This window comes from Heloderma suspectum, chromosome 2, assembly GCF_057233095.1.
Source record: "Heloderma suspectum isolate Gila_16-S chromosome 2, 16-S_ref, whole genome shotgun sequence".
In the NCBI taxonomy this organism is placed as follows: domain Eukaryota; kingdom Metazoa; phylum Chordata; class Lepidosauria; order Squamata; family Helodermatidae; genus Heloderma; species Heloderma suspectum.
The window spans coordinates 162,521,304-162,572,543 of record NC_139459.1 but is presented as its reverse complement, the minus strand read 5'-3'; the positions used below and the strand labels follow the sequence as shown (position 1 = coordinate 162,572,543).

The window sequence follows — 51,240 nt, the reverse complement described above, 5'->3', positions numbered from 1 at the left end:
TCTCCAATGCAAGTGAGTGGAAATCACCTCCATTGACTTGCATTGGGGATTCAAAGTATACAGTCCACAAAAAGACAAACCTTTTTTTTATGGCAAAGAGGGGGGTGCTGAGGCAGGGACTAGTGAGCCATGTGGGGGGCCCCCCATGGGCTACCCTCCCCCCTCCCCCACATGAATGAGAAACCCGCCAGGTAGTCAGTGATTTTAAAGGTAGTGGGTATAGGGAAAGGGGTTACTGTTCCAAAAATGAAACAAAAAAGAGCCAGTGTGATATAGTGTCTAGAATGTTGGACTAGGAGTCAGGAGATCTGGGTTCTAGTCCCTATTTGGCCAGGGAAGCTCACTGGGTGACCTTGGTCCAGTCACAGACTCTCAGCCCAACCTACCTCAAAAGGTTGTTGTTGTGAAGATAAAATGGAGAGGATTATGTATACTGCCTTGGGTTTCTTAGGTGGGGAAAAGGAGGGATATAAATGTAATAAATACATTTTATTATTGAATACAATCAGGGGTAGGGGGACAGAATCCACCCACCTGCCAAGGACTGTGGAGGCAAGCCAGTCCATGGTGGTGGTAGTGGGGGTTTCACCCCCACCCCACCCCCAATTTTCCTAACAGGGCACCTTTAAATCCCCAATGCAAGTCAATGGAGGTGATCTCCATTGACTTGCATTGGGGATTTAAAGGGCTGTGTTTTTTATACTTTTGTTTCCAATACTGGCTTTCCTCCCCTTGCACCCCAGCATGTTTGGGCAGCCTGCAAGGGGGGGGGGGAGCCGGTATCCACTGGGTTCTCGCTGCTGTGTACCTGTGCAGGACCAGGAACCTGACCAACAACAAAAGCATTTCCCTATGTGTGCAAATGAGAAACCCCATTTGTGTGCATGGGAAAAATTAATGGGGGGAGTGCTGGCAAGGTTCCCGGTCTCATTTTTGCACAAAAACGGGATCGCTAATATTAAAAAAAAATGACCCAATTGTGATCAGAGCCAGGAAGGAAGCACAGGCAGCAGCTTGGGTGCCATCGCAAATGGTGATCATGTCCTGCTGGGTAGAGTGGCAGGGGTTTCTGCCGCTTTTGCCAAGTGGTTCGCTGGCCAATGTCCTTTAGCCACGCTGGAGTGCCAGACAACATAAGCCGTGGTGGCTAAAATAAACCTCACTGCAGCCCGTGGCTTATTTTGGCTAAATAAACCACTGTGGTAGGGGAAAACTATACCCAGATGACACAATAAGCCATTGTGTTTTTTTCTGAAAAATAAACCTTCGTGGCTTATCGTGTTGTGCAAACCCAGTCTGTGCCTTACAGTAAAAGGAGGGGAGGAGAAGAGAGATTTAGGCTGCAATTCTACTGTACCTGAGAGTAAGTTTTATTGAACACGAAAGGACTGAACTTCAAGTAGACATGCATAGGATTGTGGTGTAAGGCTGCAGTCCTGTACAGACCTGGGAGTAAACCCTATTGAACTCAATGTAATTTGCTTCTAAGCAGACAAGTATAGGATACTGTTTTATAAAGCTTTACTGTTAATAAAGTTTTTGAGTTGATGATCATCCAAAAGATGAGTGGGGCAAGTGAGAAGAGTATGTTTTTTAAATTTTGCATTTTAGTATAGGTTGTAAGAGTTGGTATCAGTCTTCAAGATTTAACTCCCTCTCCAGGGTCTTTATAAGATACATTTCATGTGGGGAACGAGATGCATCTTGTCTTAGTGCACATATGTGTACATGTGCATAAATAAGGCACCATAACAATGCACAACTGGCCACTTTACATGCTAGGCAGGCTTGTTTTTAAACTGTTAATAACACTTGTGTTACACTACGTTTTTCTAGTAGACCTATTTTTTAACTTTCTTTTGTTACATTTATATTATATTCTTCCTTTCCTCCAGGAGCTAAAGGTCTTCCTATTTTTATCATCACCACAAACCCGTGAGGTAGGTTAGGCTGAGAGGTAGTGACTGTCCCAAGGTCATCTAGTGAGGAACGGGGGAATGGATTTCCTCCTGCTCATTGGGCAACGTCTTTCGCCAGCCCTAGCTGTGTGTGTGTCCCGTCCTGTTGTGTGTGGACTAGGCTGTGCCTCTTTCTGTAGTGAGTAACTTTCTATGAGTATTTGTGTTTTCTGTATCTGTATGTTATAAAAGGGGAAGTGATAATAAATAGGAGTTCGTGTTTGTATTTGAGTTCTAGATGTGTATTAAGTTTTTTTGCTTCCAGGAAAGCATGGAAGATAATTTCTAAGTCATGGTTGTCCATAAAATAGCTTGCTTTGACCATACATATGTATGCCCAAGGTTCATGTGTGAGTTCAGTGTTGTGGCAGAGTAGCAGCCCAACTACACTCAGCTAGCCTCAGAGCCCACTGTGGCCTCAATATTGCCCTGAGAATGCCACTCCTAAAATGATGCCTGCATCGTCTGAATGTATTTTTTTCCCTTTGGAACTATTTTTGTTGTCGTATAAATCTAGGTAGGTTTAATGGGCTAACTGGGTGATGGCCGTAGTGTTTTTCAGGGGCTAAATGTCACCGTTACAATACTTTGCAATGGTTCTCTTTTAAACTTACACATGGAGATGCAGCTTGACCTGTTGATGTGTTTTTCATTTCTCCATCATATTTTAAATTTATTACCTGTATGATCTTCAGATTCTGGCAGTATCATATATATCTTAGAAAATAAACTTTTCAAATTATAGCCTTCAGCAGCTCAGGTCTTGTACCAGTCATTCGTATCCCATTTTCTACAGGACTTTGAATTCTGTGCCTCAACTGAAAATGCTGAAATCACAAAGGGAAGGGAGCAACAGCTCTGTTGTAAATCACACACTTTACAAGCAGGAAGTCCCAGGTTCAGTCCTCAGCATCTCCAGTTATGCGGGCTGGGAAAGATCTTTGTTTGAGATCCTGAATTGTTGCTGCCAGTAAGAGGAGATCTAAAGCCACTTCATATCTTCATAGTCTGATAAGTCATCACACCTTGGGAAAAGTGGGATATAATGTTTATTATTTAAATCAATGCCCATTCATACGAAGTTATGGCATTTCCAGATTTTACTGGACATGCTTGTGGTATTATTTTGCTACAAATATATTCAGACAAGTATGTTCCTATACTTAATTTTTCCCCATTTATACGAATGGGAAACTCCATGGCAACTCATCAGTAGAGGCAGACATGGCTCCCTCACTGGATCTAGGCAGAAGCCACAAACTACGGAGCTCTGTTATCTGTTGAGTTCCAGTGATGCATCACTATCCTGTCCATAAAGTCAGGCATATAGGAAGTTTATGGCACAACAGCAGCTAGTGGCAAACACTGGAGTAATTCCTTTGGGATCTGGCCACAATACTACATTCTACCAGTTTCAAGATGGTCCACTCTGTCATAGCTGGTAAGAAACAACTGACAGCTGTTTCCTAGAATGGTGGTTTCACCTCGGCCTTGTGTACTGTTGCAATGCTGGTGTATTTGATGCCAAGCCTAGAGTCACTGGAGGTGTAAAAAAAATTACTTCCCATATTGGTTCCGAAGACCTAGATGGCCCATGCCTCAGTCTGCTGATGGTCACATTCTCTCTTTGACCATAGCAGCTTCCATCAGATAGCCTCTCTGATGACAGCAAGGAGGAAACTTTATGCAGTGGGGCCCTCCTAATAAACTGCACACCAGGACTCTTACCAAAGGGAATAAGATGTTACAAGCCCTGTTGTAGCCCAAGTCCAATAACAGATCCAGGAGAGCATAAGCTCCATTTATTGAACCACAAGACACTGACCTACATGTTCTTGGATTAATTCAAAAGGGTCAATGCTGTCATCTCTTGTATTAATGCCAGGCATTCACTGAGGTGAGGAAGCCCAAATAAAGCCTTGAGTATTTCAGCACGCGCGCACACACACACACACACAGTTGTTTCCTGCCATCAGGAAATCAGCCAGCTGAATGGGGATGCCGCTACCAAAAGTCACAGATCTGGCTGAAGAGCAGCCAAAGGAGTACCATGAACAGCCAGCTCAGGCTAATGTCATGCTATGTTCAAATAAATTTTAAGCATGCTATAAACATAAAGGAAAAAAATGAAATGTGACTGCACATCTGAAAGAGGCCATTAGGGGCTAAGAGAAAAAAACAAAGACACAGGGAATCTGCCCCCAAGTATGTATAAAGTGAGGGGGGTGGGGATGCAAAGTAAACAAAAACAGAGCGGATACAACCACACTGTTTCAGACTGTAAGTCAGCCCTCTATAATCAGGAGGTTCCCTTTTCATCCCATCTAACATTTAAAGGTACCTAAAGAGTTGATCTTGGAAAGACAATAGTTCTCCCAAGGGAACAGACTTCAGCATTTGGCTTGTCTTCTGCTGGGAATCAGAATTCCGGATTGGGACATACTAGCTCCAACTGCGAGCAACACCACCCCTTCCCATCCTTTGCAGATTGGTGAGTGCTAGAGCTAAAACTTTTTCCAAGGATCCCTTTGGCAGTTTCACATACTCCACATGTAGTCACACCTGGAGAAAATGGAGCACAGAACCATGGAGGGCAAAGATAATCAAAGCTGCTTGGTGTGGTTACTTAATGCCCTGAAGTACTGTGGTTCCTCTTAGGGCAAGTACATTTACGAACAAAGAGTAAAGGCTAAAAGCCTTTTGACAGCCGAAGGGGCACAGGCTTAGCTACCTTCAGCGAGGTGAGCAATTGTTAAGGCACACATGGATGACGTCTGATGCAGAATCAAAGTTTAAGGCCCTGGGACAAGCGCTGTTGCAAGTCATAATCCTTGGTGAGACACTGCAAATGAAGGACCAATTGAATGTATGTGGCACTGAATGCTGCTGCTGTTCTTGCTTGTCTGCCGCCGCCCAACAGTACTATTTCTTCCACTCCCTCTTGTTCTGCTCTCAGTTTTGACATGTTGCTACCTTGCCCTTTGCCACCACTGCACAAGATATGCCTGTTCAATGCCCCCACCCTAATCCCTCCCTTACCTTGGCTATAATATTTTAACCCCTTCTGTTGAGAGGCCAAGACAGAAATGGCAGCTATTTTAGGCAGTACTGAGCTTTGGCAACATGGTGGCTGGTACTCGTCTGGATCCTTGGCCGCACAGTAGAAAGGCAGCTCAGTTTCACCTCCTGCTACGTCCAGACTCTCCTCTTGTCCTCAAAGAGGCTTTTCAACATATACACCTGGAGAAACGACACCAGCAGCAGCACACTGAGGTTGACAGCTGACCAGAAGTTGACCCGGCTCAGATTGCTTTCCTGCAAATTGCGATCTCGGGCTTCAAAGGCTCGCAGCAGTGCCTGCATCTGGATGCTTCTTTCCAGGCGGCTCTTCATGGTTTCAATAGATTCCTATAATGGTGAGAACAAAGGCTGTTCAGAGACTATCAGCTTTGGTATGGTGAAGCTGGGAATCATGATGCTAGGCAAACACAGAGAATAGTCTTCCAGGAGAGAGATGATATACTCCAGTAGGTTATATATTATATTACCTCAGGAGTGGGCAACATGTGGACCTTGGCTTAATTTCGAAAGCTCTTTGCAAGCAATCAGTTTACACCTCTGGTAAGAGCAGCCTGTTCTTCCCCCAGAAGCCCAATGGGTGGGGAGGGAGAGAAAAGGGGGTGCCAGAAACAGGGTGGGGGTGGCCTAGCCAACTGCTGGCTTGGATCTTGCCTGCTGCCTCTGGTATGCTGTCCCTGTCAGAATACTCCCCGAGGGAATTTGGGAGTTGGAGGCTCTGCACTACAGTGGTTCCACTCCTACTTGGATGGCTGATTCCAGAAGGTGGTGCTGGGGGATTATTGCTCTGTACCATGGCAATTGTGCCATGGGGTTCCACAGGGCTCCATTTTATCCCCTATGCTGTTCAACATCTACATGAAACCACTGGGGGAGGTAATCCGGAGGGGTGGGGTGGGGTGCCATCAATATGTGGATGACATCCAGCTCTACCTCTCTTTCTCATCAAAACCAGGTGAGGCAGTGGCTGCTCTGAATCAGGGCCTGGGCACGGTAATGGACTGGATGAGGGCCAATAAACTGAAACTCAATCCAGACAAGACGGAGGTACTGTTAGTGGGTGGTTCGTCTGCCCGGCTAGGTTATATTCAACCTGTTCTGGAGGGGGCTGTACTCCCTAAAGGATCAGGTTCGTAGTTTGGGGGTGCTCCTGGATCCAAAACTGTCACTTGAGGCACAGGTGAACTCAGTGGCACAGAGCACCTTTTATCAGCTTAGGCGGATATACCAACTACGCCCTTAGCTGAACAGAGATAGCCTAGCTACAGTTATCCATGCTCTGATAACTTCTCGTCTGAATTACTGCAATGCGTTATATGTGGGGCTGCCTTTGAAAACGGTCCGGAAACTTCAGCTAATCCAAAATAGGGCAGCAAGATTGTTAACAGGGACTGGCCAATGAGATCACATTACGCAAGTACTTTTCCAGCTGCATGGGCTTGCCAAGTCCATGTCCGAGCCTGATTCAAAGTGCTGGTATTAACATTCAAAGTCCTAAACGGCTTGGGGCCAGGTTATCTGAAGGATCGCTGCCTCCCATATGTGCCTGCCCAGACCCTAAGACCATCCTCAGGGGTCCTTTTCAAGGAGCCCCTGCCAAAGGAAGTGAGGTGTGTGGCTACCAGGAGGAGGGCCTTTTCTGCTATGGCCCCCCCGGCTGGGGAATGAGCTCCCTAGAGAGATCTGCCTGGTGCCTACATTGTTCTTCTGGCGCCAGGTGAAGACCTTTTTATTCTCCCAGTATTTTAGCTTCTTAATCTATTAGCTCTGGTGTTTTAAATCTGTATTCTAAATCTCTGCATTGCTGCTAGGTTTTATTCTGGTTGTATTGTTACATTGTGGTTTTAAGCTTTTATGTTTTACATTTTATGTTGCACTCCATGGTTTTCATTTTTGTGAACCACCCAGAGAGCTTCGGCTATTGGGTGGTATAGAAAAATAAATAAATAAATAGGCATTGGATAGTGCCCAATGGGGCAAGTTAGTCATGACTAACGTAAGCCCCATTGATTTCAATGAGTCTACTGTACATATGATTAGGTTTGGATCCAACCCACTGTGTGCCTGCACTCAGCATTTCTCATCTCCTGCATCTTTGCCCACCTTAATGTCTTCTATCTTAATGTCGAGCATCTCTTCTGGTTCTGCCATATCTGCCCAGTTGTTCAAGTCCTCCTCTTCCTGGGGGCTGTCGAAGATTAGCTCAAAGAACACCAGCTTCTCTGAAATAGTGCTGAAGGTATTGTCAAAGCAGAGCTTGTAGTCACCTCCCTCTGTAGGCTCAATGCTGCAGGCAAGGGAAAGAAACCAGCACAGAGTGTGAGCTGAGACCTGCATAACAAAGGCATATCTTTCCTCCTCAGCTGGACTAGCCAAAGTTCATATATATTAAACTGCAGATGTGTGAAAGATAGTCCATGACCGTGGGCAAGTTATGAACTTCTATATCCTTCCTTCTTCCCTTAAGATCCCATTTATTTCAGATTAATCTTGTCAGCCTGATTCTGGCCTCAGGAGCATGATTAAGATGAATATCAGTGCACGTCCTTATGCTCATTTGATGGCAATCCTTCATATATTTAACCACCTTTCTATTCACACAATCAATGTGGCTCAGTCTGTAGCAGTGCTTTTCATGTATTATTTAACTGTATCTGTAGGTTTATCAGCACATTCTCACAACCCTGTACGAACATAAGAGCCCTGCTTGTTCAGATCAAAGGCCTCTCTAGTCCAGCTTTCTGTTCCCACAGTGGCCAACCAGCTGCCTGTGGGAAGCCCACAAGCAGGACATGAGCACAACAGCACCCTCCTGCTCATGTTCCCGAGCAACTGGTATTCAGGGGCATGCTGCCTCTGATACTACTGAGCGTAATATGTTACCATCATAACTAGTAACCACTGATAGCCCTATCCTCCATGAATTTGTCTAATCTTCTTTCAAAGCCATGCAAGTTGGTGGCCACCACAACATTTTGTGACAGGGAATTCCATGGTTTGACTACACACTGTACGGAAAAGTCCTTTTGTTTCTCCTGAATCTCCCACCATTTAACTTCAGTGGATGACCCTGGGTTCTAGTATTATGAGAGAGGGAGAACAACTACTCCGTATCCACTTTCTCCACACATCATGCATGATTTTATACACCTCTGTCATGTTCCTCCTTACTCGCCTTTTTTCTAAGCTAAAGAGCTCCAAACCTATGAAACTTTCCTCATAGGGGAGTTGCTTGAACCCCTGATCGTTTTGGTTGCCATTTCTGCCCCTTCTCCAACACAGTATTCAGAGCATAGTAGCACCATAGATGTGTATAAAGGCATTATGATACTGATAGTTTTATTTTCACTTCCTTTCCTAATGATGCCCGACATAGATTTTGCCATTTCACAGCAGCAGCACACTGGACTGACATTTTTATTGAGTTATCCACCAGAAACCCAAGATCTCTTCCCTGGTCAGTCAGCACCAGCATTTATGTGAGGTTAGAATTTTTTGCCCTGATGTGCGTTGCTTTACATTTGCTTACAGTGAGTTGCATTTATTATTTAATGCCCATTGGCCCAGTTAGATCTTTCTGAGCCCTTCACAATTCCTGTTTGATTTTAACCATGTTAAATAATTTGGTGTTGTCAGCAAACTTTGCCACTTCACTGCTCACCCCTAACTGCAATTCATTTATCAACATATTAAAATATACAGGTCCAAACTGTTTATCATAGAATAATAGAGTTGGAAGGGGCCTATAAGACCATCGAGTTTACATCCCTCCATTTCAAGAACTGCCCATTTATTCCTACTCTCTGCTTCCTGTTCAGTTACGCATCTATAAAAGGACCTCTCCTCTTATCCCATGACTGCTAGGAGTCTTTAGCCTTTTGAAAGCCCAAGTAAACAATATCTATCCCAGCCTTCCCCAACCTGGTGCTCAGCCAACATGGCCAATGACCATGATGCCTGGGGATGAAGGGACTTGTATTCACCTCTACTGGATCACCCCTATCCAGATGTTTGCTGACATGTCGAAGAACTCTAAACGTTTTACCAGTGTCTTTTCACTGCAATTAATTCTATCAGGGTTTTAACCACCAACCAAGATTAAAATAATCACCTGAACGAGTGAGGACTGTTTGCCCTTGTCCTATTCTTTGCCTACTCGATAGTATGAGCCCAGTGAGTGATAAAGAAGAACTTGATGAAGTGGGTGTGTACCTGAGCAGACCCTAGGTGGAAGGCCAATGACCCACGTAAGAGCAGGATACAAGTATGAATAATATATATATTTTAAATAAACGCATGTTTGTGCAAATAAAAATATGGCTATGCTATTATTGGTAATCAAGATTTATATCTAGCCTTTTTATTAAAAAATATCTAAGGCAGATTACAATCAAGATTAAAACATGCGCGGTTGGATCCAACATCTGTCTTCTGTGGACAGAAGGGCTCTGCTCATGGAAGGTGCCTCTGCACGATTTTCCTTCCTTTTCCCTTCACTGCAGCCGTCCCCATTCAGCAGGGGGACCCAATCCTCTGTGCAGAATTGGGGGGGTGGGGGGACTGGAGAGGCTGCAGTGGAGAAGGGAAATCTGCTTCAGCCAGTCCAGCTGCACATGTGTGAATCTGGATCCAACCAAATCAACAAGAAAAACAAAAATACCAGTAGTCTGCAAAAACAACAACAACAACAGCCTAATCAAATCCCGTGCTCACCTAATGCTAATTGTTGCAGTCAGCCATAATATACTTCCTTATAAAGACCAGAGAGATAACTGGATTCCTAATCAGTGTTGCAAGGAGCAACTGATCTGCATGAAATGACCTCTGTCCCTGCCTGCAGTTCTGTGGAGTGACCCTTGGGACAACAAGGCAATAAAGCAGTATTACTCACGTGTGTACCCCATCTGATCTCCGGTACTCATCAACAAGCAAGGCTCCTGAAGGGCTCACCAAGGAGAAGTCAACGTCCAGCCCAGCCCCACCAATAACCTGAACGGTACAACAAGGGATGCATGATGGAGACTGCCAGGTCCAGAAAAGCCAGTGAGATGCAAGGATAGAGGCAAATGGGTGCAACCCTTCCCTTAAATATGAAATGCACTGGGGTGAAGTCCGTAATTCACCCTAACCTACTACGCAGGGCAGTTGTCATGATAAGTAGCTACTGTGTAAACATACGGCAAGTTGTAGCTCAGTGGCAGAGAACATACTTTGCATGCAGAAGGTTCCAGGTTCAATCCCCCCATAACTCCAGATAAGGGGAGGAAAAATTCCTGCCTGAAACCCGGGAGAGTTGCTGGCCATCAGCGTCAACAACACTGGATTTGATGGACTGATGGTCTCACATACTGAGGAAGGCAGCTTCCTATGTATGTTCTTAAGCAGGAGACAGAAACAAGGAGTTAAGCCATGGGGAGATAATGTCGACAGGCTATTGGGTTCCATCAAATGTATGGGCTAGCCGAACTTTCCAGAATAGAAGTAGCAAGAACCAAAGAGTTTTGTCAAACTCACTGCACAGCCTTCCCCTGGTGTCCTCCAGATGTGCTGGCCTACAATTCCCACCCACGGGCCATGCTGGTTGGGAATTATGGAAGTTGTAGCCCAACACATCTGGCGTTGACCAGGCTGGGGAAGGCTGAACCAGCATTTCCCTCTGAGTAATACACGCACTGGGAATTTTGTCGGTGATCTGTCTGTGCCATACAGCCACCGAAATCTGTTGCTGCGCTCCGAATCGTTCCCATGGTGCTTAGCCACGCTCCGAGGCAGACTACCTCCCGCCACTGAGCGCTGGGGACAAAGAAAAGGGGTCTGCATCCCCATCCCAAGGGGGTCTGGACGCCCCCCCCCCCCCGCTACCTGGTACTCGATCTCCATGGAGCCGTTGCCCGGCGCGACCTGATAGAAGCACTCCCTCCGTCCAGCCGGCAGCAAGAAGGTGAACTCGGCATCCTGCGGAGGGGGCGGCGGCTGGGCTGCGCGGAGGACGCCCCAGAGCGCCCCCGAGGCCAGCAGCAGCAGCGGCAGCCCGAGCCCGGAGGCCGCCGCCATGACGCGGGTCTTCTCTCCACCCGGAAGAAGAAAGGGGCCGCCGGCCGAGGGAACTCGCCACCCCCGCTGCGCTCGGCAGGCGCCGAACAGGAGCGGAATTCGGCGCGCTCCCCCCGGCAGGAGATTGGCCCAGCCCTGCCGAGAATCGCCCCCGCTCCGCCGGGCAGGCGGCCTGCCTAGGGCAGGGCAGGGCGAGGCCCTGCTCGCGGCCCCTTGCTTGGGCCCGGAAGCGCATGGGCGGGGGGCGGCCTCGAGCCTCCCTCGAGAGCGGCCGCGGGGGGTCCGGCGGCCAAAGGCGGCCGCTGCAGTCAAGGCTGACGTGATGTTCCGAAACAGCCTTCCCCGGCCGGCGCCCCCCTCCCGACGTGCCGCTCCCGGCGTTCTGTGCCCGGCCTGGGCCTCCCCTCCCCCAACGTGGCCCTCGCACACAATCCTGCGAAGTCAGCCCGAGCGAGAGACGGAAGGGCCCAGCGTCGCTCGCTGGGCTGCGCCGCTGAACTCGAAGCCAAGCCTAGTTCAATGCTCTGCCCGCTACCTGACACGAGCTCTCTGATAACTGACGTCTCAAGACAGGTGAGCATTTTGCCAGGTACTTCAAAGCACTGGCAGCTTTGGAGAAGGTTGGTTCTGCCTTTTAACCGAAGCAGGGCCTCGCACAAAGTTTGGATTCTTCGTAGGGGATGCTGAGAGCTGTGATGTGCAGAAATAAGGGTGCCCTTTGCCCGCCTGTAATCTCTCGACATTCCGCTCCACAGGAGGAGGGGCTGTATCTTCCCCATGCCGGCAGCACTGAGCCTACAGAGGGAGGTGACTACAAGCTCTGCTTTGACAATACCTTCAGCACTATCTCAGAGAAGCTGGTGTTCTTTGAGCTAATCTTCGACAGCCCCCAGGAAGAGGAGGACTTGAACAACTGGGCAGATATGGCAGAACCAGAAGAGATGCTCGACATTAAGATAGAAGACGTTAAGGTGGGCAAAGATGCAGGAGATGAGAAATGCTGAGTGCAGGCACACAGCGGGTTGGATCCAAACCTAATCATATGTACAGTAGACTCATTGAAATCAATGAATCTTTGGTGAGAGACTTTGTCAAAAGCCTTTTGGAAGTCCAAGTAAACAATGTCTACCGGATCACCCCTGTCTACATGTTTATTGACACTCTCAAAGAACTCTAAAAAGTTAATGAGACAAGAATTACCTTTGTGGAAGCAGTGTTGATTCTTTTTCGGCAGGGCTTGTCCTTCTATATGCTTACTAATTTTATCTTTAATAATGCCGCCAACCAATTTACCTGGAACAGACGTTAAGCTAACTGGCCTGTAATTTCCCGGATCCCCCCTGGATCCCTTTTTGAAAATTGGTGTTACATTGGCCATCTTCCAGTCCTCTGGTATAGAGGCTGATCTTCCGGACATGTTGCATATTTTGGTTAGAAGATCAGCAATTTCATATTTGAGTTCTTTGAGAACTCTAGGATAGATACCATCTGGGTCCAGTGATTTAGTTGCTTTCAATTTATCAATAAGGTTGAGAACGTCATCTTTTGTCACCACTATTTGCCACAGTTCCTCAGACTCCCTTCCTGAAAACATCAGTTCAGGCACAGGTATCTGTCCTATATCTTATTTATTTATTTATTCATTCATTCATTTCTATACCACCCACTAGCCGAAGCTCTCTGGGCGGTTCACAAAAATTAAAACCAAACAGCACACAATAAAACAATTTAAAATATATAGAACATTAAAACCACAATATAATAATACAACCACAATAAAACCTAGCAGCAGTGCAGGAGTTTAAAGTACAGATTTAAAACAGCAAAGATAAAAATTCAGAAAGCTAAAATGCTAAAATGCCTGGGAAAATAAAAAGGTCTTCACCTGGCGCCGAAAAGAATACAATGTAGGCGCCAGGCAAACCTCACTAGGGAGCTCATTCCAGAGCCGGGGTGCCACAGCAGAAAAAGCCCTCCTCCTAGTAGCCACCCGCCTCACTTCCTTTGGCAGGGGCTCACAGAGAAGGGCCGCTGACGATGACCTTAAGGTCTGGGCAGGCACATATGGGAGGAGGCGATCCTTCAGGTAACCTGGCCCCAAGCCCTTAAGGGCTTTAAATGTTAACACCAGCACTTTGAATCGGGCCCGGAAATGGACCGGCAGCCAGTGCAGCTGGAAAAGTACTGGCGTAATATGAGCTCGCAGGCCAGTCCCTGTTAACAATCTTGCTGCCCTATTTTGGACCAGCTGAAGTTTCCGGACCGTTTTCAAAGGCAGCCCCACGTATAACGCATTGCAGTAATCCAGACGAGAATTTATCAGAGCATGGATAACTGTAGCTAGGCTATCTCTGTCCAGATAAGGGCGTAGTTGGTATACCAGCCTAAGCTGATAAAAAGTGCTCCGTGCCACTGAGTTCACCTGTGCCTCAAGTGACAGTTCTGGATCTAAGAGCACCCCCAAACTACGACCCTGATCCTTTAGGGGGAGTGCAACCCCCTCCAGAACAGGTTGAATATCACCTAGCCGGGCAGACGAACCACCCGCTAACAGTACCTCTGTCTTGCCTGGATTGAGTTTCAGTTTATTGGCCCTCATCCAGTCCATTACCGTGCCCAGGCACTGATTCAGAACAGTCACTGCCTCACCTGGTTTTGATGAGAAAGAGAGGTAGAGCTGGGTGTCATCTGCATATTGATGGCACCTCAGCCCACACCTCCGGATAACCTCCCCCAGAGGTTTCATGTAGATGTTAAAGAGCATGGGGGATAGAATAGAGCCCTGTGGAACCCCATGGCACAATTGCCATGGCACAGAGCAATCATCCCCCAGCACCACCTTCTGGAATCAGCCATCCAAATAGGAGCGGAACCACTGTAGTGCAGTGCCTCCAACTCCTAACCCAGACAACCTATCCAGAAGGATACCATGGTGGATGGTATCGAAAGCTGCTGAGAGGTCCAGGAGAATCAACAGGGTCGCACTCCCCCTGTCGCTCTCCCGGCAGAGGTCATCCCACAGGGCGACCAGGGCAGTTTCCGTTCCAAAACCAGGCCTGAAGCCCGATTGAAATGGATCCAGATAATCCGTTTCATTCAACAGTGCCTGGAGCTGTCCTACAACCACCTGCTCAAGCACCTGGCCCAGGAAGGGGATGTTGGCCACTGGCCTATAATTGTTAACATCCTCTGGGTCCAGGTTAGGCTTTTTCAGGAGTGGTCTAATTACCGCCTCTTTTAAAGCGGCAGGCACCACTCCCTCTCTCAAGGAGGAATTTACAACCTCCTGGACCCAGCCAGACATCCCCTCCTTGTTTGATTTAATAAGCCATGAAGGGCAACGGACAAGCACACAAGTGGTCCATCGGACTTGGCCAAGCACCTTGTCCGCATCCTCAGGCCTCAGTAACTGAAACTCATCCAATAAAACTGGACCAGATGGTGCTCTGAACGCCTCTACCAATGGAACTGCGTTAATGGTGGTGTCCAATTCATGACGAATCTGAGCGACTTTATCCTCAAAGTGCCGTGCAAACTCGTCACAGCGTGCTACCGAGGGTTCCACCATCTTTCTCCCTGGCCCAGAATGTAACAGGCCGCGAACCACTTGGAAAATCTCCGCTGGACGACACTGAGAAGATGCAATGCTGGTGGAAAAGAACTGTCTCTTTTCCACCCTCACCGCCACAGAGTAGGCTTGATAGTGAGCTCTTACCTGTGTTCGGTCAGACTCAGCACGAGTTTTCCTCCACCTGCGTTCTAGCCGTCTCCCCTCTTGCTTCATTGCCCTCAGCTCAGGTGTATACCAAGGAGCTGGCCGGGCTCTGCTCAGAGGGAGAGGGCGCTTGAGCGCAATCGTGTCAACCGCCCGAGTCATCTCTGCATTCCACAGAGCGACCTGGGCTTCGACAGGAGCACCAGCCATACCAGCAGGAAAATCCCCCAGAGCCGTCTGGAATCCATTAGAATCCATTAATCTCCGGGGGCAGACCATTTTAATAGGTCCCCCACCCTTGCAGAACGGGAAGGCTGCCAGGAGTCTAAACCTCAGCAGGAAGTGATCTGTCCATGACAAAGGGACAGATGTTAATTCCCCCACTTTCAGATCACCATCCTCCTGCCCAGTCGAGAAAACCAGATCAAGCGTGTGTCCCTTTATATGCGTTGGGCCGATTACATGTTGGGACAGCCCCATGGTTGTCATGGCGGCCATGAAGTCCTGAGCCACCCCAGATACAGCGGCCTCGGCATGGAAGTTGAGATCCCCCAGGACCATCATCCTAGGGGTCCTCAACACCAAGTCCAAGACCACCTCCGTCAGCTCAGGCAGGGAGTCTGATGGGCCGCGGGGTGGGCGGTACGCCAACAGAATCCCTAATCTGTCCCGGGTACCCAACACAAGGTACAAGCACTCAAGATCTGCACTCGAATGAGCAGGAAGCCTGGAGAGGGAGATTGAATTCCTATAGATCACGGCAACCCCCCCTCCCCGACCTTCAAGTCGGTGTTGGTGCTGCACCGAGTACCCAGGAGGGCACAGCTGGGAGAGAGTGACCTCTCCCAGTTCCCCCACCCAGGTCTCAGTAATACATGCCAGGTCAGCCCCCTCATCCACAATCAAATCATGGATGAGGGAGATTTTATTTTGGGCCAACCTGGCATTCAGCAGGAGCACCACCAGATCTGAGGGCAGACTGGTAAGGCTGCCAGGAACCATCAGGTTGGGGGAAGAACCAGAAGAGGGGACAGCTGTAAGGTGTCTAGCCCCTCTTCTCCTCAGCTGGCCTGTTAATCCCCCAACGCCATACCTCCCCCTGCCTGTGACCACAGTTATAGTGACATCCCCCCGACCCCCTGAGTTGCCCAATAGTCCTCCCAGGCACATATTAAGATGTTAGAGTATAAAATGTTCAACAGTATAAAAGAATATAAAAGATAGAAGAGCAGCTAAGAAGGAGCAGATAAAGTCCACGTTTGCCCCTTTCCCCCTCATCTTTAAAGCTGCTGCCCTCTGCTGCTGCTATTTGCTGCTGGTATCTGTGGCTGCTGGTATCTCTGGAGAGGCAGGTGGGTAGGTCTTCAGATCCTGTTCTACGCAACTCCAAGTGCGACTCCAAGTGCGACGCTAAGTGCGCACTTAGCGTCGCACTTGGCGTGACGCCGAGGCGCTGCCTCTGGCAGCCCCGCCTTAAGTACCTGTTGGTGGGGGCAGAAGCAGGCTCAGGATCCACCTGGTGCAGCTGCTGGCTGGTCCTCCTTCCCCCAGGCTCCTTCCCGAGCAGCCTCTGGCAGCCCTGCCTTAAGTACCTGTTGGCGGGGGCAGAAGCAGGCTCAGGATCCACCTGGTGCAGCTGCTGGCTGGTCCTCCTTCCCCCAGGCTCCTGCAGTGAAGATGGATGAAAATAATTCATTCAGCTTCTCTGCAATCTCCTTGTCCTCCTAGCCACTCCTGGGCATCCAGGTTCAGGGCCAAGTCCAACAGTACACCCAGACTGCGAGCCTGAGTCTTCAGGAGGAGTGTAACCCCATCCAGCATAGGTTGAATCCCTATTTCCTGATTTGCCTTTTGACTGACCAAAAGCACTTCTGTCTTGTCTGAATTGAGCTTCAATATAATGAAAATCCCGGGCAGATCTCCCTGGGAAGTGCATTCCACAAACGGAGACCACACAGAGAAGACTATCTTTCCCTGGTAGCCATCTGCTGCACCAGTATTGGTGGTGGTGCCCAGATAAGATTGGAAAAAATCAACTTATATCCCCATACCAAAAAAGGGAAACACTAAAGAATGTTCAAACTATTGAACAGTGACACTTATTTCACATGCCAGTAAGGTAATGCTCAAGATCTTGCAAGGTAGACTCCAGCAATTCATGGAACGAGAATTGCCAGTTGTACAAGCTGGGTTTAGAAAAGGCAGAGGAACTAGGGACCAAATTGCCAGTATCCGCTGGATAATGGAGAAAGCCAGGGAGTTTCAGAAAAACATCTATTTCTGTTTTATTGACTATTCTAAAGCCTTTGACTGTGTGGATCATAACAAATTGTGGCAAGTTCTTGATGGTATGGGGATACCAAGTCATCTTGTCTGCCTCATGAGGAATCTGTATAACGACCAAGTAGCAATGGTAAGAACAGACCACGGAACAACGGACTGGTTTAAGATTGGGAAAGAAGTATGGCAGTGTTGTATACTCTCACCCTACCTATTCAACCTGTACGCAGAACACATCATGCGACGTGCTGGGCTTGATGAAGCCAAGGCTGGAGTTAAAATCGCTGGAAGAAACATTAGCAATCTTCAGATATGCAGATGATACCACTTTGATGGTTGAAAGCGAGGAGGAGCTGAGGAACCTTATGATGAAGGTGAAAGAAGAAAGTGCAAAAGCTGGGTTGCAGTTAAACCTCAAAAAAACCAAGATTATGGCAACCAGCTTGAATGATAACTGGCAAATAGAGGGAGAAAACATGGAGGCAGCAACAGACTTTGTATTTCTAGGCGCAAAGATTACTGCATACACTGACTGCAGCCAGGAAATCAGAAGACGTTTACTTCTTGGGAGGACAGCAATGACAAATCTTGATAAAATAGTTAAGAACAGAGACATCACACTGACAACAAAGGTCCACATAGTTAAAGCAATGGTATTCCCCGTAGTAACCAATAGCTGCAAGAGCTGGACCATAAGGAAGGCTGAGCGAAGGAAGATAGATGCTTTTGAACTGTGGTGTTGGAGGAAAATTCTGAGAGTGCCTTGGACTGCAAGAAGATCAAACCAGTCCATACTCCAGGAAATAAAGCCAGACTGCTCACTTGAGGGAATGATATGAAAGGCAAAACTGAAGTACTTTGGCCACATCATGAGAAGACAGGATACCCTGGAGAAGATGCTGATGCTAGGGAAAGTGGAAGGCCAAAGGAAGAGGGGCCGACCAAGGGCAAGATGGATGGATGATATTCTGGAGGTGACGGACTCGACCTTGGGGGAGCTGGGGGTGGCGACGGCCAACAGGAAGCTCTGACGTGGGCTGGTCCATGAAGGCACGAAGAGTCGGAAGCAACTGAACGAATAAACAACAACCCAGATAAGAGCTTCCGAAGATGTTCTTAATAGGCAGGAGCATATGGGAGAAGGTGCTTCTCTGGGTAGACTGGTCCTAAGTCATTTACGGCTTTACAGGTCAGCACCAACACTGAATCCAGCCTGGAAACTGACTGGTACCCTCAGTTTATGCAGTGGAAACTGAGTTTCCAAGCAGCATCCTTCTTCGTTACTGGCCATATCACATAATGTCACAAGCCTTCCCCTCCTGGATTATTTTTTCTATCTGTTGACAAAGTCATCAGCCATCCTGTTGACCAGACACACGGCCGTGGCTTTATCTTTGATTCCTTTTCTCCATATATTCAACCCATGGCCAAATAATGTTGTTTGTTTGTATACCTCAATGGCCGCATTCAGTCAATCAGTGGGGCAAACAACCCAGTATGGGTTGTTTCCCCCAGCCCCACATGTGCTGGTGACATGACCGGCATTCCCCTAATTACCCATGCTGCATCGTGGGTTGCCATATCATTTAAACCCAGCATGCAGAGCAGCAGGGGTGGCTTCTCACCCACCCCACAAGCTCTACTGCAAGTCATGGGTTGTAGGGTGGGTAAGAAGCTACCCCCCCATGCCGTGTGCCAGGTTCAGACAACATAGCAACACGTGGCAGGGGTAATTAGGGAAATGCCGGTCATGTGACCAGCATATGTGGGGGTGGGGGAAACAACCCATACTGCATTGTTTCCCCTGCTGATTGTCCAAACCCAGTCATTGTAAAGACTTCCCTTCCTCTCAGTTCCCTTGATTGAAACTCTGCTTCATGCTCTGGTCATCTTCCACCATAACTGCTGCAACCTTCTTCTCTGTGGCCTTTCCGCAACATACTGTTTTCACATATCTTCTGCATCCACTTCCAACTTGTCTTTACCTTCAAGGCACTGCATGGGCTTATTAGCCTAACCTGTCTATCTTCCCTTATTTCTTATGATATCCTGCTCAAGGTTGTTGCCCCTTTAATCCATTAATAATAATAAACTACCACACTCAGCTGTCTCCTGCTCTCTTCCACCCTTCCACCCATTCTCTTTTGCTGCTCCCTACATGGTACCACCGCCATCTTTTCCTTCAAACCTTCCTTGAAACTCATATTATCCATGAACCCTTTGACTTAACCCCATTTGTTTATTTTACTAGGTGCCATACAAGGATTAAAATGACAGGCACACTCACGATTTAGAGCAGGAATGGACCAACTTCAGGCTTGTGGGATCTACTTTGTTTTTTCTAGAACTCCTAGAAACCCCTCCAATATAAAGACTGTCTAGTTTATCTATATGTTCCACTGGTGAAAGGGGCCAGTGTGCTTGGTTAGTATGGAAAATACATTGAGTAACAGCTGGATTTTATGCTTCCAAAATGGAGGAATCCAACATTTTTCTCTTTCTGGTTCCCAGCAACCCAAGGGGCAGCTCCTTGTAACCATCACATGGCCTGCAGAATGTCTGCAGGCTTTCCCTCCCATGTTTCATTTTGGGACTCTGAACATACAGTGTGGGCCAGTTCACACTAGGGATGGCAGAGAAATCCGCCACGGACTCCAATGAGGCCGGATTCTTTGGAATCTGCCCCCCGCCAGAGTCCGTGGCTAGACGGACTCTGGCGTCTAGAGTCCGTCTAGAGTCCTACACTAGACGCCATTTGCCGGAAGTCTGGCAGCAGCTGGAGCCGGCTGGCAGCTCTGCGGACTCCCCGTGGAGCGGAGCCAGCTGGGGTGGATTCCGGGAGGAGGACCGGATCGCTTCCCCGCGCCTGTGGACCCCCCCATGGACCCCAGTTAAGGGGATCCGTACATCCCTAGTTCACACATCACAATAAGCCACTGTGAGGCTCTGAAACATGTCCGAGGCTCTGAAACGTGCCAGCCAGCACTGGGTTGGTCTAGGATTATATGAGAGTTGGTTAACCTCAAATATCCCATGACACCTGGGTTCACATGACACAACAAGCTGCAGCATGCCTCTGCCCCAGCTTGCATATTCAAAATGATAGCTGGGTGCTTCTCAGAGCCACATGGGTGAATTAACCCACAGTGGATTACTGTGACATGCATTCCAGGTATGTGACTTCACCATCAACTCAGCATTTTATTCTTCCCATCCACCCACCCCCAGCCACTGATGCTGCCAAAACTCTCTCTCTCTCTCTCTCTCTCTCTCTCTCTCTCTATATATATATATATATATACACACACACACATATACATACATACATACATATATAAATAAAATCTATATCTTGCCTGATGAAGAGATCTTTTGGTTGGTCTAATAAAGGTATTACACTGTTATTGATTTTGGTAGGGCTGTGGACAGACCCCCCAGTTTGCTTTGGATGCCACTTCATACCTTTTGAAGTGGCCCCACTTCACTTCAGACCGATTTGGCCCCTATCTGCTTTGACTCGGATCCGAATCCAATGTGAGATTCGGACATCCGAATTACTCGTTTGGGGCGTTTTCCCATTTACCTGCATGGGAAAACACAGATGGCCATAACCTTTTCAGTTTTCATGATACATACATGACATTGAGGAACTCTCAGTCCCCCTGGAGGGGTGTTCATGTGCCAAATATCAGGCAATTTGGCCCACTAGTTTTTTTGCTAGGTGCACATGAAATTTTGATTTTTTCAAGGAAATCTCTCAAAGCAAAGAGCTATAATTTTTCACTGGTTGCACAGAAGTGCATGAAATCTGGGGAACACACAGCCCCCCAGAGGGCATCCCACCTGCCAAATTTCAGATAGTTTGGCCCAGGAGTTTTGAGTTCTCAGAAACTCAAACCAAGTTCATAAAGGGATAATCAAGTTAGGTGTTGAAACGGTGAGATCACTATCCTTAAACTCTGCTGTAGGTTTCTTTGAAGTGCAAATAACCCCTTTCTTCTAGTACTACGTTCCTATTCACAGTCAATAACCTCAGGCCCTCTGTGGCTGAATTGCCTGGGAAAACAATGACTAGTAGGCAGGAAGCAAAGACAGCAGCCTTGCCAGGTGGGCACATTGACTTGAACGAAGAACGACAGTTGTCTGCTGGACTGACAGAGGCAGGAAGCAACACAGCAGCCCTGCCAGGAGGGCACAGCAGCACCTCGCCCACCTCTGGCCCTGCCAAGACCCAGAAGATGCCTCATATTGGGCTTGCTTGCTTTGCAAGACACAGTGTAGTATTCTATTATTTAAATAATAGCTGTTAATGTGGGTAGTCTTTTGCCCACTGTTTTTGGAAATGTGGACTGTGTGTAGTCCTTTGACACACAGTTTGCTTGTCCACACAGCACAAGCACACACACACGCACGAGCAAAAGAAAAGAAACACTAAACTACAAGCAAAAGGGTGGGGGGGAAATAACTATAATCCTAACAGAAGAGAAAGGTGTTTTTAATTTAAAACAATTTTTTTTTAGGGAAAAGAGATCAAAAATGGGAAGGGAAGGAATATAGGAATTGAGAAGGGGAGGTGGAGGGGAGTCAAGAACAAGGAAAAGAAAGTAATACATTCATTTATTTATAAAAAATCTAGACCGAATCAAAGTAAGGGCAAACTAATGGTTGAGAGGATTGAAAAGGTTTGTTGGGGGGGGAGATGAGCAACTACAGTCACATTTTCTGGATTTTTAAAAACAAGATGAATGAAGGGTAAACCTATTACAGAAGGGTGGGGTGGGGAGAGACTAACATAGCTGTCATAGCACGCACTTTCTTCTTGGCTTCATTCTGCCAAAGGAGAGTGGGAAGGATCAATCTCCTTTCCGCTCTCCTTCGGCAGGATGCCAGCTGCTCTGGTGCCACGGCTTCCTCTGCCGTGCCTGGCAGAGACTGGTGCAGTTGCTGTCCGTGGCCGCAGCAGAGGCAGTATAGGACTGGAGCCGAGAGAGAAATGCCATGGAGCTTCCCTCCCGGCTCCCATCCCATCCTGCTGCCACCGCCGCCACCACCATCACTGCACACAGTGGCAGCTCATCAAGGCGGTGGGAGGCTGCTCAATTATCAGGCGGCTCATGCACCCCAATGGATCGTCTTGCGTGCCCCCTGGGGTGCATGCACCCCCACTTTGGAGACCACTGCTGTAGTTTAATAATGTTGAGACAGTCCTCTCCTCTCCAGTAACACCACCTCTCTCACAATTAGCAAATAGCGGCTGACTCACAGCAAAGCTCACTTGCTCCTCCTCCTCCACCACCTCCTCTCCTCTCCCCTTCCCCCCTCCTTCCTCGTCTTCGACCCCTCCTGGTGGCCCGATCTCTCTCAAATTGATACATTTGGTGCCTCTGCCTCCTTTCCCTTTCCCCCTCCATCCTCCTCCTCCTCTCCCTCCATGTGATCTTTCAGACATTGATACATTTTGGAGATAGCCTGTCTGGGCTGCTCAGAAGGCATAAGAAGAACTACAAATCATTGATGAGCAGCTTCACTTTGTGGGCTCCTCCTTGCTATTCTGATCTGCTTCTGATTGCAATGAGGCACCTCTGAATCAGCCCGCTTCGCCTTGTTATTCAGGCTTTGGACATAAGCGGTGCACAGCCCTAGATTTTGGTATATACATAATAGTTAAGCCAGCATCCTTTCTTTGGATGGTGGGGGCCTTTTCTACATGAGACTTTTAACCTGCACCTTTACTGAGGCTTCTGCATCTGGATTCTTTGCAGGACTAAAATCAGCTCCTTTTTCTGGGGGTTTTCTTTCTCTGCCTTTCTATATGTTCCATTACACAACCACTAGGTGGCACTGTGGTATAGCGGAATTGCAGAATTACACAAGGCTCTTATAACACCATTGAGAAAGAATATTAGGCTTCCCACATTAGGAAAAAACCCGTGGTAATGGTTGCAAAGCACAGGAGAGGCCCTGGAGGAGGAGGATGTTGTGTAAACGACCTGCAAACCATGTAGAAATGCTCAGGGTCTATATAGCTATTAAATCATCAAAAAACCTGCCGGTTTAAAAGATCAGACGATAAGGCTATCTCACGTTGGTCTAAACTCTACAAGCCAGGAAATTGGAAGCTAAGGCTGATGCCTTATCTGACGTGCCCCATGATTAGTCATGATGTTATGCACTGTGACAAATTGTGCCTGCTTACAACTTACCCTCCATGCACCTACACTTTTCCTGGGTCTTTCAGTCCCAAATCCAGATTGGGAGGATGGAGTGCCTGGGACTAGCAAAGATGCTCCACGTTGTCTTGGTCCTGTATTGCCTTATGAAGCATCTGAGCCTTACTGTATTGCTAGAGGAATCCTACTGTGAGGTCATTCATACCTTTATTCTGTGAATCAACCAATGCCCTACAGAAGATCATTTATTTATTTATTATTGCTGCTGCTGCTGCTGCTGCTACTACTATATTTGTTGTTACTGCATTTATATCCTGCCCTTTTTCTTCTTGTAAGTAACCCAAAGCAGCTTCCATGGGCATCCTCAACTGTGTGAGGTAGGTTAGGCTCATAGTCAGTGAGTGGCCCAAAGCCACCCAGTGAGCTTCATGGCCGAGTGGGGACTAGAACCCAGATCTTCCAGGTTCCAGTGCAGCACTTTAACCACTACCCCACACTGTCTTTATGAACAAGTTGAAAAGTATTGGTCCCAATACAGATGCCTGCTATCTAAAAGTTCAGTATGTTTGAAAATATATTTTAAAACTTAAGCAGGAAAACAGTGAATACCCTTTTAAGTTGTTAAACAAATGAAATCATGCCACACGGAGATGTCTTAAGATATGAAAGGTTTATAAAGAAAACTAAATGCAGAAGAACATCATATACAGAAGTGAAATGCAATGGTTACAAAGAAAATACATGTGCACACTGTGCAAAATACGCTAAAGTTTAACTCTTGCTAAGGCCTATTAAAAAAAAAAAAGTTAGTAGGCCCAATGTAAGCCCAGGTAAGTCCAGCAGCAGTTTCAATTCTACTTAGCTGTACTTAAACCTCCACCAGTCCAAACTAGTTAAATGCAATGTTTGAAGCTTTCAGCTATATAGCACTATGGTCCAAACTTTTAGAGAAAGGGGGGGGGGGGCGTTAAAAGGAATGTATAGCTACCGCTGCAGATCCCAAGCAGAGATCTGAAGACCAGGCCTTTGTGGACCCAGAAGAAAGTTGAAAGAGACCTCTCCTAGAATCCAGAGTGTAGAACTCAGCAAAATCCAGGTACGGAAAATTAATCCAGGTAGAAAGTGAAGACAATATTTTAAATTGGTAAGTGTTGTGAAGCCCATGCTTCACCAGTGAGCAAAATAAAATAGTGGGGGGAAACTACACCAAGCTCCTTAGGTGCCAGGTGCCTGGCTCAGAGAAACTGGCTTGGGAAAAGATAGCCCAAAATAGTCTCAAAGCCAAGAGAAAACATGTTCAAAAAGAGAAAAGAGGACTCTTCTTCTCCCAAAAGGGAGACAAGAACCAAAAAAGCTCTCAAAATGAATCAAAATCTGCTAATAAAGTTCAAAGTTAAGCAAAAGGTAAAAATCAAGCAAACCAGGTTGGAATAAACATGGTTCTTGTCTTTTATGCAGGGCGCTGTTGCTTTCTTTAATCCCCTGAGAACAGTCAATCTTCTGCTTTTTGACTGGCTCTTTTCAGTATTGCAGCTGAACATCAGGAAAAACTTCCTGACTGTTAGAGCAATATGACAATGGAACCAATGACCTAGGGAGGTGGTGGGCTCTCCCACACTGGAGGCGTTCAAGACGAGGCTGGACAGCCATCTGTCAGGGATGCTCTGACTTGGATTCCTGCATTGAGCAGGGGGTTGGACTCGATGGCCTTGTAGGCCCCTTCCAACTCTACTATGATTCTATGTAGTTGCTAACTGGAAAATTTGGTTCTGAATGATATGGGGGGGGGGGAGAAACCTGCAGGAACAGTTTCTCATTGTTTTAGGCAGCTGATGTTACTCTAGGCCTTATCAGGGTACACAGGACCACTCCGGACTTGTGGAGCTGCTAGCTGCAGGGAGTAACAAACGTAACCTTTTTTCATACTGCTCCATTGTTCTATGGCTTGACCCCAGCTTTGTCAGCACGACTGCCTGCTTCTCAAAATCCAAGCAGCAAAACTTTCTGCCCTCAAGGAAAGACAGGCCTGCCTATGAAGCAAACTTTCACTGCCATTCCATGCCAAAGCTTCCCAACACTTGAATCCAGAAAGGGACCTTAGTAACACAAATGATTAAGGGGGAAAGGGGGGAGCACAGGAAGAAGGGGAATAGCTGGGAGTGCAGACCCATAAACAGAAGCAGTGGGGTCTGGTCACGCTGAGGGATTGCTCATCTGTGTACACATACACAGAGGACCCATGAACTCAGTTAGCTGTTGCTGCTGCTGCTGCTGCTGCTTTTTCACTACACAGCCGTTATTCCCCCCCCCCGCCCCCAAACATTCCAAGTGCCAGCTTATGAAAGGGATTCTTTATGCCAATAAAAATTATTTTAAAAATAGGTAAATTGAATTTTAAATAAAGAAATCCCATTCCACTAACTACAATAGAAAGGGAATAGGAAAACAGATATGGTTTTCATATATAGTTTCCAGCTTTGGGGCAAATGATGGACACAAATGGTTGCCAACACATGTTTTCAGTGCCCAAACTGCAGGACTGAGTATTTTATTTTTTCTCTTAACTTCCATTTCTCCCTCAATCTTTAACCAATCTTCCTGAAATTTTCAGGTTATGTAAAATAGACATTTCTGTCTGGCATGTGTGATTTCCAGGAAGATTGGTGAAACCCTTTCAATTTTATTAAGGTTAGAATAACCCACCCCCCTGATTTTCATTTAACATGGCAGAATCCTTTTTTGACTTCTCGCCTTATCTATTGGAGGCACAACTCTGCCTCCAATAATACATGGGATAGCTATTACAGTAGTTACAAAACAACCAAGAATCTTGCATTTGTTGTGACAACAGATTTGAGAGGGAAACAGATTTGCAACAGGAAATGGAAAAGTCTTGCTGCGCTGGAACAAATTGCAATTTCCTCCTTTGATGATGAAACTCCATGTTAAGCAAATGCCTTCTCCTTTTAGTTATTTCGCATCTTGCAAAGAATTGGTAATAAGCAGTTGGCTTTTTCCACATCTGTCTACAAAAGATGCATGATGTTCCACAGTAATACAGAGCTGAAAATTCTCTTTCTTCTAGCTGGTATGTTTTTGCTTCTTTTCTATCCTATATTATATGTGAGATCTTTCTCCCCAAAGAGGAGAGAGAGATTTCAGTGGAGGGAACTTAATCAAGGTTTTTTGTATAATGCTTATGGTAGGAAATTTGCTGTCAAGGTTACCATTACACTGAGCTTTTAACGTTAGGAGCAGAGTAAGCAGAAGGGTCTTTTCTAGATCATGGAGAGGGTTCACACCAGGGGCACTGCAAGGTTCTTAAAAGATCCGGGGCACAGGCCCATAAAACAAATTTGCATGTGCGCGCGCGCACACACGCACACACACACACACGATATATACGAGTCTAAGCGCATCTCTAATACGTGTGTGTGTGTGCGCGCGCGCGCACATGCGGTGTACTTGTATGTGTGTATAGATTACATACATAAATGCATACATACATACATACGAAGTGTGTACTGACCCCCCACCCCACTTCAACTCAGACCCCAATTCAGCGTTTTGGAAAACATCCCACTTCTGCTCTGGCCAATTTGTAGTCAGACCACTTCAGCTCAGCATCAAACCTAAGTCAAAATGAGTCTTTATGCTTCCTGTTGACTACCATGGGAAATTAGAAAAAAAAACCTTAACTTTTTTCTCTTGGTCAGAACTGGATGATAATTTCAGGCATAGTAGCCCCCTAGAAGGGGATTACACCTGCCCAGTGTCAGAAAAATAGGTGCAGGGTTCATATTTTGATTTTCTTTTAAAGGGTACTGCCAATAACATTTTTATTACTTGGAGGAATTAGATAAAAATTTCAGGATTCATTGCCCCATCAGAGGAGATCATGTCTGCCAAATTTCAGAATGATAGGGTTTCTGTGCAAGGGTGGCCTTGACATTTTGAGGTCTTCAAAAGAGGATATACTTATCTCCCAATTTTCCTTGTGGACCATTGTTCAGAAAATTACAGACAGCCTATAGTTGTCTGTCAGTAAGAAACCAGCAAAGTTTCAGAAGGATAGGTGCAGCGGTTCATGTGGAAGGGGAGTTTTGCAATTTGGGGGAGGGAGAGATTTGCTTCCCCTTCCCTTCACCCCTTTCCCAATAGTTTTTGGGTAAATTTGTATGAAAATGCACAGGTCATTAGAGGTGTCACCCAGGCAAGAAACCTGCAAAGTTCCTGAAGGATATACATGCATGCAAATGTAAAATTACTAGAATTTATTTACATTTCACCAATGTTAGCAGCAGGGGAACGTGGGTGGGAAGGTGCTATTGCATTCATGTCCTGCTTGTGGGTTTCCCATGGGCCTCTGGTTGGCCGCTGTGTGAACAGAATGCTGGACTAGATGGACCTTGGTCTGATGCAGCACGGCTCTTCTTATGTTCTTAAATATAGAGTGCCTCTGAGCATGTGCAGAATGCTTTTATTTCAACACTAAGCACTTACATACTCGCCCTACCAATTCTGTTCCCCTCCATGCAACCATCCCTCCTCATCCTACCATCCTACAACAGCTCTTCATAAAAACAGATGTCTTGTTTTATGCAACTCCTCTCTACCTCCTCCTTGTTATGAACAAGCTGTCATTGTACTTCCTCCCCATAACTTCATTTGTGCCAAGACTTCACCAGGATTCAGCCAATGACTCTGTTTTCAAAACTAGGGCTAAGTTATGGAGAAACTCTGAGCATGTACTAAGTGCCTTTCCCTCCGCACTGAAGCTAGAGTTCATGCAAAACAAAAAAATGAAAAAACCCACAAATGACAAGACATACATAGGGCTGAGCTGAAACGGTAGTCAATTCATTAGACAGAATTGGGTAGGCACTGTATTAAGCCTGCAGTACTATGCTCACAACTCAGGACTTATTTCTGAGTAAACATACAGAACATCAAGGCGCAAACTTCCCTGCAAAAGTAACTTGTGGTGGAATCCTATGCACACTTTCCTAAGGGTAAACCTCACTGAACATAATGGGACTTCTGAGTAGGCATACATATGATTGCATAAATTAGCAATATTTATCTCCCCTCCGCTTTAAAAAAACAAACCCAAAATTCCTATTTTTTAATTAAAGCTTTCTGTTTATAGGAACATAGGAAGCTGCCTTATACTGAGTCAGACCCTGGGTCCATCTAGCCCAGTATTGTCGACACTGTCTGGCAGCACTGGCTCTCCAGGGTTTCAGGCCGGATTCTTTCCTAGCCCTTCCTGGAGATGCTGGGGATTGAACCTGGGACCTTCTGTCTACCAAGCATGTGCTCTACCACTGAGCTACAGCCCTTCCTATTGCTGGATAATGGCAACTGACAAACAAAACAGCCCTGGATTTGTTTCTCTGCAACCATGTGAACCCACTCTTCTCAAAGGATTGGGTGAGGAGGAGGAGAAAAACCAACCCTCTTGTCTGTTTGTATAAAGTCAAATACAGTTCAGAACTTCTCTTGCCCACTGAAGAGAATTCTCTTTAAGAATTCCCCAAGATATGCCCTGGGTGGAATAAAGAAGAGAAAGAAAGAACAGGATAGGGGAGGAAAGAAGAAAAGAAAAATGGTGATTGGAAATGCAGGGGGGGAGGTAGAGAGACTTCCATAAGCCAAGTGGCTCCTTTCAGAGACATAGTACTTCAGAGGAATTTAGGAGGCCATGGAGGGTTTGTAAGGATTGCACGTACTTAAATTAACTTTATGAGGTGAGGTGGCTGAGGGATTTTTCTAGCTTTTTTTTAAAACTGTAGAACCTATTTAAAGGCTCCAGCAGTTTCTTGATCATGATGCCACATAGTCCCAACCCTCCCTTTGGAATAATTTGAGTCCAACAGCTATTTAGGAGAAATTAAAGTGGAGGGGGAGAAAGAAGTTTGTGGAGGCTGATTGGATCCTTAACTGTACTGCAGCTACTAAACTTCTGCAGAAGTCAAAGGTTCTAGTTTGGGGCAGTAAAATCAGATGCTGTGGATCTCTAATCCTCTTGACAGTTTTTACTTTTTGTTTTGGTCTTTGAGAAAAGGAAACTTTATCCATGGATAGCAGAAAAGCCGCTGGACCTAACTGTCTGAAATTTGGCAGGTTCAGTCAGATCCATAGGGGCTGCCAGGTCCCCAAATTCCATGCAAGTATGTGGAAGCAATATATATATATATATATATATATATATATATATATAAAATCTCTCTTTGTTTTGACACATAGCAAAGCTGAAAATAGCAACTTTGAAAATAGCAACTCTTGAAAATAGCAAAGTTTACCTGTGACTAGCACAAAAGTCACTTGACCTAACTGCCTGAAATTGGGCTGGTTCAATCAGCTCTATGGGAGCTACCAGGTCTCCAAATTTCATATATTTATCTTACAAACTAAAAAAGTTATGGCCATTTCTGTTTTCCAATGCAAGTCAACGGGAAAATGTAAAAAAAAAAAAAATGGCAATAAGGACAGCTCAAAAAAGATCCGGGGCCCATGCCCAGGTAGGCTGTTTATCAACGACACCCCTGGTTCCCACGAAGAACCACTGCTAGGAGAGGAGAGCTGAAGCCAAGGAAAATATCTTTGGAAATCGGTTACTTGAACTACTGAATGCAGTTTTATCGATTGAGAGGGTAATGGGGCCACCAGGAGATGCAGAGGTAGTAACAATGGTGATCTAAATAACAAGTTCACGTCTGATAAGGACAGAGGTCATAAGACAAGAAATCAGGCTGGAATTTGGGATAGCCGTCACAATAAACAACTTCAGCTGATCCTATGGCCCTGCTGATCCAGCGACTATGCTGTGCCGGGGCACGTGCTGTGGCAAATCGTGGGTTAAGTAGCCCACAATTTGCTGCTATTGCCTCTGAACTCGGTCACAGTATACACCAGGTCTATTCCAGTGCTCAGTTCAAAAAGGTAGAAATTTATAATGCAAGGGTGCAACTCCTAGCCCTACTAATCCAAAGGCACTGTGCATCTCTTCCATCTTTCCCTCCTTAACAGAATTTTTGTGGGAAGAAAAAGACAGAAGATGCCATGGGAAAATACAAGAGGATTACTAATGGGAGATGAAGTTATCTGACAACCCCTCCATCCACCTTAAAATTTCATCTTTGAGGCAGGGTGATTGCACAATAAAAGCGTTGTCTGGAAGTACCCTGAGTGAAGTGTACTAAGGGAAAGAAGGAAATGGAATACAAAAGCATCCACAACTTGTACCAAGAATTTATCGTGGGTACTTCCAGACAGAGGGGTCCCAGTGCTAACAGACAGAAAACATTATGGAGCTATTCCATCTTTTCGCCCTTAACAGATTTTCCATGGTAGGAAAAACGGTGGAAGAAGCAGTGGGAAAACATGGGAGGCTTACAAGCGGATGATGGTGATGTTTGGACTCCCTCTCCCCTAAATTCCATGAATGAGGCAGGGCGATTGCACATGAAAAGCCTCATCCAGAAGCACCCCATGCCCAATAGTGACAGACCTGAACTGATTCTGGTGTGCTGTTATAGTTATAGTATAGGCTGGTTCTTGTTTTGCCCTATCCCTTTTCTGGCTCCAAGGCCGGATGGAAAGGGTGATACGCACAGGCCTCTCCTATGCTGTAATATAAAGGCAGCAAGGAGAAGTTGCAACATTTTATGGGGGTGGGTGGCAAGCCATGAAACCTCTCATTCCTGCAGAGTCAGTTAACTTTTCATCCTTCAAATAGCCTGCCCCAAAACTTGTTTTTCCTTAGGATGCTTCCATACTCAGTGTTTACTTCATTCACTCACTCTTTAACAAGGCTTCTATATGATGTAATCATCATCAGATTGTCTCCCTGTGTTTTCTCCATGCTGCTTCTTTTTCAGACTGCAGAAATCCAACTTTTTTTGCTTTTGTTTTTTCAAGAAAGAATGAAACAGTAGCACAGTCTTCACAGGTGAAGATCACCTGGGCTCTACACTTCCACCTTTTTGAAGAGGTGTGGCTTTGATGTGTGCAGTGATCTGGTGGGAGAGGTCATCAGCACACATCTCTACCTCAAGTCAATACATTTTCACTGTTACCTTTGTGGTTGGCACCATTTTAGCCACATTTTTTAAAAAATCAATTTTAACATGCACCTTTTCATTTTTAATTTTTCAGTATTAAAATATTCATGCAATAGCACTTAAATGAAAAAAATGGTTTAGTTCAAATACTGATATAAAATATTACAGCTCTCTGCCTTTCTGATCTTTCCAATTTGTGCCATTTTATCGCTATGTTTCCTCCATTAAATTTATTTTTCTTTACTTTTAACCATTATTCAAAGTTACTGAGGTAATTGTGCAATAGCAATGAATTTTAAAAAGTGCTTTGGCACAAATACTTGTGCCAAATGATCAAAACAAAAGGTTAAAAAGACATGCTTAGATGAATTGTCCATCCTCATGGTTATGTCACACCCTCTACTATAGATGGAACGTAGCAGTATATGCACAGAGTCCTGGTTTGCACATCACAGCTGTAGTTCCTGGGTTGTTTAACCCAGAAATTGCAGAGATGAGCAGGGTGTGAAAGCTGTGCACTCGTCATTTCTGCTTTTAATTTTGTGATGTGTGAACCTGGAACTCTGGGTTGTTTATGGGTTAAACAACCCAGAGTTAACCCAGTATTTGCCCATGGCAAATTCCTGGGTTAATTAAAAGCAGAAACAATGAGCGCGTGACTCACATGCTCTGCTTGTCCCCGCAATTCCTGGGTTAAACAACCCAGAAGTTGCCACCGTAATGTGCAAACCAGGTCACAGAAAAAATGCTATATCCCCAAAGTGTAGAAAGTCAGTTGGAATTTCACATGTAGCTTATAGCAGAACAATGATTCATGAGTGTTAGGATCAGCCTGTTTGGAAGCATCCCCAGAACAACAGCTGAGTAGGCAACAAACCTGGCCATCGTATGGGTTTTTGAAATTTCCCTGCAGCATTTATAGCTGATTCAGAACATTCTGTAGTTTCAGAGCTTGCAAAAACAACGAAAGTTCATTTAAAAAATAGTATTTAAGGTGCCACGAGATTACTTGTTCTTGCTGCAACAGCCTAACATGGCTAACCCTCTAAAAAAAGTGAATATCTGCAGCTAATATTGCTGTAGAAAAGATTAGCATAGCTGCAATAGATGCCTCATTTTTAAACATTTTGATAGCACAACCCAGTGGCTGTTCTGAACCTCCATTCCTTCACTCTGTATGCTGTACTGTTTCAGGCTGTTTGGTGGCTTCCAGCCTGTTTCCCTCTCCACTTATTTACCGGTTTGATGAAGGAGAATCCATTAAGATACCATGCTGGGCGCCCAGGACCTACACGGATGCCTGGTTCAATTTGTTCAAGGGGGACCAAGCGCACCCAGTGCAGACCCTCCCTGCTGCAGAGACCCAGCATCACGTCACCTTTCTTCTGGAGAACGCCACGGCCAGTGACAGTGGCAAGTACAGGTGCCAGTATCGCCTGGTCAATGGGAGCCAGTGGCAGCACTCTGAACTCAGCCACATCCTGGAGATTATGGTGGCAAGTAAGTATTTCTTAGGCTAGGTGAGCTCATTTGGGGGGAATGGGCAAGAGTCTGTCTGGATGTCATGACTCTCATCGTAGTATGAGTAGACGATGGATGGCACAAAGGAAGAGTCACGCTTGTGTCCTCCTCGCTCGCTGAAGTCAGGCATGGCCAACTGGCAATTTAATCCCTAATGCAGCTTTATCTGCCCCCTCATGGCATTACCAAATTTTAATGAAGGAATGCTAAAATGTTTCAGCACAGCTTCATTTGTAAAAAAGGGAGGGGGCTTCCCGGTCAACCGCTGGCCCGCCACTGTGTGAACAGAATGCTGGACTGATGGACCCTTGGTCTGATCTAGCAGGGCTCTTCTTCCTATGTTCCTGGCTTCTTCTTGGTTAGGGCATCCTATTTATGGAATGCTTTCCCCAGGGAGGCTGACCTGATGCCTACTTTATTGTCTTTTTGGCACCAGGCAAAGACCTGTGTGGTTTATGCCCAGAAAGGGAGGGCAAGTGAATGGTCAACAGGACACTAGTGAAGAGAATGTGAGCGAGGGAAGAAGCGGGTCCACTGAGGGCATCTTGTCCAAGGGCTCGCCAAAACCTGGAGCGAGCATCAGCTAAACCTATGCTTTTTTTGCATAACCTACTCTGGTCTCCCCCATCCCCGCACAACACATCTGTTTTCTTGTTCTGCCATCTTTTTTACTCTCCTTAATAAAAAGTAGGAATAGAGTTAAACAGACATTATAGAACGTTATTGGAAAAATCACCATGCCTCTGTTACTCTTTGCTTTAGTCAGATGGGGAACACACACACACATGTCCATTCCATATTGTGCTCCTTTAGCAGCACTCAAGCTGCACATTGTGGTTGCTGGTTAAGCATAATTCTTAGCCCAGTTATGTAACCGCTGCTGTTGCAGCCGCCACCAGTGCAGAATATGGTTGTGCGACTGTCAGGGGCGCCTATTCGATTTTTTGTGGGAAGAAAAAAGACTGAGAATACAGTGGGAAAATGTGGGAGGGATACAAGTGGAAGATGATGTAAAGTGCCATGAATGAAGCAGGGCAATTGTATGATTAAATCCTTGTCTGGAAGCACCCTGAGACACTCACATAAGACTCTTTTTCCCCACCCCACGCCCTGGCAGTGCACACAGAATTCTGTAGTATTTTAAGGGTGTCTTCCCAGAGTGACTGATTCCCCATTGTACCACATGAGTATGCAAGTACCATTTTATAAAGGAGATCAACAGAATGGTTGGTCCTCTGGGTTGGCATCTTTACCATCAGCCAGTCCCTGAATCCATCTGGAGCTCCTTCTGTCCCTTCCCTTGGGAATGAAGAGCATGGAATCTGGACTAGACATCAGTTGCCAGGGACCAGAAGAAACTGCCTCCTCACTAACATATCCCTTATTATACTACCTACCTTTGTGTGGATTTTAATTTTAAGCCACTTTGAGAGTCAAACATGGCTGAAAAGTGGATATAAATATAATAAACAAACAAAACTAACTCACTCCAAACAGAATATTTCTTTTTTCAAACTGAACAACCTGTTGTATTATTATTTTTCTTGAAGTATATGCAATGCATATCTCCTAGTGTTTAAAATGGCTAAACAAGCTTTTTCCTGGTTGTGCTTTAACAGTTGCAATACTACCAATTGTCTATTTGTCATCATTTTGTTACTTTATATTTTTCATTTTTTTGGTAACAATTGACATGTTCCTTCATGCTTTATGATGATTAATCGAAGAAGCATAACAGTCATTATGCACGCATGATTACATATGAAAGTAAGGTTAGATTTCCAGCACAAATGTTTATCAGAAACATGGAAACTAATACTAAATTAAAATTAAAATTAAATAAAATTATACAAGGCAACTAAAAATAAACACTGGTTGTAAAACAACTATATAAAAGTAACTTGATATCCAAACTGTTTATTATCCAAAGGTATAAAAAAAGGAAGAATTATGCAGACAGATCCACTTGGGGATGTTTGGGGTTCAGAGCAGCTTTGGGATACTGCGGTACATTCTTCTCAAAATGAAAAAGATGCTCAGTCATCTCTCCTTTTGTTTCAGCACCCAGCTTGATCCCCTCCCCTCCTCCAACAAGTCTTCCTAGGTCGGACTCAAATGGTGAGCAGCGTAGGCCCTAAACTCAGAAAAGAAGGTAACCAGCAAGTGTTTGGGAACACAGGACTGAAAGCAGGCAGGGCCACTGTAGAAATGATGGAGAAAAGGAGCAAGGAAGGTGGAAAGCCTTAATACAAACACTCGGGAGCACTTTGTTGAGTCTGTGTGGGGCAGGATTGGGGAGCGTGGCCAGGTGTCCTACTTTTCAGAGGACAGTTCTCTATTTGAAGGCATCCTCTACTTGAATGGCTGTCCAGTCCAAGTTCAATTTAAAAACCAAGGACCACAAGAAGGGAGAGCAACAGGGGCCTTGAAATTGCCCATCCACATTTAGCACCTGGACAGCGGACTGAGAAGGCACACAGGTCACCTGGTCAGTCTTCCCCACTATGGTGAGATAGATTGTATTTCTACTTAAATATATAGTTTTTAAATTTGCATCTATAAGTATACATTAGCATAAGCAAATATTATGCAAATTGGCATTTCTTCTTTTTTGATGCAGTGTGGCCACCCTAGGAGGGAAGGCAGGAGAGAATGCCCCCACCCCACCTCTGTTTCTCCTAGTCTTCCCAAGGAAGAGAAAGGATAGATCTTATACTTTGCTGTCTTGCCTTAGCTGCAGCTGACTTCTGCCTCCGTTTCCAGGTCCAGCTTGGGTTCTCCCCACTGCCCTGAGTGTGACTGGAGTACTGCTTCTGTTGATGATCCTCGTGATGGCTGTGATAGCAGTTGGGCACTGTATGTTGAATGCAGAAAGTGGTTTTCTATCATCACCCTATTTACCAATATAGATGATGTCTAGGATGGAGGCCTCTAGGACCTTCTTCCTGACACTTTCACTGGTCGTGTTTGCACAATATGACAACCCATTGTGGGTGACAAGCTACGCACTGTGGGTTGTTTTGCAAACAACCCGCAGTGCATGGTTTGTGTACCCAACAGACATTCAGGATTGTTGTGGCTTGCCCACCCCCCTGTTTCCCTCCCGGTCCTCTGGGCAGCTTTGCCCAGTATCCCAAGGGACTATTGGCAGAACCCATCTTGTCTGCTGACAAGTCCACTGTCCCTGTTCTGATTGTGATCCAGGTTGCAATCAGAGTCTTTTTTAAACATTTTTCTTTCCATTTTTTGCAGAAAAAACATGGCTGGGAATTTCACCCCCGTGTTTTCCCAGCCCTAGGGAATATGTGCAAATGGCCCTTTTCTTTTTCTAATCTGATGTTTAATCTCATTTGGCCCTTTTTCTTCTTTTTATTACATTTTCAGAGTTGTGCAGTTGCACAACTCCGACTGTCAGAAATATACAGGCTTCCCTTGCTTGGACCCTTGTATGTTTGAGCTGTCAAACATAAAAGGTAACAGGCAAGGCTAGACTGTATAGAGGCTGGTTTGACAGCCCTTGACAGTGGGGAAACAGGGTGGAGATTGCCCCCTTAGCAGGGTTATCCCCAGGGTTCAAAGGGCTGCCCTGAACCTTGGGGGGTGCCTTGATAAGAATCCCCACTTGCCTGAGTCCCCAGCACCCCTTTTTCATAGAGAAGTGCACGCCACTCTCTTTGTCACTCCCAAACGCATTAACCGCATCTTGTTTGAGAACTGTCAAACTAGAAGCAGTTACTGTAATTAGGAGCAAAAAACATGGTGGGGTGCACTTTTCTATGAAAAATGGTTAGTGCTGACTCAGGGTGGGGTAGACTAGAAGGAGGGGATCCCCAAGGGTCAGGGCAACCCTTTAAATCCTGGCCATCGCCTTGGTAAGTCTTGAGCACTTCGACAGGTGGGGGAAAGTGCTCAAATCCCTGGAGTTTCAAGTGTTCCCCCGACCCTAGGGGTGCCTCCCTGCCAGTCCACCCCTCCCAACTTGGCAGCAACTGTTTTTCATAGAAAAGTTCATGCCACCTTTTTTTTTTGCATTGTTTTGTCTTAGCTGCAGCTATGTTTGACAGCTATCAAAGGAGCTGTCAAAGGTTGGCATGGTCAGTGCAAATGGGAGGGAAAAGGGTGGTGGTGTGTAGATCTGCTTGAAAAAAGTCCCTCTTTGTCATACAGACCCTTTTTCACAGAGATCTACACCCTTTTCCCTCCTGCTTGCATGAACTGCTATAACCTTTGACAGCTCTCAAATGTAGCCACGGTCAAGGCAAAAGGGTGCGAAAAGGAGGTGGTTTGTGCTTGTCTATGAAAACAACATGCTGGGGGCTCAGGCAAGTGGGGTTTCAAAGCAGGGCACCCCCAAGAGTCAGAGAAATACTAAAACCCTGGGGATAACCCTGCTAAGGGGGTGATCTGCACCCCTTTTCCCCACCTGTCAACTGTAACAGCCTACAGTCCTCTCTTGTTAGTTACCTTGCATGTTTGACAAATGAAACATACAACATACTGGACAAGGCAAGCTTATCTGTGTTACACAGTCAGAGTTGTGCACTTGCACAACTGTGAAAATCCAACAAAACTTTTAAAAGAAGACATTTGCACACATTAGTGGGGCTGAATTTTTTTTAATTATTGTTCTGCACTGTTTTGCACAAATAAAAGAAAAAAATTAAGGCTCTGACTGCGATCGGGGTCGTGAGAGGAGTGGGGAGCCAAAGCCAGGGGGATCTGGTGACATCCCCTCCAAAGTGCCGTTTGGGCACAGTTGGGCGGGCTGTCACTGGCAAGGGGTAGTGGAAGTGGTGTCGTTGCAATCGCAAAGAGCGGTGGGGGTTTCTGCTCCTCTTGCCAAGAGGCTCACTACTTGATGCTCACAATCCACAATGTGTTGGCATGACTGGGTTCGGACAACATGCCAACCCACTGTGGGGTAAACAACCCTGAGAATAAGCCCTGGGTTGATGGGGTGGCTTGTTGCCCATGCACAAGCCACCCTGCAGGAATCAGTCTGGGTTCGGACAACACAACAACCCACCATGGCTTGTCACCCACAATGGGTTGTCATATCATGCATACCCAGTCACTGAGTGTGGGTTATTGTGTTTTGTGAACCCCATCACTGTGATGAAACATTTAAGGAAAGCGTTTTGCCAAAGCAGCTGCTCACAGTGAATACCTGCCCTCCAGTGTCTGTGTCCTGATACACAGCAATGCTGACTGACTGGACAAGGGGATGTATTTCTGGACAAACTATAGTTTTAAAACATTTGAAAGGTAAGAAGCTGTACAAGGTTTGTGGCTGTCATGGTGTGGAGAGGAAAAATAAAATGAGTGGATTTGTGTTCTGGATTTGCTTCTCAGAGCAAATCCAGGTTGCTCTGTGAAGAGAGAAGATTGTTGAGCAAGCAATATTAATTGGGCTGTGTTAACGTTAGCTTCTTAATGGGAGAAATGATTTTGTTTTTAATATTGCAAAGGAAAGGCATATTTTGAGCCACTCACTTTCTTCATTTATTATGTATTAATTATGAAGCAGCATCACTGTAGATAGTGCTCTACAGAATTTCATGAGCTAATCATAATCATAATCATAATCACAACAATAACGTTCCCCCCTCCCCCACCATTGCCATCTTTTAAACTGGTCATCCCTCATCTTTTTGTCCTTCTACACTAGCCCTTTTATCTAGAATTGCCACCCTTTACCACCGTCACTTTTTACGAAGAATCCAGACAATGTTATTGTGTCAGCCCATTGCAATGCAATGTCTTCTGTGTTTTCTTCTCGTGTTTTTCTCAGATCTGATTTCTACCATTTATTTTGTAATAATTGCAGCACAAACATGGGCCAGTGTGGACTGACAAAACCCTATTGAGGCTTTTCAGGGCTAATGTGCCTTTCATTAGAAGTTTCCTCCTTGCAGGTTCTAGAATTGATTCCTTCCTGTTCACTCAGGGGTTGTGGAATTTGCCCTTAAGTAGTCAATTCTTGTTTCCTGCATCTCTTTGCAGCCAGAAAAATTGCACATTATTTATTGTTTAAATATTCTTGTGAGCACTATTTCACCATATTCCAGTTATGATTTAAAAAAGAGAAGAAAATAAAATTATCTTTGAGTAGATGTGATACATGAATGATTGGAGGGGTTCTGCATTTCTATATCGTATTATTTTGCATGTTTGTATTTTATTAATTTAAAAAAAAAGAACATTAAAAATTAATGAACACTTCCTTTGGCTGCAGAGAAGAAACTGAATTACCCTCTACCCCAGCAGGAAACAGGAACTAATTAAGGGGGAATTGAGTAATGCCACAGTCTCACTGAAAGGAAGGTATTACAGGGGCAGAAGCTGCAAGCAGGAAGCTTCCTATTAAAGGGACAATCATATGGGACTTTTTCTGAATGGGACTTACCTCTGAACAAATACTATAGTAGGAACTTGGCCACTGAGATCAGCATTGCCAGATAATATAGCATTATATTAAATGTCATGTAGAAACACTGTTTTAATCCCACTTGGAGCTGATTATGGAAAAACAGTCCTTCAGTGGTCCTAAAGGGCCCTAGTTGGAAGCAAATACCATGTACACTGTTGTAGTCCTACTGGCTTCAGTTAAATCAGGGATGGGGTATGTGTGGCCCTCCAGATGTTTGTTGGGCTGCAACTCCCATCAGCCCTAGTCAGCAAATCCAATGGTGAGGGCTGATGGGGGTTACAGTCCAACAACATCTGGAGGGCCACATGTCCGGAGTTAAACTAAACCAGACACATTGAATTAACATAAGAATTGCCTGGACAGAGTACTGGTTAGAGAAGGGCCGTAACTCAGTGGTAGAGCCCCTGCTTTGCATGCAAAAGGTCCTGGGTTGAATCATAGAATAGTAGGGCTGGAAGGGGCCTACAAGGCCATTGAGTCCAACCCCCTGCTCAATGCAGGAATCCAAGTCAGAGCATCCCTGACAGATGGCTGTCCAGCCTCGTCTTCAACGCCTCCAGTGTGGAAGAGCCCACCATCTCCAGGTAGGAGAATCCCCAGCATCTCCAGGTAGGGCCAGGAAAGAATCCTGCCTGAAACCCTGGACAGTCACTGCCAGTCAGTGTTAGAAACACTGGGCTAGATGGACTGATGCTCTGACTCCGTATAAGGCAGCTTCCTGTGTTCCTAACATATATATTGTGCAAGCTTGGTGTAGGGCAGCCTTCCCCAACCTGGTGCCCTCCAGATATGTTGGACCACATAATGTCCATCCAGCATGACTGATGACCATGCTGGCTAGGAATGATGGGAGTTGTAGTTCAACACGTCTGGAGGACACCAGGTTGGGGCAGTCTGGTGTAGAGAGTGAGACTGAGCAGAGTATACCAGTCAACACCAAAACATAGCCAGTTCCTTGCCAGCATAAGATCTGGTGGGAAGAAGCCTAAAATAGAACTAGAATTATGGTGTAACTTGAGGGACAATACAGAAACACACCAGAGTATGTGGCTGCAAACGTATCAGTGGGGCAGTTAGTGATGTGATTATCATGTATGAGGGTCAAAGATGGGAATTCCGTAATTGCTGGAGGTTTGGAAGACTAGGGGAGACGTGGCAGAAGTAAGGCATGTGTCCATGGACAGGGCAGCAAGCTGGAATCAGAATGAAACAGAGGCAGAATCAGAGCAGCCACAGGTTGGGGCACAAGCAGTCCCCTGAAATAATGAGACGCCTCCAGCAGGGCACACAGATCATTGCTGGATGATCAGGATGGGTGGACATCCTTACCTGCTCTTTCCTTGCTGATTGCATTCTTTAACTGGACATACCAAACTTTGGGCCTCAGTGTACCCGATAATGTTATGAATGCATTCCCTTTTCTGACAAACCCCTCCTCATTTTTTCTTTTTTTAACCAGTTAAAGACAGAAGAAAGAAGAAAAGGTGAGAAAATCTCACCCTCATATATGCACTTTCCCAAAATGGTGGTCAAGGTGAAATATTCCCAGTGTCCTGCAAGGGTGGGGTTAGCCAGACATCTGCTTGGTTGGAGTAGAGAATAGTTGTGGGGGTGGGGTGGGGCGGGGAGAAGAGCGTTTCCCCTTGTGGATGCTTCTCCTGAAAAGCTTGCCTTGAAGAATATTTTCCCCAGCAAAAGGGTGCTAAGGGGTGGCTGTGAGTGAAGTGCTCTTGCTGATGGCAGCAGCCACACTCCATGAAGGACCAGGCCAGAGCTGCTCAATCTACTTTTCTGTACAACTCTGCCAGGACATGAGTCTTGCCCTGGTGTGTGAAAGGGCAAGCCTGACCCCCTCACCTGTACTGCCTTGGCAAGGAGCTAATGTAGACAGTAACAGCTTTCTTTGGAACAAGCGACTGCTGTTTGGAACAGGTGACCCCTATTGTAGGATTGCAACATGTTCTCTTTAGTGAGTCTTGCATTTTTGTTTGCTTAGGGAGCTGGAATCCTGCTGGACAAAAACAAGCTACCCCACAACAGGTAAATTCATGTTAGTTCTGGAGATTGTCCACGCTCAAAACCTGTGCCTATTACCACTCAGAGCCTACTCTCCTGTGTACAGACAGTGAAGCCAGCTGCCTTGGTGGTAAAAGAGATGGCTGCCAGTCTGTTCCTTCCTGATAGGTAAGCTGGCCTCAAAGGGAAGTGTGCAAGGGAAAAGAGGGACCCTGCTTTCTCTTCCAGGCCTGCAAACAGGCTGTCTAGACCTGGCAGGGCCAGTGGCAGTTCTGACTCTGGGATGTTTCCTGCTGAGTGGTCAGAGGCTCAGCCTTGCATCCTAGCATGTTCGATCCTAACTTGGAGGTTTCCCAGCAGGGTCCAGGAAGCTGTAAAGGAGGCAGCAGGCTGAGATCATGGTTTTGGACAGAAGACTCCTGAGGCATGGGTCATACCTGACCATCATCATGGACTGGAGATCGGGGGGGGGGGGGTCAGGCAGAAGTCAAGAGTAGCCCTCATCCCACAGTCTTTTCTCCCATACCCCTGATTCTTCTGCCTTTCTTGCCAGACCCATAACAGGATGCAAGGGGTGTGTGTGTGTGTGTGTGTGTGTGTGTGTGTGTGTAGGGGAATGTCTGCTATAGAAGCACAAGAACTTTTAATTCTATATCGAACATTTGTCTTGAAAGAATCAAAACTCAAAATGTCCCCTTTCCCCATCAGTACACTGCAAAAGAATATGAGTTTATGCTGTCATCAGTGGTAATCCTACTGCATCAGGTGGTGTCAAACTTCCTTGATAAACATTTTTGGGATCATACACATGGCCAAAGAGAATATATTATTGGTGCTGCTTGGCTGTTTATAGAGGGAGCATCTGTTTAGACGTTACATTGTTTGAGTTACTCAGTTTTTAGTTACCCAGTAACCTTATTCACACTGTTTCTTCCACAGAGACATCCTTTGATAACTGCATGTGCACTGTTTCTGTGGTAAGTTATCAAACCACGTTTCAGGGATAGGAATCTTGTTGCTTTAAGCAGTGTTAGTGGAGGGTCCATGGGCTGCTATAAAGAGGCAGCTCCATGGCTGGGAATCAGCCAAGACATTCACAGAAGAGGTGTGTAGCAGGGATATGTTACCCCACCCAATGCAAGTGAGAGAAGTTTCCTTGTGATTCGACTATATGTGGAGCCCATCTTCATGCTTTACTCCTCCCCCTCCTGTCTTTTTTTGTCTACTTTTGTCTTTTTTGTCTCTCCATCTTGACCGTTTTATCCCACAAGAAAGCAGACCAAGAAGCTGTAGAGAACCAAGCTGCCTGGAACTCCTCAGTCAGGAGCAAAAGACTTACATCTAGCACCTCCATGGAAAAGCCAGACTTCTGCACATTCAGAGCTCCAGAATGACCTCCTGCTTCTCTTACTTCAGTGCCCACCATGTTATTCCTCTCATAGCATCAACAGAAACAACGTTCATTGGGTGTTTCTGACGAGAGGCTTTTTGTTCATGGCATCACTGGGGTACAGCCTTCATCTCACTATGTACTCCCCAGCACCACCACATACTCTGAGCTTGGGTCACCTGAGGAAAACGAGATGCTCCTGCTGGTTTCATCAGTTTCTAGAATGTTCTCTCCAATCCTTGGCTGGGAGGAGTAGGAAAGATGGTGAATATAGCTCCAAGAGTTCTTCAGGCATGCAATACTGGGAGGAAGTAGGAGATTAATAGAAAACGGGTATCTGAACCTTCCCAAATAATAGCATTGTCTATACATTTGTATGTCCGTGGAGAGACAAATAACATTTTTGTTGTTTTTGCTGAAAGCATAGCAGCATAGAAATCACAGCAGCATTTCTATCATGCATCCTTTTTTCTTTAAGTGCCTCCAGTCAAGCATTTTGCTCTACCTTCCCAAATAGTGGGAAGTTCAGAATACCTTTCCTGAATCAAACGCAGCGAAGAATTCTGTGGCACCTTAAAGATTAACAGACATGTTTCTTATGGCATAATCTCTAAAGCCACTTCACCAGATGCATTCTTATCCTCCACTGATAGGTATATATGGGTACACAGGAAAACGTCGGTAAGCAATAAGGCCAAAGACCATGAAATGCCAAACTGCGGCACAAAAAGACTCCAAATGCGTGAAATTACTAGCCTGGAATTTATCAGCAAGTTCAGTTCTATTAAATCAGATGGAGGGCGCAATCCTGTCAGGATAGGCGGCCGCCTCCGAACTCGGAGGCGACCGCCTATCCAATGCAGGGCAGGAGCAGTGGGGAGGGGATCTTCCCCTCTGCACTTCAGACACCCTGCATTCGCAGCTAGACAGCTGATTTCGGCTGTCTAGCCGTGGGAAGGCGGAGCGGGGGGATGGGGGACACCAGACAACTCAAAGGAAGCGTCAGAAAGGCACACCCGCCCTCTCTGCTCTGGCTTGCCCCCAGGAACACCCTGTTTTCACTGCTCTGCGCTCCTCTTATGAGTGCGGGGCCGATCCGCGCTGCCTACGAGGCAGCATGGGACGGGGTGGAGGCTGGTTCTCAGTGAACCAACCTATCCTGTGGCCATCTAGCCGCTGACTAGCGGCCGTCAGATTGCACCCTTAGTCATGCTTGCATTTCTTTTCACAAGAGTTAAACTAATACGGTATAACTGCTGGTGTGGATGGATCACTTCTGTATCTTGTTCTGCGCAGAGCAAAATGTATACATTTCCTAGATCAATTTAGAAAGTCTCATGAGGTTTTTTTTGTGGTGAAAATATATTTGTTGACCGATGCTACAGTTAGCACAGGAAATGTTAGCCTTGATGAGAGAGAATCTGTTCAGGCCAGGCCACAGCATAGAACAAACTCGAATCCTCCTGCCTAATCTCTGCTTCCTGTTCCCAGCAGCTATTTCCTGAGAAGAGACTGAAATTGCAGCCACTTATACTCCTGTGACTGGCCAGGCAAGCTGGTTTACCAGGCAGGCTCTTACCATGGTCCAGCTAAGGTGGCTACTGCTGATCTTCTGCTTGTATGGTATTCTGTACTCAACTGGCAGCAACATAAGCAATGCTGCTATCATAATGTGTACAGTGCCCAAGCATAATTTACCTGGGCCCAGTACAAGCATGTAACAGGCCTTCTCTCCCCCCCACCCCCGCCCCATCCCTTGGGTGATTTATTAGTATCCTTTAGTTTATTTTAGTTCCCTTTGTTTAATCTCCTTACATTTTTGGCTACATAATTTTTATTTATAGCCAGACATGGCAGTATGATGTATATTACTTATTCATTATACATGTGTATAACCTTGGCCTGATTTGCATGTAATGACAACCCATGGTTTAAACAACCTATGGGTTGTCATACATGAGCGAGAGAGAGAGAGAGACAGAGAGAGAGAACACTGCCTCCCATGTGCCCGCCACTTCCACTTTTACTCAACAACCTGCAATCGTCTTGTTTATAGGTTGTTGAGCGTGACATGAGAACCCAGACTGATGGGTTGTTTCAGGGCTAAACAACCCAGCTGTTAACACATGGTTTGTTATTGAGTTAACCACTGGGTTGTTTAGCACTTAAACAACCCATTGGTCTGGGTTCACAAGTCACACTTAACAACTTACGAACAAGGATCATAGGTTGTGGTTTAAAAGCAGAAGTGACTGCAGTCAGCATGCCCACTCTCTCCCACTTGTCCCCAACAGTCCATGGGTTGTTTAACCTATGAGTTGTTGTCACATGAGAACAGCACCATTGTTCCCTCTTTCTGGGATCTCATGTCAGTTATTCTGTGCAGTCTGGAGACCAATAATTTACCTGCATATACTGGTGACTGTAAGTCCTATCAGCAGCACTGACTCCCTCCCGCTGTCCCTGGACTCTCAGTGTCCTTGATTATGATGGTGCTTGTCCCTCCGTCTTGTTGCCATATCCTGTTGGCTCCACCCTGTGCACAGGAAACGGCTGCAGGGGCTAATGAACTCTGGGACTTGCTGTGCTTGAAAGAGTATGCCACAGAGAGAGGCACACATCTCACTGTCTCTCAAGCTACAAGTCCTAGACTTGTACAAAGACATACTTCCTCTTTCTCTTCTAGAGAAGGCCCTGGTTGCCTCCAGCAAAATCTCACAATGGGTGCTTCCAGGCAGAGGGCTCCTAGTGCTACCATCCAGAAGAACTTGTGCAACTGTTCTGCCTTTTGTTCCTTAATGTATTTTCTGCAGGTGGGAAAACATGGGAGGGTTATGAATAGAAGATGATGATATCTGGAGCCCCCTGTAAACTTCTGTGAATGAGGCAGGATTATTTATTTATTTATTAAATTTATTAAATTTATTAATCGCCCCTCTGGCTGGTCACCCAGCCACTCTGGGCGATGTACAACATATAATAAAACAGTTTAAAACAATAAAATTCTACAATAAAAACATTTTCTAAAATACCCTAACCCACCCCAAATGCCTGCCTGAACAACCACGTTTTTAATGCACGACGGAAGCTCATTAAAGAGGGGGTATGGCGGAGTTTCCTATGGAGGGAGTTCCACAGAGTGGGGGCCACCACAGAAAAGGCCCTCTCCCTCGTCCCCACCAGTCTAGCTGTCCTGGCTGATGGGACAGAGAGAAGGCCATCCGAGGCTGATCTTGTTAAGCGGCCTGTCTGGTGTTGCTGGAGGCACTCCTTAAGATAGGCTGGGCCAGAACCATATAGGGTTTTAAAGGTCAAAACCAACACCTTGAATTTGGCCCGGAAAACAACTGGTAACCAGTGCAACTCCTTCAGCACTGCGGTGATGTGATCTTGCCAGCGGCTGCCTTTAATCAGGCGAGCTGCCGCGTTCTGTTCCAGCTGCAGCTTCCGAACCGTCTTCAGGGATAACCCCACGTAGAGCGCATTACAGTAGTCTAAAAGAGAGGAGATCAGGGCATGTACTACCAATGGGAGCAGATGGTCAGGAAGGAAGGGGCGCAGCCGCCGTATCAGATGGAGTTGATACAGCACTGTCCGGCCCACAGCTGACACCTGAGCCTCCATGGACAGCTGGGAGTCCAAAATGACCCCCAGGCTGCGGACCTGGTCTTTCAAGGGTAGCCGTACCCCATTCAACACCAGGTCAACAGCCCCCAGCCACCTCTTGTCTCCCACCAAAAGTACCTCGGTCTTGTCAGGGTTCAACTTCAGCTTATTCCTCCCCATCCAGCCACTCACCGTCTCCAGACATTTGGAAACGGATTCTACGGCCAACCTTGGTGAAGATTTGAACGAGAGGTAAAGCTGCGTGTCATCCTCATATTGATGACACCACACCCCAAACCTCCTGATGATAGCCCCCAGCGGCTTCACATAGATGTTAAATAGCATCAGGGAGAGGATGGAACCCTGTGGCACCCCAGACGTGAGTGGCCATGGGTCCGACACCTCCTCTCCCAGTGCTACCCTCTGGTACCTGCCGGAGAGGAAGGACCGGAACCACCGCAATACGGTGTCTCCAATGCCCAACCCCTCCAGGCGGTCCAGGAGGATACCGTGGTCAACGGTATCGAAAGCCGCTGAGAGGTCAAGGAGAACAAGGAAGGAGCATTTACCCCTATCTAGAGCCCTCCTCATATCATCCACCAAGGCGACCAAGGCCATTTCTGTCCCATGCCCAAGCCTGAAACCCGACTGAAATGGGTCTAGATAATCTGTTTCTTCCAAGTGTGCCTTCAACTGCATCGCCACCACCCGCTCAATCACCTTGCCCCAAAATGGCAGATTTGAGACTGGGCAAAAGTTGTTCAGAACTTGGGGATCCAAGGAGGGCTTCTTTAAGAGCGGTCTTATCACTTCCTCTTTGAGGGCTGATGGCATCACTCCCTCCTCAGGGGAGGCGTTCACCACCGCCCTGATCCCCTCACCCAGTCTCTCTCTGTAGCCCATAATGAGCCAAGATGGGCAAGGATCAAGTAAGCAGGTGGTCGGCCTTACAGATGAAAGCACCTTGTCCACTTCATCAGAAGGAAGAAGCTGGAACCAATCCCACAAAACCAGTTTGCCACAGGCCACCTCTTGCTCACTAACTGTATCCACAGCATGCAGAGTAACACTCCTAATCTGATCAATTTTATCTGCAAAGTGCTTTGCCAAGGCCTCACAGGAGGCCTTAGAATGCTCCAGTGGTTCCGGAGCCACAGGACCGACCAGGCTCTGGACCACTTGGAATAGCCTACTGGGAGAGCACTCTGCAGACGCGATAGAGGTAGCATATTATTCCTTTTTTGCTGCCTTCACCGCCACATGATAGGCTGAAGGTACAGCTCTAGCCCGTGTCTGATCATCTTTGGAGCGAGACTTCCGCCACCGGCGCTCTAGCCGTCTCACCTCCTGTTTCAGAGCTTGTAACTGCGGATTGAACCATGGTGCAGTCCGAGCCCTGTTCAGGGGGAGAGGGCGTTTCGGAGCCACCTGATCTAATGCCCCAGTGATTGCGGCATTCCAGCCACCCACCAGGGTCTCGACCGAGTGGCCGTTGGCGTGCCCCAGAGGATCCCCAAGCGCGTTCAGGAATCCATTTGGATCCATAAGACGCCTGGGGTGGACCATTTTAATGGGTCCTCCACCCCTGCGGAGGGGTTGTGGAATTGAGAAGTCTAATGTTACCAGATAGTGATCTGACCATGACAAGGGGATGGTGGATATACCCCCGACATCCAGATCACTCCCCGCTTCTCCAGAAACAAACACAAGGTCTAGTGCATGACCGGCTACATGGGTGGGCCCAGTTAGAATATGGTGCAGCTCTCAAGAAGCCATGGTCTCCATGAAGTCCCGAGGTGCTCCTGTGAGGATGGCCTCCGAATGTACGTTGAAGTCCCCCAACATCAATAAGTTACGGGACTGTACACGCACATCACAGACCACCTCAAGCACCTTGGCCAGGGAGTCAGTCGTGCAGCGGGGTGGATGGTACACGAGCAGAATCCCCAGACTGCCCTTCGGGCCCAACCTCCAGTACATGCACTCAGCAACCTTGGTCTCCCAGAGAGGGGGCCTGGTGAAGACCAAGGACTCTCGGTAGATAACAGCCACTCCCCCTCCCCGATCCCCAGCCCTTGGCTGCTGTGCATACGAAAATCCAGCTGGACACATGGCCGCAAGAGTTGGAGCAGCAGCCTTGGCTAGCCAGGTCTCCGTAATACATGCCAGGTCTGCACCCTCGTCCAGGATCATGTCATGGATGAGGGAGGTTTTCTGGTAACAGACCTGGCATTGCAGAGCAGCAAACGAAGGCCAGAAGATGGAGTCGCGCCTCCCCCAGCCATCCTTTGGCTCTGGACAGGCCCGGAGCAGGGGACAGATACTACACATCTCTCCCTTGTTCCCCTTACCTGGCATGGCCTGCCCCGAGCGCTCTACCAGCGCCTGCCGCCCAGCCTCGGTATGTTCTGGCCCCCAACACTCCCCCCACTGCCTAGTGTCATAAAAGCCTTGTCTGGAAGCATCCAATGTCTGGATGCCTCCCAGAGATACAGGGAAATGTTTTCATAAAGATCTTCAAGCATGACTTACAATTTAGCCTCAAATTTTCCTTCATAGCAATGGGTTTACACCCTGGGCTGCGCCTCCTGGATGATTTCTCAGCCCTAGTAAAGTGCTTGGGCCTCAAATGTATACTTTATGAATACCTGACACACCAAGAGTATTAATAATTGTCCTTTCTCCTCTGTTCTGTGGGTGAGACTGTTAGGCCTATCTTCTATTTGAAACATTTATTAGTGTGTGGAGCAGACCCTTTTCTGATCTATGGAGTAGCTGCCTGGGGTAATTCATGATCACCATCTCCATATACATTCTGACACAGTTACAATAGTTCTGTTTACAAAAATGTTTAGTTCCTTTTCACTCTTGCTACTTTTATCAGGGGATTATCAGTTTTGTTGTTCAATTGCTGCTGTTTTCTAGATAATTTATTAAATTATTTTTGATGATCTGCTTTTACAAGACCCATTTCATTTGTACATGGCCAGAAGCCAGCACTGGGAGATTATACACAAGAAAATAGCACAGTTCACTTATAAAGAAGTGGCAAGGTGCTACATCACTCTGCTTATCCAACTCTAGAGCTGTAAGTCTACAAAAAGGAAAGTGGTGATGGTGAATGGGCACTTAGCAGTGAACATAATAGAGAATCCTGCACAAGCAGCAATCACCCAGTATTCAAGAACAGTGTTCCATAGATATGACAGTGGAACAATGCTCTAACACCTGTGTTCTCAAATCTCCCACAAATATGCCTCAGGACTTTGGACATGAATCCCCAACAGGGTGATGAAGCAAAACACAAGAAGATGATTGTTGCCCCCCTCATTCACAGCAAGTAAAAACCTCTCCTTCTGCAAGGTGAAATGCCAAATTTTGCCATTTACAGTGAGTAAACTGTAAACATGTCTACTGAGTAGACATGTGTAGGATTGCACTGTTAATCTCTCACATAATTAATTGTGCAAATAATGTACCAGACCTGATTGTTTACACATTTGCTTTATCTAGGACAGAGCGACAAGATTATTTAGGGATGTGGTAAGCTGTTTTGTGTTGCGTTAGGGGATCCCGGGCTGAAGAACTCCACAAAAACTGGGCTGGAAGGACCACGGAGATTTGGCTCTTTCCTAGTCTGTAGGCTGCAGTGTGCCAGCAACTAGTGATGAAGCCTGGTGTTTGTGCCTCCGCTTTGAATCCAGTGGCTAAAGGCTGCCATTCTTTTGGAGTGCTTCTGAGTTTTAAATTCTGCTCCTTTGCCTTGGTAGGAAGTGAGCATGGCCTAGTGATATCATCAGGACACCTGAAGCTGAGGATGGTGATGTTAGCATTGGAGGGGGCAGCAGAGCCGCTGACCCTGCATTCTTCAGCCTTGCTCCTCCTTCCTCAGTGCCTCAGATTCCCTCTGTCAAGAATTGCCGCAGTAATACTTGCCTACCTCGTGAAGCTGTATGAAGGACAAACAGAAAGGGCCAGACAACTTGATGATGTATCCAGTTTAAATGTAAATTCTTAGAAGACCTTTCCTGTCTCTATGAAAATGACAATATGGAAATGTATCTATCTTCCAAGTCATAAAGCGGAGTTCATCTGTGTCTTGTTTGGTCCAAAGCATTTCTGTTCAAGCAGGTATGTTTGGGGAGGGTCAAGTTGCATGCATAGTCCAGGGGCTAGCCAGTATCCTGGGCCTAGCTTCTCAACACTCACACAAGCACAAAAGTGGATAATGGGGTATGAGGCTACGATGTGTGGTGAAAAGACCTCGAGAAGATAGAATAGAGCCTGAAAGTTACCAGGGATCCCAATGGATGCTTCCTGAAAACAATGCTGCAGTGCAGAGAAACTCCTGCAGTCACTGAGAAAAGAAGAAAAGGCTGGGGGCTCTCACTTGTGTGGAGGGTGGCAGACTGAGGTGGGCTATGTTGCTTGTCATCTGTAGCCAAGCTGGTCTTGTCCCCTACAGACTGAGGCTTCCAGATGAGGCTCTCATAGCATCATCACCCTGTCTCCTTCACAGAATTATACAAGAGATCCAGATGACACTGTCTTCCACTCATATCCCTCCTGTGTTTCCTCACTGCTTCTTTCATCGTTTCTCTTATGGTAGAAAAAGTGTTAAGGAGAACAAGATGGAATAGCGGCACAATGCCTTCTTGATTCTTAGTGCTAGGAGACCTCTGTCTGGAGGCACCCAAAGTCTGGGTGGTGGCTGTGCCTTTCAGGTAACTCTTTTGCCTCAGCCCTCTTAAACAGCAGTAGTTTACTCCAGTAATAACTTCAGCAGTAAAGTATTTCTCTTCTGTAAGATTAGTGGGTGCTGCCATTGCAACTGTGCTGTTCGCTTTAGTGTGTCTGCACCTACAGAGTTAAACTACTTTCCTGCTGAGGTAAACTGTTGTTTGAGAGGGTGGGTACATGCATCATAGGGATGTACAGAAGTCACTTACCTTGAAC

At 46.4% G+C, this 51,240-nt stretch overlaps 2 protein-coding genes across 9 annotated transcripts; one reads left to right on the top strand and one right to left on the bottom strand.

Moving 5' to 3' along the window:
• Positions 1-2,528: 2,528 nt before the first annotated feature.
• Positions 2,529-11,120, bottom strand: TMED1 (transmembrane p24 trafficking protein 1). Of its 4 annotated transcripts, none has more exons than XR_014787947.1 (5): positions 10,899-11,120; positions 9,928-10,025; positions 7,140-7,323; positions 4,690-5,366; positions 2,529-2,983 (listed from the first exon to the last, which is right to left on the bottom strand). XR_014787947.1 is itself a non-coding variant. In XM_084835555.1 (5 exons), exons 1-5 carry the CDS (start codon positions 11,088-11,090, stop codon positions 2,978-2,980), a joined length of 648 nt encoding a protein of 215 aa, XP_084691681.1. In that variant the 5' UTR covers positions 11,091-11,120; the 3' UTR covers positions 2,529-2,977. The 4 variants fall into 4 exon arrangements, 2 of the variants coding, with proteins under 2 accessions (XP_084691681.1, XP_084691680.1); XR_014787946.1 differs by having other exon boundaries at positions 4,998-5,366; XM_084835555.1 differs by having other exon boundaries at positions 5,199-5,366.
• Positions 11,121-11,421: 301 nt separating this feature from the next.
• On the top strand, positions 11,422-50,381 carry LOC146353044 (protein HIDE1-like). Of its 5 annotated transcripts, none has more exons than XM_084835553.1 (10): positions 11,422-11,663; positions 11,846-12,061; positions 26,226-26,343; positions 32,516-32,821; positions 34,904-34,960; positions 35,606-35,698; positions 40,732-40,756; positions 41,269-41,312; positions 42,228-42,265; positions 42,560-44,005. In XM_084835553.1, exons 1-10 carry the CDS (start codon positions 11,610-11,612, stop codon positions 42,680-42,682), a joined length of 1,074 nt encoding a protein of 357 aa, XP_084691679.1. In that variant the 5' UTR covers positions 11,422-11,609; the 3' UTR covers positions 42,683-44,005. The 5 variants fall into 5 exon arrangements, 4 of the variants coding, with proteins under 4 accessions (XP_084691679.1, XP_084691677.1, XP_084691678.1 ...); XR_014787945.1 differs by lacking the exon at positions 42,560-44,005 and adding an exon at positions 50,055-50,380 and having other exon boundaries at positions 11,527-11,663; positions 41,269-41,456; XM_084835551.1 differs by lacking the exon at positions 42,560-44,005 and adding an exon at positions 50,055-50,381 and having other exon boundaries at positions 11,527-11,663.
• The last annotated feature ends 859 nt before the right edge of the window (positions 50,382-51,240 follow it).

Bases quoted from the DNA above. Each gene is read 5' to 3' on its own strand.
- LOC146353044 (XM_084835553.1), top strand. From the start codon at position 11,610: ATGCTCTGCCCGCTACCTGACACGAGCTCTCTGATAACTGACGTCTCA. The intron at 12,062-26,225 runs GTGGGCAAAGAT...TTCTCCTTTTAG, and splicing joins TTAAGATAGAAGACGTTAAG to TTATTTCGCATCTTGCAAAG. The intron at 32,822-34,903 runs GTAAGTATTTCT...CTTTTGTTTCAG, and splicing joins CCTGGAGATTATGGTGGCAA to CACCCAGCTTGATCCCCTCC.
- TMED1 (XM_084835554.1), bottom strand. From the start codon at position 11,090: ATGGCGGCGGCCTCCGGGCTCGGGCTGCCGCTGCTGCTGCTGGCCTCG. The intron at 10,026-10,898 runs GTAGCGGGGGGG...TGTACCGTTCAG, and splicing joins CCATGGAGATCGAGTACCAG to GTTATTGGTGGGGCTGGGCT. The intron at 5,367-7,139 runs GTGGGCAAAGAT...TCACCATTATAG, and splicing joins TTAAGATAGAAGACATTAAG to GAATCTATTGAAACCATGAA.